This window comes from Solanum lycopersicum, chromosome 1 (assembly GCF_036512215.1).
Source record: "Solanum lycopersicum chromosome 1, SLM_r2.1".
Taxonomy (NCBI): Eukaryota; Viridiplantae; Streptophyta; class Magnoliopsida; order Solanales; family Solanaceae; genus Solanum; species Solanum lycopersicum.
The window spans coordinates 55,067,983-55,140,071 of NC_090800.1; the positions used below are offsets into that span (position 1 = coordinate 55,067,983).

At 32.7% G+C, this 72,089-nt stretch overlaps 3 protein-coding genes and 1 long non-coding RNA gene across 6 annotated transcripts; all 4 read right to left on the bottom strand.

Annotated features, from left to right (window-relative positions):
* Positions 1-2,200: 2,200 nt before the first annotated feature.
* Positions 2,201-24,672, bottom strand: LOC101255527 (uncharacterized). 3 transcript variants are annotated; one of them, XR_740965.4, is made up of 12 exons: positions 24,445-24,670; positions 17,722-17,935; positions 17,473-17,630; positions 17,223-17,368; positions 13,480-13,542; positions 13,292-13,384; positions 11,456-11,617; positions 9,085-9,176; positions 7,543-7,709; positions 4,953-5,104; positions 4,804-4,860; positions 2,691-2,760 (listed from the first exon to the last, which is right to left on the bottom strand). XR_740965.4 is itself a non-coding variant. In XM_004228997.5 (10 exons), exons 1-10 carry the CDS (start codon positions 24,542-24,544, stop codon positions 2,456-2,458), a joined length of 1,500 nt encoding a protein of 499 aa, XP_004229045.1. In that variant the 5' UTR covers positions 24,545-24,672; the 3' UTR covers positions 2,201-2,455. The 3 variants fall into 3 exon arrangements, 1 of the variants encoding a protein (XP_004229045.1); XR_011221109.1 differs by having other exon boundaries at positions 2,201-2,760; positions 4,804-5,104; XM_004228997.5 differs by lacking the exons at positions 4,804-4,860; positions 4,953-5,104 and having other exon boundaries at positions 2,201-2,760; positions 24,445-24,672.
* A 2,061-nt stretch (positions 24,673-26,733) lies between these two features.
* LOC138348494 (uncharacterized) lies at positions 26,734-33,925 on the bottom strand. Its single transcript, XR_011221110.1, has 2 exons — positions 33,737-33,925; positions 26,734-27,545 (listed from the first exon to the last, which is right to left on the bottom strand). It is a non-coding gene; the product is annotated as an uncharacterized lncRNA (long non-coding RNA).
* A 7,917-nt stretch (positions 33,926-41,842) lies between these two features.
* LOC101256622 (uncharacterized) lies at positions 41,843-42,355 on the bottom strand. The gene has a single exon (XM_004229081.3). The coding sequence runs from the start codon at positions 42,353-42,355 to the stop codon at positions 41,843-41,845; it is 513 nt and encodes a 170-aa protein (XP_004229129.3).
* Positions 42,356-42,406: 51 nt separating this feature from the next.
* LOC101256322 (uncharacterized) lies at positions 42,407-42,900 on the bottom strand. Its single transcript, XM_004229080.2, has 2 exons — positions 42,688-42,900; positions 42,407-42,631 (listed from the first exon to the last, which is right to left on the bottom strand). The coding sequence occupies exons 1-2, from the start codon at positions 42,898-42,900 to the stop codon at positions 42,407-42,409; spliced, it is 438 nt and encodes a 145-aa protein (XP_004229128.2).
* Positions 42,901-72,089: the final 29,189 nt, after the last annotated feature.

Consider the following 72,089-nt stretch of genomic DNA (forward strand, 5'->3'; position numbering starts at 1 on the left):
CCACTCGTTTAAAGTTTTGAATATTACCTATCAATGTCAACCACTCTGTTGTTTCCCCCATTGAGGAAAGTGGAAACAAGCGACGTCGGACGACTCTTGAGTGACGTTCTTGAAAGAAAATGGTACACAAACATCCACAAAGTTTTGGATGTGGTCATGAGGATCCTCCATAGCTAGACCTCCAAATAACCCTTCATTAGCAAGAACTGCACCATAGTGCTAATTACATAGGACACTACATCTCCCACAACTGGAGGCACTCAAATAGCACCCTCACTTCCTAGCTGATCTTCATTGACATCGTTCAAGTAGTTGATGCCATCATTGTACCCAAGTTGGCTAATATCTCTTCACTTGATGAAGAGCCGCCAACAAAACACAAAAATAAGTTGATTCAACTACAACACAATCATTTCAAAGCTAAACTTCACAAAAAGAATTCTAAACACTACTCCCCGGCAGCGGCACCACTTTTTATAACGCTCAGCTACACGTCATCAAATTCTTCTAAGTATAGGCAGTCGTAATCAAAGTATAAACTCAATTTAGAGTTGGGTCAATCCCACAAGGAGTGATAGGGTAAAGAATTCAATTATGAAGTAAAAGGAGTGTTCATTGTAAAAGTAGACATTTTGAAACAATTAAAGTAAATGGCAGGGGTTTGACAATTAATGTCATTCGGGGGATTAGAGTGAACACACGGGGTAATCAAGTAGAGAGGGGTGCTTGGGGATGTGATTGATTGAATACCAATTTCTCTATATGGGTGATTATTACTTACTAAAAGTCGTTGAATCTTAGTGGGTAGGCTAGGCTTTAGGTGTAATAGTTATTTTTCAGTCAACTATCACGAATCAAGCGAACCTCGACAAGCATAACCAAGATAAACAGTCCTACATCTAAATTAAGTTGCTCTTTCAAGGAAGATTGGTATAATTGAATTTAGACCCACTTTCTCAAGCTAAGTTCGCAATAACTCAATCGTTACAATCTCAAGCAAGCTTAGAATACTAGATAGAATTGCATTTGCAACTACAATTCATCAACTAAAACTCAACTACTAATTGAACCCAATTCAAATGAACAATTAAATCGGTAAATACTAACACCCATAAGTTAATTGAAGCATTGAATCACATAATCACACCTCCAAAAATGAGGGATTTAGCTACACATAGTAAAGAGCAAGAAATAGTTACCAACTAATTTTCCATTAGCTTAAGTAACAATCTACAAGTCATCCGAGTGCTTGAATTGACTTTCAAAACAATGAAATCCTAAATCTCTACTCAAAAACTTAAAGAACAATGTTAGGGATCAAAAACTCAATGCAGGAACTTTCAAAAACTCAACTTTCGTCGAAAACTTCAAAAACTCCAGAACTCTCTTTTTAAAATCGCATTTATACTCTTCCAGATTTTCAGTTTCAGAGCCATTCGGCGAAGTAACTCGAGCCTCGCCGACCAATTCAGCGACTAGCCGAGGGCTTCCTTCCATCGTTTTCTTGAATTGACTTTTCCACACTTCCTCTCTATGACTTTAGGCGATCAGAACTTTCCTTCGTCGATCTAGTCAGCGATTCGCAGAATCTCACCATGATTTACCACAAATGTATATTTATTTATCTTTACTATTGAGGCATTTATACAAAGAAAGTCACGTAATTTATGAATGATTAGATCTAATATTGTTGGTAACCAATAATATTACTATAAGAATCATTGAATTTAGTATAAAACTATAATAATTAAATTTTCAATTAACTGAAGCTTTTCATATCAACATTTATGTTTTCTAACTTTTTCTTATCAATATGAGAATTTCTTTTTTGCGAATATTCCAAAAAGAGTAATATCATCGTATCCTAATTTATCTCTTTTATTATATTATTTATTATTTATTAAAATATTTATCAAATAGTGACATTAATTATCACTTAAATATATCTTTAATTTTTTCTTATCACCGCGGAAGTCCAGACAAGTACACGTCTTATAATGCATATCTTTTTACTGCTCATATCTATTTCATGTTTTATCTTGTGGTTTTTGCGATTATACCTTCCAAGTTACTCTAATCTCATGGGTGGTTTAGGTCATCAGACCTACAGAAATCCATCGTTATTCTTTTTCCACCAATAAATTCTAAGTGCAATGCCAATCTATGATTATGGTGAAAAGATATCCTGAAGAAGAAACACTAGAATACAAAAGAACATTAATGGACTTGAATAATAAATATTTACAGTTCTTATAGACACATTGAACTACCAGTATTGTTCTCAATGCTAGTTCCTATATCTGGCATGCAGCTCCAACAACTGTTACCAGCTACTGATACCTATTGTTAATCCTATTAACTTAGCTTAGGTGAAAATTGAATGGTAAAAGTTTGGAGCTAACTCCCATCCAGGTTCAAATGAGCCTTGCATGAACAGTTTAAGGGGAAGTTGCTACTAGCAATACCGCCATTTAAACAATTCAAGCCCACTACAACTCTCTGCATCATTATCATCTGTTGAGTCTGACCCGCTTCCAACAGATTCATCCGAACTATCCTCTTGTAGAAGCTGTATTCTATCAGCATGTTTGATGATCCAATTAGTGAATTCAGGAGACGAAGCTAATTCAGCAACAGCTTCCTTGGTAGACTCTTGTGTGAAATCTTCCCACTCCTTTGGCGAGAATCTCTTTCGGTACGGTGTCTTGTGAAAAGTTGAATAGTATTCGCCCACTTTTTTACCTTTGCCATCTGAAAATCCTGGAAAGATGAAAATAAGCATCGTAATGAGACTTGAGTGCTGCAATCTGCAATCTCTAACATGGAGACCAAAAGAAAAGGTGATAAAATATAATGGAAAATGGTCCGACACTGATAAAGTTGGAACACAGGAAAAGGTGAACATATAATGTATATATACCACATTCAAAATAGTAGCATAAAAGACCTTATCAACGTTAAGTCTATCAATTTTTTCTTTTATGATGGCTGTTGTGTGTGGGAGGGGGTCGGGGGATAAGTAGGACTTTAGACATGGATATCAAGGTCACAATGCGGATATTTTGCATCAGAAAATGGCTAGAAGCAACATAATCACTACAGTTTTTGGGGTATCCAAAAAATATGAAACAGCCACAAAACATTGATAATTCAAGAGATCAATTACACCACGAGCCCAATTTATTGGACTCCTCTCTAGTGAACCATGCATCCATTTCTCCCAGTTGGCCCTTGTATGTTTTAGACGTGTCTTTTTAATAATTTAAGGGGACCAGATTTATTTGCTCAACTACAACTCTTAACCCAGGTTAATATCAATATTCTCTCATGTTCATTGCAATAGTTATACCTTTGGTTCCAACCACTATACCCCTCCCTGCTTTCAAAAATCCTTCTACGCTCTAGAAGAATCTCAGTTTCAGAAATTATGTTTTTATGATCACACATGGTATATGTGTACATTCGCAATTCTCTTCACAAACAGAAATAACATTTTCTCAAAGCACAAAGCTTTATATATGTACAATGGAAGAACTTTGAAAAGAAGAAACTTCAGAAGAATAGAGTATAATTTCAAATAGAATCCATCATCATGAACAGAACAAGCAAAACCTAAAAAAGAAGGTTTTTGCATGGAAACCCCGAAGTCTCTGTCCAACTGCACCCACACACAAAACATGTCCATCCAGAAAACTTGTCATTCCCAAGCTCAACATTAAATGACTTTTGGCTAATTAATGCTGGTATGGATTTTTCAACTAGAATTTACAACCACATTCCTAATTTTCGCATCTCATACTTACATGTAATGAAATCCCAAGCCTTCAAAATATTGGAATTTGAAGAAAACATCAGAACTTCATGCTTTAGATGATTTGGGATATGTGAGAGGATGACGAACATCTGGCAGCAGAGAGGAGAGAGGATCCGATGGAGAGTGGAGAAGAAAGAGTGATTATTAACTTGGGTTAAGGGAAGTTAAGCAAATAACTCTCGTCCCTTAAATTTTAAAGGGGACACATGTAAGACAAACAAGGGGCAACCAGGGGAAATGGAGGGATGACTCGCAGTAGAGGAGCCAAAACATCAATCAAATTCTAAGGGGACGTGAAAAATTGGTGGTGCTTACATTATCCAATTACAAGATGCCTTCTGAAAATCTTCATTTTTTCCCAATATATGTTTACCTTCTTTTTCCTTCTTTCTTTTTCTTTTTGAAAAAAGAAGACTTCCTCCTCCCATTTATTTCCTTCATATGTTTCTCTCCAACGTGAAATGCGTTCCAATATGGTGCTTCCCTTCAAGATACTAGTACTTTCCACCTCTTCCTGTTATCCTTTTTCCTTAATTTTTATTTTTAATAATTATTGTCCAAGCAGATTTTAGGTCTCTGTTTTGATGGTGGTGATCAACACACTGACTTTCTATGCTATTATCATATTTCTTTTTGAGTTCTTAATATTTCAAATCTTATCTCCTATCGTTCATTGGTGGCATCTTTATACTATAGGGAGTTGAAAGACATAAAACTAAAATCTTCAAAAATATTTTTTCGAATTTTTCTATTTTTCTTTTCCATTAGTGTAAATATGTATTATTGAAAAGTATTCTCTAAATTCCTGTCTACCTTTTTCCAATATAAAGCATGTAACAACTAACAAATTATGAAGTTTGTATAACACATATTTGTCGCACTGAAACTTATTTACATTTTTCATCTGGAAAAAATATTACTTAACTTCTGAAAGTTAACCATGGACTAAAATACAAAATAAAATCAATTATGTAACTACACTTGTGCACCTGTTGGCTCTAAGATTTGTCCTAGTCTTCATACCAGGTCTGTTTCTGATTTGAGCTCTTGACAAGTCAGAACCAGAGAAGATTGATGATTAGTGAACAACTGTGGGTCTAAAAGAGTAAAAATATCAAAAGAGAACTCCACATCTCACCAGTTTGGCATCTCTGATGTCACTGTTTTTCCTTTCTTTCAGCTACGGAGATAAAACATGGAAGCCGTCCTCAGCTCCGATGATGTGAAAAAGGCTCAACACTACCATGGATAACCCAAGATTTTGCTCAAGGAACGCCATGGATCTGCTGGCTAGGAAGAAGAACACAGAGGTCATGACCTTTTTGCCCCTTTCCTAATCTGTCTAAGTAATTAGTGGGGTTTTTGGGTCCAGTTTTTTATAGTTGTGGACTTTTTCCTTTGCTTTTTGTTCTGTTCAGATGTTGGTCCATTTTTTCGTATATAACTAATGTTTTTTATAAAATCCCCCATTTTGGGGGTTCTAATTTAAAAATAAAAAGCACTTGCGCAGTAAAATATGACACCGGGAATCATATTGTAATTACATTATGGCAAACATAAATGTCTTTGTAATTACGCTATTGTATAATTGTCATGGTGCATAATTAATAGCACATGTAGTCCCTAAGTTAATTACACAATCGTTTCCCAACACACTGAGGCCCCATTTGATTATTAAGATTAAGCATCTGAATGCATATCTAAGTGATTAAGATACGTCGATTGAAGTCTATAACTTGAAAGTGTGAAGGAGTATTTGAAGCTCCTACGGTTAAGAAGTGTATAAAGCTACTTCATAGAGTTGAACAAGATTTGCATGCAATATTGAAGCTTAAGTATGTGAGCTAATCCACAATGGGTTCAAGATTGTATGTGGTCTTTTCTGGTTCATAGATTAGTGCAGTGCAAGGCTTTAAGGCCCAAGTGTTCGACCATATATTACATCTTGACTACATTGAAGCACCTTGCAAACAGTGAGATTATTCCAAGGATACGACCATCTACGAGAGGTTTTACGGCCATAGAAATCGCTCTACCACCGTGGATTTGACCGTAGAAAAGATCAGAGAAGCTGAAATTGCAGAATCGGAAAATTTTTAAAATTGATGGTGGGATGCTCAACAAGTTTCACGCCTGTAGATGTTTCCGGCCAATTGCCAGTCCGTGGATTTAAGCAGGCAAAAGTTTATGAAAGCTTAAAACATGATCTAAAGCTGATTTGTCATCATTTTTTTCACATGACTCGCCCACATAAGCTCTCCAAGGATCATTCATGAGTCAGGCTCGATTTTTGCCCGTTATCGACGTGGTTGCTAATTAAGACTTTCTTCACTTCTAGTTTGAAGCATCATACACCAGCAAAACTCTGGTTGCTAGTGTAGTAAGCAAGGATCATCATATTGCCTCAAATCTATCATAAAAGAACTAAACATATTGAGGCTAATTGTCATTTTATTTGTAAGTGTGAAAAATATACAGTAGGACCTACTGAAAAGGAGAAAGTATGTGTAAGATCGAATGATGGCACAACCCTACGCAGATTAGAAAGTAGACACCGAAAAATGGAAGGGTAGTACACAAATCGAATATGAAAAAAATAGTCACCATAAAGATGGCACGGTGCTATACTACTCAGATGTGAAAAAGTGCTCCGGAAAAATGCACGGTACTATGCACATTAAATAGAGAAAGTTGTCCCCGGAAAGATGCATCGTTCTACCGACTACGTTACAAAAATCAGATATGAGAAAGTAGTCACCGGAAAGACGGCACACTGCTACACAAGTTGAATATGAAAAAGTAGTCATCGGAAAGATGGCATAGTGCTACGCAAATAAGATATGAGAAAGTAGTCACCAGAAAAATGCACGGTGCTACACAAATCATATATCAAAAATTAGTCCGAAAAAATGCACGGTCTATGCAAATTAAATATGAGAAAGTAGTCACCGAAAAGATGCATAGTGCTATCAGCTACTAAAATTAAATATGATAAAATAATCACCAGCCAGATACACGATGACCCAACTTTCGCTAACATAATCATTGGTCAGACGGGTAGCAATGAGGAATAGCCGCCCGCCGTAGCGGAAGCTATTTGATTCTTTACCAAGATCGTAGAGGCTCTGATACCATGTGAAAAATATTGAGGAAACATATTATTGAATGTGTATCTACATTATTACATTAAGACCCTATTTATAGACATTATATTAGACTCCTTTTCCAGACACCGCAATACAATCCTTTTTCTAAGTAGATTTTTGTATACTATTTTTATTTCTATTTCTATTCTAAGTAGGATTGTATGTATTATTCTTGTTCCTATTCCTCTTCTAACAGTCAGATTCAAGAAAACTTGATTTCCACAGCCAATGTGAAGAAAGGAGAGCAACTAGTTGATTTGCTCACAAAGGCGATGAGTGAGACTCGAGTTAATTACCTTTGTAGCAAGTTAGCGTGATTAATATCTATACTTCAACTTGAGGGGGAGTATTACAAACTGTATATAGACCTCATTCTTAGTAATGTAACCATAATTGGGTAGCAGATATGTAGCAAGCCTTCTTTATTTTATTTCCTAAGTTGGCACATAATATATTGTTTTTATATCTTGCTTATCTATTGGATTAAGACATTCCAGATCACACACATGAACCTTTATCATCCATTGAAAGCTGGACAAGCATAAATGTGGTACCCTAATAAATATAAAGTAGAGCTAATACCTTTGACAGGAGAATCAGACCATGCAGATGAGCTCGGGCTACTGTATGGAACTCCAACCGAACCAAACTTTCTGGATTTGCTAAGGAACTCAGCACGTTTTTTATTCATGTTTATCTGCTTACTACTCTTTGCCCAAACATCTCCGATTCCAGAATATGACAAATCCCTGCATGCAACGTACAGATGTGTGAACGAAGAGCACTACATGTTTCAACACCAAGAAACAGTTCTAGCATCCTATTTTACGTGATATGAGAGAAGAGAAAGAAAAGAAAGAAGACCCCTTAAAATGAAAGTGGTTGGAGGTTAGGCGGACAAAAGGATTCTACCTATAGCAAGGAGATTGGCTTAATACTCTCGCTTACCACATTTAGGAAAGTAAAAGGAAACAGAGTCAGACAAAGGCCGTTACACTAAATATCAAATGATAAGATAAAACATGAGATATACAGGTGGAAGCATCTTTTGGCAAGCAAAAGCAGGGAGTTCCACCTGGCTAGTAAGCAGCACAACAGCCTTCTCAGGAACAAAAAGAGACATCAGGAAAGATGGACAATGAAAAGCAGCAAGTTGATAAGAATACAGATATACAGGAAATACACAATGTGAAAGACTAAAAAACAAAGGAAAGAAACATCACAATAAAATGGACATTGTAGAGTTGGTGATCAAAACAGAAGGGGTAAATGATCAATGGAAGCAAAAAAAGTGATAAATCAATCAGTAGAAAGCAAGGAGAAGGAAAATCAAGATAATAACAAGAAAACGGCCCATTCAGAGGAGTTGGTAAACAAACAGAAAATAGAGCAACTCAAAAGTATGATGACAAAACTGAGACACAAATGACAGACAGGGTATCTGACTTGGTACAAAACGACACAACGGACTTCGACAGAGGTCGGAAGCAACAAGTGCAACACAGATTAGGCCAGCAGGGGCTATCCTGGTAGAAGTTCATATGTTTTTTGCTTAAGGAATCACCACGGAGACTTGTTAAACGCTCGAGCAAAGGAACTACCAAAAAATCACCTTACATTCCTTAGGCAAATTCTGCCATTTTTCATTATTATTCATATCATATGGGGTACAACCTTTAAATTAAAGAACTTTTATAACATAAATTCTATAAACTATAATTTTTTGGTTATGTTTTGTCTATAACAACAAATAAAATATAAATGTTAATGGTGTTATAGGCGTATAGAATAACATTCAAAATAAGATCTGGACAAACGAGGTTGTTATAGAGAGGCTTCACCGTAATTGCACTATACACACTTGTTAGGGGGATGAATAAGGAATTTTCAAAGGATAGAAAAGAGCCAAATGATATCTTTCAGTCATTTGTATCTTGGTGTAAACATAGTTGTACGGATTTTTGAAAGTTCAACTGTTGTACATGATATTGTCATTGGTACGTAGATTAAAGACAGATTATTTATTTATCAAAAAAGGAAGAAAGAATTGAGGCCAATTATACTGCATAACAGAGAATGACCATTAAAAAACAATTCAAAAGAGAACCTAAGAGAAGAAATTACCTTGATGCATGCCGCTGCATAGAAGTAACAGCAAAGCAAATAAGCCACCAAGAACTAAGCACCAAGAACACTAAGGGAGAATCAAGTGTGCTCTAGCAAAAAAAAGACAAAATTAAGTGCACTAAATCTTATGTTAATAACTGTGTCAAGCATGTGTCCGCATGTGTATTAGATTAATTTGACTACATCATAGTGCAAAAATATACATGGCACATCAGAACTTTCATATATACTTCATCTCTTCCTAGTTATTTTCAGTTATATAAACCATAAAAATCATGAAATAGATAACACACCAAGATGATGCCAAAATTACATTGTCTATCATTGAGCTGCTAGAAAGTCTTCCCAACCCCAAAATATAGATGACGTAACTTGATCTTCAACATTGGTTTTCAGTTCCTTATTTCTTTAATCAAGTAATAATACTTTATTAACAATAAGCACAACATATATTTGTATATAAATAGTAAACCAAAAGGTAGAGAACTTCACAATATATATATACGATTTTCTAAGAATGACATTAATTCTTCTATACTTAAAGGAAACTTATGGGTGCAGCAAAAGAGAACAAGGGAGAAGATGCTATTCCTCAAGTATGTGAAATCCTTCTCAATTCCATCAAGGCTCTCCTAAATCTTTCTCCATACGATCAAAATAAGTGCTACTAAAACAATATCCCACGCCCTGACCCTACTCCCCATGCCTACCCTGAATGATTGTATTCCCGAAAAACTATATTAAATGATAAGGATAAACGAAGATAAAGTAGTACAAATAGGTTTGTCACCTACTTAAGAACAGTGTTATCAAAAGCGCGCTTAAGCCCTGAAGCAAGGCTTAAAACGTGTTGAGCGCTTAGCCTCGCTTCATGTGCGCTTCCGTGTCGTCTTCAAGGTTCTAAGGCAAACGTTTCCTTGCCAATGAGCCTCTTATGAAGATGTGAAATTAAGTAATTGATATTTCACTTAATCATAATTTTTTTTCAATTTTTTTGGTCATATATTAGTCATTCATGTTTATAATTATTAATCTTGGACTAACAGTAAACATTTTTCATTGAAGTCCACGCTTTGTTTCTCTTAGCGCTTAAAGCTCCCACGGACCTTAGAGATTTTTTGCGCATTTCGCCCTTGATAACACTGCCTAGAATGCAAGGCCAAAGTTAAGAAACCAAGTAGGTGCATCACATGCTTACCAAGTTTTTAAGGCCCAAACTAATAGGGCCAAAGGGATCTGTTTCTTCCACAATCTAAAATCCCGAATCATAAATAAGTGGCCTCATTTGGTATGAACTACCATCATTGGATTTATATAATAACCAGCTTTCAATGTTGCGTTGATAAAATCCTCCTTAAGAGATAACGTAATCAAAACATGTTGATTACAGAAGGAATCAATCTAACAGTCTGCCTTCATATTATATTGTGTTGGAATAGTCGATCTCAATTCCTCAAGCTCAAGCCAACCATATGAAAATTTGCCAACAGCATGTTGGAGATTTTTGATGATGACAATTCTTTCAAGTTCCGCTTTAGTCCATCCAATATATGATTCTCCATGTAGCATAGGTAACTATAATGGCAATGGTACGGTTCTGCATGGCGTTCTTCATCGTTTAAGGTTTCAAGAGATTTGAGTAGTTCATATTGGGTATGGGGTTGACTTTAGGATTCGAGGGATGTGGGGCTAATGGGGTCGTTGAAGAAGAAGGTTGCACTAGAGACTGCATAAGGCGAAAATCCAAGTGTATGTAGGGTTAGGGTTTTACATGGGAGAGAAGAGAGCTCCATAGCTATTGCAGAATTCTCACTAAAGGTCACCACAATCCAAAATGGTCCTTAACATAGCTATGAAGATATGGCACCTGGGCCTAACTCAACCCCAAAAGGTAGCACATGAGGGGAGGATTGACCGAGTCCATATAAGGAGACCACCAGTCCATTCCCCTACCAATATGGGATTTTTATCCACTCTAACACCCCCTTCACTCTCAGGGCAAACTGGAGGGTGGACCATGAATCCAAATGGAGATGGACCTGGCCCTGTAACATGTTAGCCCTAACTCGCACTTCAAAAGGTAGCTCAAAGGGAGGAAGACTTACCTAAGTCTATAAAAGGAGACCACCAGTCCATTCCCCAACCAATGTGGGACTTCTACCAACTCTAACAATAGTCATTGCAGAATAATTGTATTCTTTCTCTTACTCTGTTTCTCTATTCTATTCTTAATAAAAGTTTCACTATTAAATTTCTAATCAACTGAAGACTAAAAAGATAATTGTGATTTCTGCTAGAACTAAGCAAACATAGTACATAAAATGCCATCATATCAACTTCGAAGTAACTGAACAAAAGTTCTCAAAACCTGGAAGATGAAGGTAATGCCAATGATGCGTATGGCCCATTTAACAAATTGTGCGACACCAACATCCACATTACCATCATCTGATATAACAAATTTCCGCACCAACCAATATCCAAGACCAGCTCCAGCAAGGATGATTCCGACAAGAATAAATACAGCAACCTGAAATCAAGATGAAATCCACTAAGATACACATCCATGATCTTTTTTGGTGCAAGTCACATATTCAAATGTATAAATGAAACATATCAAAAGACTCATGGGTAATTAACATCAAACTGGTTTCTTTATGGAAGATACTCCCATACAAAAATCTTGCAATAAACATCAAGTTGCAAGGGCCCAAGAAAGTTTTATGAGCAAGAATAGAGTGAAATTTCTTTTCCAAAATGAAAAACGGTTTACGGGAAGAAAGTCAGCATATGAAACTGAACTCCTGTACAGTAAATAAAAGTACCCATCAGAGGGAGATTGAATAAGGAATTGACTTCTCTAAAAAGAAGAGAATACTATTTCATCAGCATCTGACACTGCTTTACTTGGCTTATCTAGTAGACTGTTTTTAGCTTTTACGTGTCCAGAGGGATAAAACATTTAGCTTTTGCAAGTGCTACTACTCCTATGTTTTTGGTAGTTAGCGATAATATGATGTTCTTTTCGCTCTTGGAGTAGAAAATATGTCTGAAAGATGGTAGCAGTGAAATCAAGAGATTCCAGAATCTCTCTTTCCTGATCAAGAATAAGAATTAGCCAGCAAGGTCTTCCTTATAATACGTGCATGCAAGAGATTTTGTTTAGTGTAAGGAGCAAGGCAGAAGTCATAAATGAAATCGAACACCCTGTTTCATTCTTTGTTCATTGATGATACATGAACTAGTTCGGATATCTATCAGATATGAGTGTATCCAATACTAGTTTATTCTTGACAAATATTGCAAAGTAACACCTATTTTTTTAATTATCACTCATCCAATATGGGTACTGCGACCACACCCAGTTTCTAAGGCATCATTTGGCAGGTTAATTTATCAATCTCAATTGGCAAACTGAATATACTACTCTGTCCCATAATACGAGGCGCAATTTGACTTCAACAATTAGTTTGACCAATTTTGGCCTTGAAACAAGCAATAACATAATTACTACCCAAGAATAAAATTATACTTCAACCATGTCCAGTGTGCTCTTTCCTCGTAATAGTTTCAACTACAAATATCAGAATTACCAACAAAAAAATTGCACTCAAAATTTTACTGAGCTTCACTTCCAAATGTTAATTTTCTTATTTATAAAGGTAACTTCACTTCCAAACGTTTAGTTATCATACCGTAAACATTGGGTCAGATGTCCTCAACCCTCCCTACACAAAATTCAGTTTAATTTAGCCAATTTACCCTAAAAATGCTTAATAGATTGAAGGTTTTACAACACCATGAACAAAGAGGTCAAGCAGTCCTTAGCAATATGTATAGAAATATGCCTTTACACAGTCCATGGTATTCCTAGCTGTCTTCACATGATACTTGTATGTTAGGACTAACTCAAGTTCCCAATCATGTCTCCATTAAGATGTTCAACGATTAATACAAAGCATAAACCTGTTGGTGTTCAAACACAAATAAATGGCAGTGAGACCTAATAGTAGGCAAAACATAACTTGCCATGGAATTTAGAGGCTTAAGATCAGAAAAACATTAAAGCAAAGCTCAAACGATTCAGCCATAATGACAATGACCCACACAGTAACAAGACGAGATAAACAAGGAAACCGTCTAGGATTAACACATGGGTCAACTGTTAAATAAACATCCTATTTATTGCAAAGAGAGAACATACAGGATTGTGGAACTCTTCACTTAGCCCAAAATTTGAGATGATGGAATTTATCAGCATAGAGAATTGATGCACCAAAACTGATCCTGCTCCAAGCTGAAATAAGATTCAGATTGAAGATAACTAACGAACCATCAGCACAAGCAAATTTATCACTGCTGAAAATGAATTGTTTGGACTAAATATCTAACCACTGATCCATAGATAGTCAGGTAGAATATATTTTTCCTTCCAGTTGGCAGCAATTTCATCCCCTGTAAAATGAAGCAAATGTAACATACCGGATGTTATTAGAAAACTATTAAGAGAAACTCAGTCAGAAAGGCTTGTTTTGTATTGACGAAACTTGTATAAGCTAGTTAATTTTCTTTCCAATGTCAATCTGATAAATCCAGGTGATACAAACGTACAGCTCTTTGCAAGATCTTGTAGCTCAATGTTCCATGTTTCTCTCTTTAACTCCCCCACCCACCCCTCTACCACCCCCACCCCACCCCAAAAAAATTACATATTGAAGTCTGATCCATAGATAAATGGTTATCATATTCCATGCAATATTTTTGTTTATATCACCTTAGTTCTTGTCAGGTGTTATTCCTAATAAATACTTGTGCATATATTTGTATCCTCCTGCAGTCCTTTTCTTTTCTAACATATCAACAATCGTATGGGGCCACATCAAACAAAAATGGAAGTCGATTTTCATCTAATATGGCTCGCATTTGCTGGCCCCCTGTGTGTGTGGGGCATAGGGGGGGAGGGGGGAAGTCTATAATTGAAAAATTAGATGACATCTTATTTTTATGGTAACTGATGTTAAATCATTTTATAGATGAGCACATCCAGTCTACTCTAGCAAAGATCTCACAATGGGGCTGTGTTTTCCACCAATTTCGCTAGTGATTGACAGAAAACTATGGTTGAAGGTACTTAGTATGGAGAGCAGAATGTATTTCATTTCGGGAGAAAATCATATGATCTAACTGAGTGTAGCACTGATTCGGAGATAAAAATTGAGTGGGTTGAGCATAGCAAAAACTTAATACCAAAGACACATAATACCAAGGACAACAATCAGCAGGAAGATTCTCCTATCGATATTCCAGTCAATGCGAAGGGTGTCAAAGAACCAGGGTAATGCCCTCAAAAGAGAGAAACATGGACCAAACCTTGCAAGTTTTTTTTACTCTCAGAAGTTCAATCACTATGACCGTTATTTGAGTGTGGTCACAGTAGAGAAACATATAAGGTCAGCTACTATTATGCCAGAGAATACATTAAATGTAGGTTGGAAGGATATAGCAACAAAAAGGAAGGTGTCACTACTAAAAGAACATTTATTACATGTGAGAGAACACCTATTACAAGTGAAAAGCAGAGTATTGAAGGAATTAATATTGAGGGGCTGGCTAAAAGAATACGGAAGATCAATGACTTACAGATGATGCAGTCAACTGACAACCCCATCAGAGTCAAAGGAGCTACCTACCCTTCAAAATCAGATCTCCTGAGTAGATGCATAGTTGGAAGATTCATTGGCCACTATGAAACTCCAACTCATAATGAAGTGTCTAGATGGACTTGCAGCACACAGAAAGATGCTAATTCTGTTCAGATGAATGACATGGATGGTTTCAAATTTCTGCTTAAGTTTATGATGAGGAAGATGGTGGAAAATATTTGGTTGGTTGGTGAATGAAGATGGCAATGAAGCACCTTGGAATTAAATAGGTTAAAAAACCAACGCCAAGATGAATTTTGACTAATAAAATCTGTTAGCCAGAATTTTAGGGCTACCATATCATTTACGGAACCAGAAAATCATAAAGGATATAAGAATTGCAGTGGCTGACTCGAAACAGAGGAAGAAACAGAACCCAAAAACCATCTGTGATGGGCCTGAATTGATAAATTGGTAGTTAATGATAAGTTGGTAGCTTATGGGCTCAAAAGGTTCAACTCAATTGATAAGTAGGCAGTTAATGGGCAGCAAGATTTACTAAGGACCATGGAAAGGGTTGAGGGTTGTAGGTTGTGTGTGGAGACTTCAACATAACCAGTTTCTCAACCGAAAAGCAAGTGGGGCTGAATCTCTGAATCCATGTCTGATTTCTCATATATTATAAATGACTTAGAGCTGGTAGATCCTCCTTTATTTGGGGATCTTATTCATGGATGAGCAAATATAATAGACTCAGTTCCTCAAGAATTGTTGACAGGTTTCTTGATTCTACTAACCGGAGAACAAAATTCAAAAGCATCAACCAATCCATCCTTCCTAAAGATAGATGGCATCTTTCACGGTTCAATTATACCCATGAGAATCTACAAACAAAGAAACAAACAAACAAAAAGGGAAAACACAACTAAGCTCAAGATACTTCTTGTGCCAGGAGAGCATAGAAGACAACAAAAAATTTTACATTGTAAAGTGACATGACATTTATAGCAACTTTGTTTGAGCATGACTGCCAGAATCTACTATGGATATGCTGAAATGCTGGAACAAAATGGAAGGTAGTGAAAGCCAAGAAGTGGTGGAAATCAATATATGGTGGACGGTATCGAAAGAGAGAAATGCAAGGTGATTTGAAGACAAGAATATCTCTACACAAAGACTTAGATGAACAGCGTAATGTCTTCTCATTCTGATGTAAAGAGAACCTTGTAGAGGATGCTGAATCTCTAGTAGATATTATGAAATCTCTACTAGACTGTTTCTTTAGGGGAACTGTAAATACAGTTTCTAACATTTCCTTCATGATGATGATATATTGTTACCCTTTACCATTAAGGGAAAAAAAGATGACACCTGACATCCCCCATGGTTTATTTTTAAAAGAGGAACAAAAATAGACCTACACCAAAAAGCTCATCAATTACTTATCACAAGGTTAAGGAAAATTCCAGTAGGCTGAAGGACCTGAACCAGTATATGAAGAATATGAACTACAAGCAGAAAAGGAAAAACAAAAACTAGATTTAAGATTTCACTGACTTATGACTGAATAAAGTTCATTCACTTACCAAAGCGAACAATGCCGTAAATTTAACCCACTTAAGGTTTCTTTCTGGCAGATTCTAATGTTGACATATCTACAGTAACTCTCCTCTTCTAATATTTGTTTTTGAAAAAAGTAACAGCTCTTCTCTACTAATATTCTTTTCAGATACGAAAAAAGAGGTTTTTGTTAGTTCTGCAAAAGTGAAGCCAAGGCTTCTCCTTTTGTGTAAGCTTGAAACCTATAAGAGCCAGTGAGTTCGTTTTTGCTTATTGGATCAAATAAGAGCCAGCGAGCTTTCATGACACAACTTTTCCAGTAGACCCTTCTGCACAATTTCCTTATAATTTTGAGATCACACTAGATTTCACAAAACTAAAAACCTTGGAGAGATTAGCAGCTTTCTATCTACATCAGTTTCAATCTTTTTAAAAAAAATGGTAATGTCCAAAAAGATTATTTAAGGCTTCAATTGGAATAGAAGTATTTAACTCTAGGAAAGAATGTAAAGAAAAGAAAGATGAGAGATATAACCACATCAATTGAAAAACCCATCAATTAAACACAGTTTTCTGAAAAATTGGATAATGTTGGTTAGCCACTTATACCAATATATAAGGATAACATATCCCATGATATGGCTGAGCTATAGGTCTGGTAAGTTTTTTTGGCTTGGCAAAGGCATTGGTATTAACCGAGCAGCTAAAAGTTGAGAGTTATAGGGCCATAAGGGCCAACATATACACAGAAACAGCTCTAGACCCCTACATGAACGGGTAAAAGTAATAAATTGAAGCAAATAAGACCGTTATCCACACAAGCCTCAACGTAGGCATAATATAAATAGCAAAAAGACCTAAACTATTTTGATGCATACATAAAAGTGACGACGGAAGAAAAACCACTCCACAGCTAAAGATGAATAACTTTACCTGGAATAGAAGGACAATGATGACAAGACAAACTCCAATAGCCATTGAACTGCTGTAGTAAAATGGAACCCAACTACTTACAATAGGTGCCACAAGCAGCAGCATTATACCAAATGCAAGAAACAGCAGACGCCATCTTTGTAAATCTGCATATCATAAAAAGGAGGTAACTAAGCAGTAGACAAGAAACAGAAGGAAACAGATTCCACAGATCCAAAAAGTCCCAAGCATAACAACGCATCAGTCCAACCTTCTTCGATAGTTACAGTAACAGAACCAGAAAGACCATCAACAAGCTTCACATCAAGAATTCTATCCTCGTAAGGGGACATGACAGAGTTCCATGGCCCTTTCTGTAAATTCTTCCATGCATCATGTTCACACTGGCACAAGCCAAGAGAAGAATTCCTGCAAGATAGAAATCCCTGAGTCAAAATCTCCAATGGAGAAGACTAAATCATGTCAAAGAAACTTGAGAATAGAGGCATTCTCTACTTACTTGTGAAAGCATATCTGTAATTTTCCCAGCAATCTATCTGGAATTACTGCTGATGGGGCCCAACTAACTCGATATGCACTAGAATAACTGCTAAGTCTCCATCGTGATAGACCAATGATTAGTATGCGTTCACATAATACATCTTCTTTAGACAAAGGGTCTGTCACAAGTTTAATTGGAGTCACATCCAGTATCTGATTTTTCAATTTGACACCTGTCATGTCAAAAACACTAAGTTGAGTAATGCGAGATTGAGTGCTAACATCAAGATAGTATTCTCTGATAACTTACGTGAGTCAGCATCTGACTCATTTTCACTATCAAGGATATCAATCTTGAGAAAAAGCTATGTTATGCAGATCTACAGAAATTAAAATTATTCAAGTTTGCAGCTTTTTATTTGCCCCCAGGAAATTGAGTATCTTCAAACCTTTAAAAGCTATCTTCTAGAGTGTTCTTGTCCCAGGTTAAAGATGCAAACATCGGTCTGTTATGGTCCCCGGTTATGGATCTCATTATGGGACGCTGCAATATGAAATCTGAAGTTTTCTTCTTACGATCTATGGTGCTGGTTCGTTAAGATAGAACCTGCAATCTCTTGAGTTAAAGTACTCAAAAACTGAAATTAATTTTCTGCTTACATTTCCTGGGACAAACAGAATTTAAATACAACACATAAAAGATAACTACCCCTAGAAACTAGGACATGACCTCCTAACATAACTGGAACGAAAACTGTACTATTACTGGAAATAACTACTATTAAAAGGATATAACTATAGTTTATTGCTAAAAAGAAATAACTAATGTTGTAACTATTGGATGACTAAAGACTGATAACATTACTCTCCTCCTTCAAATCGCGCTTATCCTCAAGCGCTAAGAGCAGAAATTAGTATTTCACTCCTTTCCAACAAACTCTTCCTCATCATCTATAAATTCAATGAAGAATAATTTCTTGCATTGATGACCACGAGCGAATGGTTCATCACAATTGAAACAAAGTCCCTTAAGACGCCTTTCCTCCATTTCAGATCTGGTCAGTTTCTTTACAAATCTGGCATGATGTTGAGGTGAGAAATTTGTTGTCTTGGATTTGCAAGCATCTAACAATTGCAAACAAACGGGTTGTTCCTTGCGTTCATAAAGTCGAGATAAACTCATCGTTGTAGCCAAATCTGGAGGATTATGCAACTCAACCTCAATTGCTATATAATCAGTAAGACCATTGATATAATGTTCAATTTTTTGCGACTTAGTGTACCAGCCCGCGAAATTAAATGCTCAAACTTTTCTCGATAATTTGTCACAGACCCGATCTGGCATAACTTAGACAATTCTCCCAGTTTATGACTTCTAATTGGTGGCCCAAAGCGAAGGTTACAGTGCCGCTTGAATTCATCCCAAAATGGTTGAGGCATATCTATCTCTAGTTGAAGAAACCAAAGTTATGCATTTTCTAAATGAAAAGAAGCAAGTCCAGCCTTTTCTTCTTCTGGAGTTTGTTGGTGTCGAAAAAATGTTCACATTTGTTTAACCATCCCAAAGGGTCCTCTTGTCCATTAAATCATAGGAAATCCAACTTAGTATGTCGAGGAATGATGAAACTTCCTTCTACTTCTGAACCTGACCCTCTAACCACTATATTCTTTCCCTTCCAACCGCGATTCTGACTTGTATTTTCATTTGAATTAGAATCGGCCTTAGAAATCTCTAAATACTTGGCAACTGCATCTAAACAAACATTTATTGCTTCCTGTCTGGCCAAATTGGCTGCACGTTCTTTGTGGAACAAGTTCACCAGTTGTGCTAGTTGACGTTGAATTTGGTCTCCCATAACTCCCATCTCTGATACCAAGTTGTTATGGTCCCCGATTATGAATCTCGTTATGGGACGCTGCAATATGAAATCTGAAGTTTTCTTCTTACGACCAATGGTCTTGGTTCGTTAAGAGAGAACCTGCAATCTCTTGAGTTGAAGTACTCAAAAACTAAAATTAATTTTAAGCTTACATTTCCTGGGACAAACAGAATTTAAATACAACACAAAAGATAACCACCCCTAGAAACTAGACATGACCTCCTAACATAACTGGAACGAAAAATGTACTATTACTAGAAAATAACTACTACTAATAGGAAATAACTATTGTTTACTGCTAAAAAGAAATAACTAATATTGTAACTATGGATGACTAAAGACTGATAACACGGTCTTTATAACATCTTAGTTGACTTGACAAATCCTTTATGGACTAAATCGTGTATATAGTTCATAGATGTCATTGTAATGCTTTTCAGATAATTGGAATTGAAACAGTTGAGAAGTTTGTGACAATTGTTCATTTCTTAAATGGTATGTTGTCTAAAGAATCCACAATTAATTCCTTGACTTCTAGCATTTCTCCTTCTCAATATTCTTTTTGAAAGTGCATCACATGTAATCTTTTTCTTTGCTTAGTCACTACTGCTAACCCTGCATCTTTTTTATCTCCTTGAGCCAAGGGTCAATTGAGACAACCTTCCTGCCATCACAAGATAGGAGGTACAGTGTGCGTACACGCTACCCTCCGCGAATCCCGCATGTGGGATTTATTGGGTTTGTTTTTGCTGTAATCACTACTTCTCACCACACAGCCCAGGATTCACCTCTCCATCTTTTTACTACAATATGCCTCCAATATATATATATATATATATATATATATCTATGTGGCCTGGGTGTAGCTGTGTTGAATAGGTATAAGTGCTTGGTGTCTCTCCAGCAGAATGCATCAATAACAAGCCAAAAGTGAGCACAACCGAGCAATTTATGTGGCACTCATACCATGATCCTTCCAATCAATATTTTTTCTCTACATTTTTTTGGTATAGAATTTTTTCTCTACAATTTATTTATTTATTGATAATGCTAACATTTTGTATATTAACAGGCATACTAAACAATTATAAAAACGATCTTCCTAACTATTTTCCTTTTACATAATGTCTAATACATCAAAATATCTTCTGTTTCTTAAAATCACTCATAATTACACATAAAATAAAAACTAGCCAAACAATTCATCTTCAACTTCTTAATAATACATTGCATATCCTCAAAATCTTCGGAGTCCATCAAATATATGTTCGGGCAATCCTCTATCTCTCCTTCGCCTTAGACAAAATACATGTTCTGCCCCAATACTCTGGTACCTCTTTTGCCCTTGCTGGCATCACCCACGAGATACTCCTCAAGTTGATCAAAAATTTCCAAATCTTTGCAATGTAAAAAAAAGATAGTTGTTGATCTTTGCCTTTTCCCCACACAAAAGCTCGGGAACATAACTGAAGTCGCTACTTCTCAATTCTGCCTGTGTTAATACAGCCTCTTTTGCCACAAGCCAAGTGAAGCAAGCTACTTTATATGGAATCTTCTCATTCCAGATCATTTTCCACGGTCAGCATCCCACTTAGTGGTTGACTTAGATCAGTTACCTTTATGCTTCATTCACTTTATAGTTTCCCTGTGTATTTCCTTGTGATAGCATACCATCCACATATCCAGTTACACCCTCAAATTGGGGTAGTGTTCTATAGAACTCAGCTTTCTTAACCAATCATTGAAGAGTCTCCTAAAGGTTAAGTTCCAAACCTGTTTAGAATAAACTTCAGCTACTATTGCCTCCTGTTGTTGGCCTAAGTTGTAAATGTCTAGAAAAGTTCGTAGCACAACCCCTTGTCCCATCCACTAATCCTTCCAAAATTTATATTCACACTATTCCCTACTATAAACCTTGATTTACTTATCATTTTGGCCACAGATTTCTAATGGATCTCCTCATACTGCATCCATAAGGGATATTTACTGGATTGGTGGTCCAATTTCCTTCTTTCCCCCCATTTTCTTCTAATTACTCCTTGCATTAAGGATTTTCTTCGGAAGCAAAAATCTCCATAGTCATCTCATCATCAAACTTTGGCACCGCGCTTTCAAGTTCCTGATTCCCGTTCCCCTTCTTTCTTGTTAATTGTCAAGATATCCCATTTGACTGAGCAATCTTCTTTCTATCATCATTACTCTGCCACACAGGAAGTTTTTCCTTAGTTTATCATATCTATCCACAACAATAGTAGGAATTGGATATATAGACATCATGAAAGTTTGGAGAGCATCCAAAACACTATTAAGGAGTGTCAAATCTAACCCCAAGGCACAGGTGTTGCATTTTCCAATTTGTCAGCTTCTTCTGGCATTTCTCCATTACTCCATTCAATACCCCTTTGATTTTCTCTTTGCTCCCAAAGGCATGCCCTAAAAAATAATATGATTCTCCCACTTTGCCTCCCAAAATATCAGCTAGCATATGAACTCTTCCACAACATTTACTGGTATCCTTAGTTCATGGTGGCAACTTCACCCCGTGCATCCTTTGGTTGTGAGCCCCGCCTAGAGGGAGGCACTAAGGGAAGGGCGTAGCGCGAAATCTGCCTCGCCTTTCAGAGGTTTAAACCCTTCTGTTGAGCACCAATTGGAAATACAATCTGACTTCTAAGTGTAGCTGCAGCCCTGAAATGGCCTCAAATAAGACGAAAATAACCCTCAAAAATCTGAGTTGATCCTTCTAAGCATTACAGCATACTTTTAATGAGTTATTTCCATGTTGTTATCTTAATCTGGAATGTTTTTTTCGATTGAAGGACAGCTAACACACGTGAGAGTGGCAACATACACTCCATGACAATCATGAATGTAATCTGGAGTTTCAAATTCTTAAATTAAAAGTGACACAAAAGTGAGTTGAATCAAGTGGTTGTTATTGCATTAGTTTGGAAACCACTTTAAGGAGCTCATACACAAAATTTGGGGCCTATCTAGAGAAGATTTGAGCTGATATCCATAAATCCGCCACTGAAGAGCTCTGAAGCTCAAATTTAGAATTCAGAGTGCTACAAATGTGAATCGTTTCATGTGACTAACATATCAAAAGAAGCAAAACATCGAGCGCTCATATCTAAAATGTGACTCTGTTCAGAGAAGATCTGAGTTACTCGGGATAGAAAATTATTCCAGCTCATTGAAAAAGATGACATGCTGCAAATTTCATGTTTCTGTGCCCTTGGAGAGTGAAGGAGGAGCTGAGCATTGAAACATTGAAGAAAAATTCGGGTACACAACCAGTTTAGCTCAACGAATTGCTGCCCAGAAAGTTGTTAACTTCGTGTCCACGAAACACCAGAACCAGCAGCACTTTGTCTCCACGAAGTTCGTTCATTCCAACGAAGTTGCTGCCTAATTTTTCATTTGAAATTGTTACTGTAATTTGAATGAGAGTTCAGAAACATGAAGCAGAAAGCTGAAAACACCGGCAGCCATTGAAGCTTGTCTAAAAGCTTGAGTTTGAATTTTGACTTGCCAAAAAGGGGCTCCATTTTGAGTGGTGAATATATCAAAAGGACTGGCACATCAAGAGGAGCTCATACCTAAAATTTGGGGTGATTTTGGAGAAGATATTTGGTGATTTGCATCAATTTATAGCAGCAGTTATACGAAAAATGTGATGAACACCTGGAAAAAAATTCTAGACTTGTATGATGAGAAAATAACCATTTATTTACTGTTTCCTTTCCATTTTTCTTTAGAGTTCTTTAGCTTGATTATATTGAATCCTACTTGCAATAATCTTGTCTATTTTTGTGTCTATAGTTCTGTCATTCCAATGTCTTTGAAGCTTTTCTTGTTTGACTTTGTTGGTAACTATTTGATACAAGTATGTTAGGTATTAGAGTTGTTCGTTATTCATTAAAACAAAATTCATTCTATCCCAAAGGTTGGTTTGAGTCTTGTGACAAGTGAATGATATGAGCAAGAACGGTACAAGTATGTAGTAGACAAAAAGGGAAAATTTCTCTTTCCACCTACTTCTCTTAATCCTCATCAAGGAATTTTGGGCACTTACTCTAAATCCCATAAAAATGGTTGAGATAGGGGCAAGGGATGGCGACTCTATGATGAAAAAAGGAGAGGATGTGCGGAGTGAAGTAAGAGAGTCGCCACAAAACCAATCTAACCTTCTTCTTTGTTATTTACACAGACTCCTAAAAACGAGCCTACACTTAATGAAACGACAAGTATGGTGGTCTCCTTGAATAAATGACTTGACATGCTTGAAATTATGGGATTGGGAGCTTTGCCCCAAGGTAAAGAAAATCTTTTGAGACCTTGAAGGTACAATTAGTTAAACTTGACACACTGAATATTTTGAATGAACAAACTTTGAGGGATAGCTAGTATTCATGTGAGCTTAACAGGTAAGGCACCTCTAGTTATCTCCTAAACCAAGAAAATAAATAGTGATCCATATTTCATTAATAAATATGCAATATATGTACACATAACAGGCAGTCCTTTCAATACTGTTCAATCAAGTGAAGACAATACAATCTCCAATGTCCACAAATATATCTCATGACCTCTTCCATTATACCCTTAATATAGAGAAGGTTTTTAGTCACAAAAAATTGTCCGCTACTTCGGCTTCTCAAAAAAGCAACATGTGACTATGATTTTCAATGGTATATTGAACCCTATGAGTTGATGAAGTATTTGTGAGTGTTAAAATTGTCAAAGGAGCAAAATTGGGATGCTCCAAAATCAAATATAGATTACACAAGAAGAATATGTAAAGAAGAAAGTGATAAATTGAAAAAAAAAAAAAAAGAGAATAGGGGAAATAGAGTAACCTTGGAGAGCAGCAACGTGAGTAGTTGAAAGAAACAGAGAGATGCAAAAGAGCACAGGAAGAAGAAAAGCACTGCTGCCGAAGAATAAGAGGAACCCCATTAATGGATCCACTTCCCAAACTCCGTTTCTTCTTCTTCCTCTTCCTCTCTTCCTCTCGTCAGTTTGAAATGAAAAAGAATTCAAAGGCGGTACATGTCTCGAGAAGACGCAACCAATAAGTACTTCCTCTCACTCCTAGGACCCGTTTGGTCATATATTTTTTAAATAAAAATTTGGCAAATATTATTTTGTTCATATAACTTGTTGTTATTTAATAAATATTTTTAATAGATAATTTATTTTTTAAAATATTAGAAAAAAAATTGTGTTAAATTTTATTATTTGGAAGCTTTTGAAAAATTCAAATTTTGTATTAAACTTTTATTTTTTATAAAAGGATTCTATAGTTATTGTTTGTATTGTATTATATTTTTTTTATGTGAACAATAAATCAGCGATGAAATATTCAATAAATATGAAAGTGATGAGATTGTTGCTGATGAAAATTACGAATGATCGGTTCAGGGTAACAAAGTCATGTCTACTTTCACGATGTATTGAATGGTGATGTTGTACTAGCTTCGAACTACCACATTGCTCCAGTCTCGTAGACTGCTTGTTAATTGTATAATTAGTGTCGACAATGAGCCCATATTTTGATAACCCGTCTCGTAGACTACTTGTTATTTGTATAATTAGTGCCGACAATGAGCCCATATTTTGATAACCCGTCCATATTTTAATGGATTGGATGATTGACTTTCTACATGGGTAAAATATAGTTTGATACTCATATTCAACCCATAAAAATATGAGTAAAATAAAGGTAAACTATGGATGAAATATGGATTAGTCAAATGGGTTAAACTTCTAACTTTTATTCACTCAAAATTCATGATATAACTAATATAAATTGTAACTCTTCCTTTTTCTATTCTTCTATAGAACTAATTTTTTTTCTCTATAATTGAAAAGGTGAAGTCTAAAATGTATGTTTTTTTTTTTTAATTATAATTGTATTATTATATTTGTTCAGTTTTATATAAGATGATAAATAATAGTGTAAAATAAGCAAATTGTGTATTAGTATTGACATTGCTTAAGCCTTAAAGTGCATTAATCATGTTTAAGTTATGCAAGTATTCATTTACTTTGACTTTTACAATATTTTTTTCTTATCATTACATAAATTTGTTTTATATTGAAAATTTTGGATTTTTTTTACTTTTATGATACAATAAAACTAAATGAAGCTTTTTCAATATTTTTCATCTAAAAAAAGACTAAAATGTTTGAATATTATTTACTCATATGGATAAATATGGCAAGACTTAAGTCATATGTAGCCCCTAAAAGTTGTTTGTATAATAAACTTACACACCTTAACAAACTTTATTTCCTATTAGACACTCCAATCTTAAAAAATAAGTATCTATTGAACATTTTTCTGACACTTAGGCATCATTTGTTTCCATTAACATTAAGATGTTTAAATCTTAATATACATCTGAATATTAAGATGTTTAAATCTTAATATACATCTGCATTAAGATCATGATTTTTTGATCTGAATACACATTTGAATAATAAGATATGTTCTTTAAATCTGAACATTAAATAATTAATGTTATTTGTTTTCAATATCTGGATGTGGAAGTAAAATTGAACATTATATTAAAAAAATATTATAAAAAATTTATTTCAACAAAATATATCACTTTTGATTAAAAAAATTCTAAAAGTTTTAATAATCATGATTCGAAGTATTATGTTTTCATTCAAAAACCTTGATAAACAACAATACACCAAAAACATTATTGCAACCAGTGTTCTTGACGCACATCAATACAACAAAATTATTAATACAAATAAAAATACTTCAAATGATTTATGAAAACTTGTCAGTTGGGAAAAAATGATGTTTGATTAAGAAAAGTGAGAAGGAAAGTTTTTAGTTATGAGATAAAAAGCACGCTCAAAGCAGAGAAACTATAATTTATTATTTGATAACTTATCAAATGAATCTGAATGTTGTTAAGAGTCTCCAGCAGATCTGATTCGTTCAAAACTCTTCAGACCCATTAAGAGGTTTTCTAAAAAATAAAACAAATGAACTTAATGGGTTGAATTTGAATCAGATTCAGTTCGAACCTAAAAATCAAACATACTTAATGGCTGAATCTAAATGATTAAGATACAAACATCCATTAAGTTCAAACAAATGAGGTCTTAGTCTAAAGAGAAAGTAAGTGTAATACGTGTGTATTGAATGTGACAAAATAACAAATCAAATGAAGACACATGATATTTAAATCTAAAATAATTACAAAAATAAATTTTGTACATAACAAAATCCTAGAAGAAAATACTTTAAACTTAAAAAATAAAAAATAAAATATACACCCCTAATAACACCCATCTCAAACCTTTTCATTTCTTATTTTCCCCTAACTTTTACATTGTCCACCATTGTTAACCCCCATTTAGAAAAATTAGAGGTTTAACATATTGTACTTATAAATATCATTTTTATTTTTCTTTGTGTCTTCTTTTTTATCTTATTAAAAAATCTATTCTTTCTTTGTTTATTTTAATTTTAAATTATTTCTTTTATTCTATTTGTAAGGAAGAAGGGGTTGTGAGTTGAGGCAGTGTGCGTGTCACAACCCAAACCGGGTTGCGATTGGCACCCACACTTACCCTCCTATGTGAGCGAACCAACCAATCTAACCTTAACATTTCAATATAATATCAACAGAAAGTAATGCGGAAGACTTAAACTCATTAAATAAGGACCAATTCATTAACTTCTAAAATTCAACACCTATTATTCCCCAAAATCTGGAAGTCATCATCACAAGAACATCTAGGATCAAACGACTAAACTAAGAGTATTCTAAAAGCTAAAAATACATAAGAAGTTAGTCCATGCCGGAAGTTCAAGGCATCAAGACTTGAAGAAGAAGATCCAGTCCAAGCTAGAAGCATTAGCTCACCCTGAATTTTCGATGTAGTAAGACTGGCTTGAATTACTGTTGAGTTGAAGACGATGGCACGTTTGCTGCACTCCACAAATAAACAAGAAGAGAACATAAAAGTAGGGGTCAGTACAAAACACGGGTACTGAGTAGATATCATCGGTCAACTCAAAATAGAAATCAATATATATACCAAGTAAGATCATAAAATCAACTATGATACTCAACATGTAGCAACAACAAATACTATATCATTAACAGTTACCATCAAGTTCACACATGAGGACTCAAGCCTCAATACCATACTCATTTGGGAATTATGTTCTTTAGATTGAGCATATTAACATCTTTCAAGATTCATTATCTTTATTTCTCTTGTGTTGGTACGTGACACTCCGCTCCCTCATATTCATTAATCCTCTTGTGTCGGTACGTGACACTCCGATCCCCTAAATCTACGTGTCGGTTCGTGACACCCGATCCCCTAAATCTACGTGTCGGTTCGTGACACCCGATCCCCTAAATCTACGTGTCGGTTCGTGACACCCGATCCCCTAAATCTACGTGTCGGTTCGTGACACCCGATCCCCTAATCTCATTCTATCAACTCATCAAGCCTTCTCCCTTACCAAGGCATCATCAATCTCATTACTTTAGTTCATCAAGCCTTTTCCCTTACCAAGGCTTCATCATTAAAAAGAGATTAGGTTTTTATCAAGATTTGGGATTCAATAACTTCATCATGCTTAATATAATCACAATTATATAATCACGTTCATGCATGCATACAATTAAGCACATAGCAGGGTTTACAATACTACCAATACATATCATTCTCTATTAAGAGTTTACTATGAAAGCATGAAAACCATAACCTACCTCCACCGAAGAATTGCGATCAACAAGCTATCTTCTCAAAATCCTTGCTATCCTCTTCGTTTCTCTCTCTCTCTACTTGTTCTCTTTCTTTTTCTGTTTTCTCTTTGTTCTTTCTATTTTTCTTATTCAAACCCTCTTTCTTTTACCCTAATTAGTATATAATTAAGAATAAAAGATGGCAATAAAGCCCCACTAATTAACTTAAGGTTACCTCTTTTAACCCCCAAGTAATTAGACTTATTAACATTAACGCACTAACTTTATAATTAAGGCAAGAATAGTCAAAAACGTCCCTTAAAACGTATCAAGAAATCCGACCCAGACTGGGATTGCGCAACCTGCGACGGCCCGTCGTGCCTGCGACGATCCGTCTTGCAGGTCGTCGCAAGGGTCAGAGACTCAATTTCCACTGAATAATCTGTGACGGACCGTCACGCCTGTGACGGTCCGTCACGCCTGTGACGGTCCGTCCTGCCATTCCGTTACGAAGTTCAGAGAGTCGATTTTCAGTACCCAATTTCAGATTTTCTAAGTGTTTTGAAACGAGACCCTGCGACGGTCCGTCGTGCCCATGACGGTCCGTCGTGGGGTCTGTCTCTTCTGCCACTTTTTCCAGAATTGAAGTCTGCTACTCAAAACGACTAAACAGGTCGTTAAAGTGCGTGGGAAGAGGGAAAAAGAAAGAGAGAAAATATTTGAATAATGCTCTTTTTTTCAACAAAGAAGCTATAGATTGTCTCCATTTTTTTATACAAAATATATATAATAATCTCCATTTTATCCAATAAAGAATCAATGATCTCCATCTTTTTCTGGAAGAACGACGACAAAAGTAGATGATAATAAGAAATTAAAAAATTTATTGATATGTGATTCACTCTAATATTTTCACCTTTCAGAGTGATGTTATATTTTGCATGCATATTAATAAAATAATTTACATAAATAATAATAGCATGATACATAAGTGTATCAATTGCGCTATGACATGGTGTTATCTAACCATTTTAATGATATCCAAATTTATATTTATGTTACGCGAATTTACAAACATTGGGATACTATTCAATGAAAGCGCTTTACAATCTTTTAAATCCTTCAGGAATTTTCATATAATATTTACATTGTAGCTAAATATGATAATCATTCATCATGCGTATACTAGTTTTTCATATATTGTCACACTAATAGAAACTTCATTTCATCTATCTTAGGAGTATACATCTCCGTACAATAATGTCAGGACTTTTGCAAAAAGTTTTTATTTTTTAATACACAAGCCGTACTTTACATTTTACGATTTTATTTAACACAAAATAATTCGTTTGTACACCACTGACATTATATTTTGATATATGGACAATAACTCCAAAATATCACTTTTACAAGTGAAATAAATTTATTTGAATTGTATTTTCTTTGGCCAACAATTTATCTTTCCTTTCGATAAATTTAATATAAAGATCCTCGTCACGGTTTCTAATTTTGAGCGCTACATTATATTAAAGAAATTATCGATGATTTATTTGATATCGATTCTAATTTGACATAACATATCAAACTCTATTTATTTTTTATTTTTATCAGGTACCTGAATCTTTGCCAAAATTTTATAAAGTGTTATGTCATGGTGCTTTTACTTGCCCCATTATTATGACCATCTTTATCATATGATCCTCTTCTTCTTTAAGATATTACATCTTTCGAATAGATTAATCTATCACGCTTCAGGCATTTCATAAATTATATCTTTCAATGATTTTTCTTTGGAGCAATTAGGACTAAATTTTATCATATGATCAGCGAATATGTCTGACAATTGACTTAAGTTATATTTTCAACGAGGATCATATCAATGATATGTTATTACACATAAACTTATTTTTAAGTTGCTTATCATCTCCTCCTAATGTTAGAGAATCTAACATTCACCTAACTTTATGTGGGAACTCATCTTTTTGCATTTGTATAGTGGTGGAGCAATTGAATAATATATCACACATTTAAATCTCTAAAAACCCTGAACCAATTATGATAGGGGATCCTTGTTGGATTGATGCATACACGTATTGTTATACTTTAAATTACACATCTCATATCAAATTTCTTTAAAGAGTTTTATTCTCGTAATCAATGGTTTAGCTATAATTGGAGGCATATAACTTTTGCTTAAACCACTTGTATATATACCAACATTATCAATATATTTTTATAATTTGAAATGTGCTCTTGATTTACCAACTTGAGCAAACAACCTTTGCAAAAATCAAATTGCAAGTTGATAATAAAGCACATGTGACCATGACATAGATGCATCTATATAATAACAAATGATCCACATGGTAGGTGAACAGATTCATATTCACCTTTTATACTTTCAAAATTCATGAAATATAATCTCAACCTTAGCTGGTACAACAATAATTTTATCATGAGAACAAACAACTCCAGAGAATTCTTAAAGAATTTATTATTTCTTCAATATATATAACCACACGAAGTCTCATTTATTTTTGTATCATATTTGAATCGGTATGGTCATCAACCGATCATGTCAAGTGATATTTATTTTAGTAAACTTCTAATTCATTTTGCATGTGATTTCATCATCATACCCATAATTAGTTACTACAAATAATATGAAAATAGATAATTGTTCACATTTATATCCACTTTAATTGTAGTAATATGAAGATCTTAAATCTTTTCATATTTTATAGTCTAAATATTTTTTTTCTTTGACTATTTCTTTGAAACTTAAAAAGTTTCTTTCAAGAATTACTATAGTTTCAATATCATGAACAATTTTATTTCTTTGGGTAGTAGCACAATAGTTCACCGAAGCTCATAACTAATATTTGATACTACCACATATTTCATAATATTATTTGTGTGGTAAACATCTCTTTCAAGGAGAAATTTATATCATTATTGTCATGGTCTAAATTATTACAAGTAAAACTCGTTTCTTGATTTACTTTTGTTATTAGTATCTCCTTTCTTTTGTTTAGTATCTGAAAATATTATTTTTTGACTTACAAAGATACATAATCAATGACTTCTTTTTTGTGGTCAACTATTATTTTCTTCTTTTGCCATTCGATAGTCTATTACAAAATGTACCACAATATTTGTGATATACAAAGTTCAAAAAGTACTTGACCAATGACCATTTATATCAGCTAAAAATTTCTTTATTTCTCTCTAATCTCCCATAATGGTGAGTTATGCGTATCTAAAAAAATCATATATGAGTATATCCTTATTTATAATTTTCATCATCTCTTGGCATATTCAGTTTTTATGATATTTATCACAAGTCACATTCTCTTCAAGGAATTGACTATAATCATATATTCATGCTTCATAATTATTCCTTTTGTTTAGAAGTTCATTATCATGTTTTGAAATTTATCATATTCATGTGACACACCTTGAAATCACTTTTGAAAGTCAAGTTGGTCATCACTTTTTCACCATTTTATTTGATGGGGGATTTATAAACTTATTAAATTATTAGGTCTCATAGAAAACATGTTCCTAATGACATTTCATATCATTTGATGACAAAAATACCTTCACTCTTCAAATGACCATTTTGAGAACTCATAATGTTCTTTCTTTTATAATTTTCACTATGATGAGTATTATTATTTTGTCCATTCATGTCCGTATTCATATGTCAAATCATAAAATAATCAGTGGGACATACTACACAATTTTTAGCAAGAGCTTATGATTTGTTCGATCATCATTATATATCAAGATATATTGTATTGAGACTTTAACCTAATGTCTTATTCATACAAAATCGTATTAGGCCAAAATGTAAAGGGACATGAACCCAAAATCTTATCATGTGATGCATCGAAACTTTGATCGATGTTTTCACCCCTTTGATGCGGTAAAATTTAAATCCACCGCTTTACCACACTCAATAACATCATCTATAGTTCAAAATAAGATTCATTCTCGAACTTCTAAAATATTGTTACTTTGTTATTTATAGCACAAATAAATTTAGTCATAATAACACTTCAAAATATCATATACAATTATCATTATTGAAATAGAGTTGACCCTCATAGGTGGCTATGAATACTATTTTTAATTGAAAAGTTTTATGAATAATTCACTTTTTGAAACACTGAGAAATTTATTTCAACATTTAATTTTTCTAATTGTCAAATAAGAAATTCTTTTTCTTAAATTGCAATTCAAAGATAAAATAACTATAGGTAAAATTAATCGTCATAATAAATAAAATGATATCTCAAATTAAATTCAACTTATAAGGATAATTATTTGGCTCATTATATATATTTTTATCTTATTTCATGATTCAAGATATATCCAACCTTATTTGAAATTGTAAAGATTATTACTTAAAAATTGATATAATAATTCATAATAAAAATCCTTCTAACTTTTCAAGATTAAAAATCATTCAAATGCATATTTATAATAGGAAGAAAACTTAATATGTCAATCCTTTTTGAAACATAGTGTAAAAGGCAATGAAGTCTTCCTGAGGTGTTGAACTATTTTTAAATCAACTGAAATGACGCCTTCATGTTATAAACGAAATTTTAAACATGTGTCGATGGATATTTTATAAAAACAATATATATGTTCTAATATTTGCAAATAACTTGTCAATAATAATCTCACTTTGCCTTTTATAGATTAAATTAAAGTGAAAATCAAAGCTCAAATAATAAAATAATTTTAATATTATTACTATTATTAATTTTGTTTAGTTGAGCCAAAATAAATGGATATCTTCAGAAAAGATTTTCAGTTCAATTCGTTTTTTTTTCTCTCCACCCGGACCAACCCACCGACTCGGCTTCTTAGATTTAAGGTGATTTGTGTATCGACCCCAACAATACTATTGTTCCGTACCATTAGGGAAGAAGATCCGGGCAAGATATGCACCTCTTCAGGAATGAAAAAAAATCGATCTACTTTCATTTGGTATTTTGGCCTAAATTCCTTGACTCCTCGATACTCAATCAAATCCTCTTTTTTGATGACTGAATGCGTTTAGAGGAAATATACTTCTAAAGAGAATGAAAGAAAATCACAAATTTGAAAGTGAATATGTCATAGCTATTGCTAACTAAAAAGCGTATTTCAGTTAATTATATATTGTAAAATCATCGAAATCAAAGTTCATCCCATATAAACATTTGTTTACACTAATATATAACGACACCGTTAGTAATGCAAACATAAACATCTTTTGCATTGTACTAATAAGTTCTAAACAACTTTTTAACAACTCTTGTTAATAAATAAATGTTACGTTCAAATAAGAGATTCGAAAAGGAGATATTGTGACATAAAATTTTCTCACAATAAATGCTTTGTAAAATACATGTCTGATGCTTACCATATCGAAATATCTTCTCCAATTTTGCTACTCATCTCATGTATATTTTTGTGATAGATCAAGGACTTGTGCTGATAACATGTTATGAAATGATGATAATAAATTGAAATTAAGAAGAGTTTGAGATAGAGAGAGACAAGATAATAGTAGTTGTGACCTTTCTTTATTATTGAAATGTTTTTACTTCTTGTTCTTCCATATTACAAGAGGGGATATATATAGCTAATAAAACTTGGCCACAAAGTTACTTTACTTGGTCACAAAGTTTACTTGGATACAAACATTTTACTTGGACACAAAAGTATATTGTGTTGACATTCATTTTACAACAATGTGACATTTATCTTTTGTCTCTTTTTTACCCTTTTTCTTATATAAACTAATGCTCTTTTGTAAAAGTAGTTTACTTAATTAATTGCAAATAATTTTTTATCAATAGAGGAACATTTATAACAAAAACTGTTCACATACTAATTTATAAGGAGTATCTAATAATATCTATAACTCAAATCTTTGTAATTTCCACTCTTGATAAATCAATTTTCCATTTTTTTACCTTCTTCTAATTATAAATTTTAAAATAACAATTTTTAAAGAATATTTAAAGTCAATTTCTCTTCATTATTTAATTACATATGTATCTACATATAAAGTTAAAATGTTAGATAAAAATAAGATGACGTGGTACCTTCTTATCACCTCCAATTACATTTATCTTTTTTCTAAAAATTTTAGGATTTTCTTTATTTTCCTTTACCAGTGTGATATTTTAACAAATAATTTCAAAATCTTCTTTTCAAATAATTACTCAATAGTATTATTCTCTATAATTCACATTTTTTTTCTATCTAACTTTTATTTTTAATTGGTTCATAATATTTATGACTTCAAAATCTTTCACGTGGATAATTTCCTAAATTAATTAAAGTGCAAGTTATGTAGTTTTTCTTATTTTACTTAGTTGCTACAAGTAACAACTTTTAGGAGATTTTTTATTATATATATATATATATAAATTAAAGTGCAAGTTATGTAGTTTTTCTTATTATATATATATATGTGTGTGTGTGTGTGTGTGTGTTTTTATCCTTCAGTAAAAATAATTATAACGTTGCTATTTTTTTTTATCTGGAATGTTTGATTTCATATTAGAGTCATGCTATATTAAAAAAAGTTAACTGTAGTATATTATTAGTTGAATTATATAAATATGATATTCCTATTGAATTACTTGTGTATTATTGATATGATTTCTCAATATACTGAACTATATTTTGAAGTACTAATAACATACATAGTAAATTTTAAGTTGAAATATAATTTATTGGGTTCAACAACAACAACAACAACAACAATAATAATAATAATAATTTGTCTCAAAATATTTAAACAAAAAGATTATTCATAAATCTAATGAGTTATGCGCGAAGCGCAGATGTGTTTACTAGTATATATATAAAGAAAATCATAGAGAATGTTATTCGGCACCTCTCTATAACCTCCATTTATATTTGTCTTTTTTCTCAGTTTTTTGGCATTTTTTCCTTTTTAAATTAGTATATATATAAAGAAAAGCATAGAGAATGTTATTCGGCACCTCTCTATAACCTCCATTTATATTTGTTTTTTTTCTCAGTTTTTTGGCATTTTTTCCTTTTTAAATTAATATATTCTATTATAAAATCAAATTACTTAAATTATTGAAAAAAAATATTTAATTAATGGAGAACCATTTATACCAAAGATTATTCACATTCTTTTCTTCTTTGTTAGCCTCACTTTTATCATGAATCATACTCCTTCCGTTCCATTTTATATGTTATCTCTTTAAATAATTGAACTATAATATTTGTCATTTTATGAAATTCATGCATAAATTATCATATTGTGTCTATTTTACCCTTGATAGATTAATTAATAATCTTGAAAACATATTCATAATTTATTATAAGGTTCACTTAAGAAAACATTAAATAAGGGTAGAAGAGTAAAATTACATTATTTCTTAATGCAAGTGCAAAGTAAAAAAATGACATATAAAATGAGACAGAAAAAGTAAATGATAATATATTTTAATATGTTGAGTGTTTTTCTCTTTATTATTTAATTTATTTACGTGGAGTAATTACCCATGACCTACTTTTTAATTTTTATTTTTAATAATATTCAAGACTCATAATTTTCATGTCCAGAACCTTCAAAAATTAATTTGTGAGTTTATGTTGTGTCATGATATTCCTATATTTTGCCTATATAAATTCATATTTAGTTTCATGGAGATTCACATTCAAGATTGTCCTTTCCCTTCTTTATCATATTGTTTGTGAATTAACTAACACGTAAGATGAGAAATATTTCATTCCGAAGTCTTTCTTTTCATTTTCTATATTTTGCCTATCTAAAGTCATATTTAATTTCATTAAAATTCACATTGACATTTAGAAATATAATTCTCTTATTTATCATATTAGTTTATGAATTAACTAACATATAATAAAAAAAAATACATGAAAGGTAAGAAATATTTCATTCACAAGTCTCTTTTTATTTTTATATATTTGGATATGCTTTCTTAATATATTATTTATGTATTTATTATTATACTCCAAGCAAGTATGATTAAGATTAAGTCTTTGTAATAATGAACAATGTGTTGTTAGTATGTGATTATTCTCTTTAATAGTCAATTTGCTGGATATAATGTAGTTTGATTTCAATATGTGTGAGAATTCAAGAGATGGTTACTGTTTATTGTAATGTAATATATTGAAAAAAATCATTTACAAATATATTACATATAGTTTAAATTTCTTTTTTTTTCTTTTGGTATAATTATTTTCGATTGAAATGATATTTTATTTATTCTTAATTATGTGTTTTTTATTCAACTGATAGTATATAATGAAGAAGTTGACATATGGAGTACATAATATGATGACAGATTTACTTACAAAGAAAGATAGTAGATTAAAAGTAATTTTTAAACCATAATTAGAGATTATGTTTTACTAGAAATTTTGTTATTTTAACTTGTATTGGTGAGATAGTTACTTTTGCTTAGATGTTTTAAATTTTAGTTTGTATATGTAAACTAACTACATGTACTAACAATGCTACTCATTTGGTTCTTTACTATTCTATTTTTTTTTTTTACTATGAATCACAATTAATATAACTATTATTTAAATAATTAATAAATTATGATAATAATGAGCTTCAGTTTTATTATGTTTACAAGGAAATAATTTAAAATTAAAATATTAAATTATATGATGTCTTTTTATATGTATTACAATTTGTTTTTGTTACCATTCTTTTTTATATGAGATGTATTCATATTTTTTATTCAGGCACCTCATTTATTTATTTTTTCCATTATTGTAGTTCTATTACTTATTTTCACGTTTACTATTTATTTTTATAAATAAAATAATACATGATTATTAGTAAAATCATGTCTCTTCATTTTTCTCGCAGCTTCTACTCTTAAACATTGTTCAACTTTTTCATGTTTCTTTTTCACAATTTTTATGAATATTTTTATTAATGTTTAAAAAATCAAAAAATTAATAACAAAGACATAATGAAGAACTTCAATTTTCCTTTTTATGAATTTAGAACTTGTACAGGCGATCGTAAAAATATGTATACAATATATTTCAAATATGATTTCTATTTTATTTACTTCACCATGATAAATAATTTATTCTACTACGTACATATAAATAGTTTGCACTTAAAAGATGTAAAAAAAATCAATTTCATATATTTAAAAAAGATGAAAAAATATATCATATCGCATATAAAGTCAATATTATTTACATATCTGATACTAATGGCTATTATTTATCACGTTTCTTTAAAATCTTCATTACACTAAAGTTCATTTAATTGAATGAAAGATGAAAATATCAAAAAACTTCCATTAGTAATATAAATTTAACCAAATGGAAGATGAAAGGATAACAAAAAAAATTTTGTTGTAAAGAAAGCTCAGAATATAAGAAGAAAAAGACAAAAAGTATAAGATAGAGAGAATTTTCTTATTCAAGTATATCTTCCAAATGGTGAGTGATTCTCTATTTATAGTGTTAAGATATCACTCCAAAAGTCATCTAATTAATAGATATATAGTTATCTTGGAAGTTCTTATCACCTTGTAAGCACCTATACATGAACCCATTTAATAGTGGATAAATCTAATGGATAATTCACATATACTATACAATTGATTTACAACGCTCCCCCTTGGATATCCATATATTATGTGTCTCGTTAAAACCTTACTAGGAAAAACCCAGTGGGGAAAAGCCTAGTGAAGGAAAAAGAGTACACATATCTCATAATACGCTTTGAATGTTGCCTCGTTAAAAACCTTACCAGGAAAATCCAACTTGGGACAAAACTATAGTTAAGGAAAAGAGCACAATGCGTATTTCGCTCCCCCTGATGAAAACTTTACTTGATATCTCGGAGACGGCGCATCCAAATCTTGTATCTCAACTTCTCAAACGTTGATGTTGGCAATGCCTTAGTGAATAAATCAATACAATTATCACTTCAACGAATTTGTTGAACTTCTATCTCACCATTTTGTTGAAGACCATGCGTGAAAAAGAACTTTGGTGAGATATGCTTTGTTCGGTCTCCTTTGATGTATCCTCCTTTCAATTGAGTTACACATGCAGCATTATCTTCGTACATTGTGGTTAGTATATTCTTTTTCAAAGAAAACCCACACATTTCCTGAATATGATGAGTCATTGATCTCAACCAGACGCACTCTCGACTTGCTTCATGGATGACTATTATTTCTGCATGATTTGAAGAAGTGGTTACCAACGTTTGCTTCATTGATCGCCAAGATATTCCCGTGTCTCCACATGTAAACAAGTAGCCTATTTGTGATCGAGATTTATGCGGATCATATAAATACCCTGCATCTGCGTAACCAATCAGTTCTGACTTGGATTCATTGGAATAGAATAAACTCATGTCCATGGTCCCTCGAAGATATCGAAGTATGTGTTTAACACCATTCCAATGTCTTTTTGTTGGGGAGGAACTGAATCTTTCCAGTAGACTTACTGCAAAACTGATATCTGGTCGAGTATTGTTAGCAAGGTACATTAGTGTCCCGATCGCACTAAGATAAGGAGTTTCATCACCAAGAAGCTCTTCATCATTCTTTTGAGGTCGAAATGGATCTGTATTGATGTCAAGTGATCTTACCACCACTGGAGTACTCAATGGATGTGAGTCATCCATGTAAAAATGCTTTAGTATCTTTTCTGTGTACGTTGATTGATGAACAAGTATTTCATTTGACAAATTCTCAATCTGTAGGCCAAGACAAAATTTTGTCTTGCTGAGATCTTTCATTTCAAATTCTTTTTTCAGACACTCAACAACTTATAAAAGCTCTTTATGAGTGTCAATGATGTTCAAATCATTAACATACACAGCTATTATAACAAATTTAGACCCGACCATTTAATGAAAATGCAGGGACAAATCGGGTCATTTTTGTACCCTTTTTTTAACAAATATTCACTCAGATGATTGTACCACATCCTTCTTGATTGTTTCAATCAATACAGAGATTTCTGAAGCTTTATTGAACAAGTTTCTCTTGAATCTTTGTATGCTTCAGGCACTTTGAATGCTTCAGGAATTTTCATAAAAATTGTGGTCCAATGAGCCATATAGATAAGCTGTGACGACGTCCATTAGACGCATTTAAAGTTTTTCATGAACTGCCAGATTTATGAGATGTCTGAAGGTGATTGCATCTACCACTGGACAATATTCTCCATATAATCAATGTCAGGTCTTTGAGAAAAATCTTGAGCAACGAGTCGGGCCTTATATCTCACGACTTCACCTTTCTCATTTTTTTCGTACAAAAACCCATTTGTACCCCATTGGCTTGATACCTTCAGGTGTTCAGATTATTGATCCGAAAACTTCACGTTTTTTCTAGTGAAGCCAATTCAGCTTGAATTGCATCTTTCCATTTTGGCCAATCATTTCTCTGTCTACATTCGTGAACAGATTTTGGCTCAACATCTTCATTTTGTTGCATTATCTCAATAACAACATTATAGGCAAATATGTTGTCAATCACAACATTATTTTGGCTCCACAACTTTCTCGTCGAGACATAATTCATTGATATTTCATTGTTTTCAGAAGTTCGAAACTCCTCCTCATCATGTGTTATGACTTGGGTCTCATCTTGAGAAATTTCTTTCAACCCATGATCATCTTGATCATTTATTCCTTTTCTCTTTCGTGAATTTTTATCCTTGGAACCAATTGGTCTACCACGCTTCAAATATGGTCTAGACTCATTTGCCTTAACAATTTTTCCCATCGGAATATCTACTCGAACTGGAGCATTAACAGCTGGAATATGCAATTTAGTAATCCTTGGAAGATTAGTAAATGCATCTGGTAGCTGATTTGCAATGTTCTGTAAATAAATTATTCTTTGAAATTCTTGCTCAAATTGGTTTGTTCGAGGATCTAGATGAGATAGAGATGATGAATTCCAATCTATCTCTTTTCCCAACGACGTATGTTCTCCCTCTAATATTGGGTATACTGATTCATCAAAATGACAATCAACAAATCTTGCCTTAAATAAATCTCCAGTCATAGGCTCCAAATATTTTATGATTGAAGGAGATTCATACCCAACATATATCCCCAACCTTCTTTGGGGCCCCATCTTTGTGCGTTGTGGTGGAGCAATTGGGACATACACCGCACATCCAAAAATTCTAAGATGGGAAATGTTTGGATCTTGACCCAAAGTCAATTGTAATGGGGAGAATTCATGATAATTGGTCATCCTTATGTGCACAAGTGCTGCTGCATGAAATAGCATGCCCCCACATAGACACTTTGACTTTGTTCTCATTAGTAATGGTCTAGCTATCAATTGCAGACGTTTAATCAATGATTCTGCTAGACCGTTTTGAGTGTGAACATGCGTAACTGGATGTTCAACTGTTTTCCAGTAGACATCCAATAATAATTAAATGCCTGAGATATAAACTCACCAACATTATTTAGACGGATTGTCTTTATTGTATAGTCTGGAAATTGTGCTTTCAATCTTATTATTTGAGCAAGCAATCTCGCAAAAGCCATGTTGCGAGTTGATAATAAACACACATGTGACCATCTTGTAGAAGCATCTATTAAGACCATATAATATTTAAAGGGTCCACATGCAGGTTGAATTGATCCACATATATCACCCTGTATACGTTCCAGAAACGTAGGGGATTCAATTCCAACCTTAACTGTTGATGGTTTAATGATCAACTTTCCTTGAGAACAAGCAGCACAAAAGAATTCCTTTGATTAAAGGATATTTGGGATCTTTAAGGTGTGCCCATGTGAATTCTCAATGATTTTGCGCATCATATTAAATCCAGGATGGCCCAACCGGTCATGCCAAATGATAAAATCATTAAAAATAGTAAACCTTTTGTTTACTACGGCATGTGATTCAACTGTACTTATAATTGTATAGTACAACCCAAAAGAAAGTGCAGGTAATTTTTCATGCACAATTTTTTTCTCTACATTAATTGTAGTAATGTAAAGGTATTCAACCTTTCCTTCATTAGCCGTCTCAACATGATAGCCATTTTGGCGAATAACTTTAAAACTTGATAAGTTTCTTTGAGACTTACTATAATATAATTCACTATCAATGCTTAATATTGTTCCTCCAGGTAGTAATAAGGTCGCTCTTCCAGAGCCCTCAATTAATTTTGTACTACCTGATATTGTGTTGACATATGCCATTTTTATAACCAAATTAGAAAAGTATTTCTTTTCTTTTAATATTGTATGCGTTATAGCACTATCAAGAATGCATACATCTCTATTACTCATCTTGAATCCAACTGACAACTGGGGATTTCTATTATTTTTCATTAGAATAAAATACATTAGAGGAAGGAAGAAACAAAATTAACAACGAAAATTTAAATACTTCAACGTGAATAACATAATAATTAAAAAAACATAAATAAAATATTATGTAAAATATTAACAGACTTCATTCCCCAGCTAAAAGATCAAACATCAGTTTCGATCTCCAAAGAAGTCATTAACTTCCATATGAGTAATGTCACCAAGGCAATCAAAAACATCATCTTTTAAAGCCAAATTTGTTTCAACATCCTTATTATATTTCTGGGATGTTCCCGGCTTATCATCATCTTTAAGAGTCATATGTGACTCAGCTCGAGCATTGGAAGAGGAAGCACCATTTTTATTTCCTTTCTTTTTAAAGGAATTTTGATAAAGTCTTACAAAATGCTCATGTGTGCGACATTCATTCTTCCAATGGCCTTTCATGCCGCAACGACGACAATTACTTTTTGAGGGGTTATTTTGAGAACTTATGTTGTTTTTCCTTTTATTATGACCACCACCTCGACGATTAGTGTATCGTCTCTTATCTTTATCATGTCCCCGTGCATTATTATAGCTCTGATGATCATCTCTTTTTACTTCAGATTGATCACGTGCTCCCACCACATTTGTCTCCGGTAATGGAGCAGCTCCAATGGGATGAGCTTCATGATTTTTCATTAAAAGAGCATTATGTTGCTCAGCCACCAAAAGACATGAGATTAGTTTAGATTAATTCTGAAAACCCTTTTCACGATATTGCTGCTGCGATATCACATTTGAGGCATGGAAAGTAGTAAGTCTCTTTTCCAACATGTCCTCATCTTTTATAGTCTCCCCACATAATTGCAACTGGGAGATTATCCTGAATACAACAGAGTTGTATTCAATTACAGTCTTAAAATCTTTAAATCGTAAATGCATCCACTCATAACGAGCTCTTGGCAACACTGTTGCCTTTAGGTGGTCATATCTCCCCTTTAAATCAGTCCACAATTCAAGTGGATCTTTACCGTCAAATATTCAATCTTTAGGCCCTCATCAAGATGATGACGAAGGAAAATCACAGCCTTCGCCTTATCTTGACTCGATGCTTCATTTCCCTGAGTAATAGTGGCATCAAGACGTTTAGCAGCCAAGTGAATCTCAACATCGAGTACCCATGAAAGATAATTCTTTCCAAAAATATCTAATCCCACAAATTCAAGTTTGGATAAATTCGACATGATGAAATTATGAGAGAATATATGAATTAAATAAAAATATTTATCTAATACCTTTGCAAGTAGCAACTCCGTACTGATAACGTGTTATAAAGAAAGCTCAGAATATAAGAAGAAAAAGACAAGAAGTATAAGATAGATGAGAGAATTTTCTTATTCAAGTATATCTTCCAAATGGCGAGTGATTCTCTATTTATAGTGTTGAGATATCACTTCAAAAGTCATCTAATTAATAGATACATAGTTATCTTGGAAGTTCTTATCACCTTGGAAGCACTTATACATGAACCCATTTAATAGTGGATAAATCTAATGGATAATCCACATAAACTATACAATAGATTTACAAAAAAATTTCATTTTTCATAACTCTTATATTTGTTTAGCCTATAAAGTGAACATTTTAAGTATTTGTAACCAACAACAATGACATTACTCACTTTGCCTCTCATTCTTCTTAAGATGATGACGACGAGGACGATGATGAATATACTGATATTAAATTTTTACATTGAAATGCCTAATGAATTTCTACGTTTCGTAATTTTTTAAGAAAAGAGAAAGGAAAAGAGAAAGAGAAAATATCTTATGATTTTCTTGAAGATATTAGAAGGAGAAATGTCATGTAGCAAAAGTCTTTCTTTAAAATAAAGACTTTTTGAAAGAATGATCATTCCTCCTACAAGGATATATATCGGAAAAGAGCCTGAAATATGCTTAAAGTATTGGAAATGGTATAAAATTATCCTCCATCCACCTATTGGCTCCAAAATGCCCTTCTCACCCACCTATTGAGTCCAAAATACCCTTGTCATCCATCATTCTTTTGGTTCAAAATTGACCACTTATTTAACGGTTTTATATTTAAACATTTAAATATTTTTTTAAATATGTGGCGCTCAACTATATGTTATAATTTAACTTATTAGTATACTTTATAAATCAATCCACTATCCACCCATTACTAATTAAACCCCTCCAAATTAATAAACCCGTCACATTATTAACGCAACAACAGAAAAACTACTGCCAATTGAGTGTTTTTAAAAATTTGAGGCAAAAATATCTATAGAAGTAAATTATCATACATTCAAGTGTCTAAATAAAAATTACCGATAAACTTAAAAGTCTAACTATGTTCATCTTAATTATTCTTGTGTCTTAACTATGTGATGTTACTTCATAAGTAATTTTTTTTTCAAAATAATATATTAAAGGTTTTAAAACAAATCATAAATATTTATAAAATTATACTTAAAAAAAGTGCATGAATTAATTCGAGATGTATTACTTCTTTACCTTTAATAATCAATTTCTAGTTCAATCTTGAAAGAGAATTCGATTGAAAGTGTCTCCTAAATAAGCGGCTCAACCTAAAATTAATTCCAGTTTCGATTTGGACTCGAATAATTTTGGATGTCATTTTCAGGAATCTATAATTTCATCGTGTTTATTAGTATTTATGACTATTTTGATATTATAATTGGATTATTAATTGGGTGGGTTTTAGTTAGTAATGAGTGGGTAGTGGGTTGGTTTATGAATTATATTAATAAATTAAATTATAACCAATAGTTGAACGCCAAATACTTTAAAAAATATTTCACGAGTTTAATTTTAAAATAATTAAAAAAGTGGTCAATTTTGAACTCAAAGGTGGATAACAAAGGTACTTTGGAGTCAATAGGTGGATCAAAAGGGTATTTTGAAGCCAATTGTTAGATGAAGTGTAATTTTATACCATTTTTAATATTTCAAAGATATTTTTAGACTCTTTTCCATATATATATTGAAGAGAAGTTTTTTTAGTTTTGTTGAAAATTAATAGGAAGAGCGATTATTGCTTCAAGGGTAAGAAGAATTATTTATAGAAAAAAATCAAGTCTATGTACGAAGTTCATATCAAATTTGAGAACAAGCAAAAAAAGACAAATAAATCTATTTTGTAATTTTTTTAAAGGAAGACAAAATTAGTGCTTCTTAATTCCTTTCTTTTCTGATTCTTGTCTTAATTTTTTTTATGTACCTTTCATTAAAGTTTATTTTATTTTTTCTTATTTATTTTTAATTATACTTTTCTTTATGCATTTTTTAATTCAATTTTAAAGAAAAGATGATCATATTTAGTTCATTTTATCATCGATTCTATTATTGTTTTTTACTTTCATACCTTAAATCTCATATTAATGTCATTTTTATTACTCTCATAAATCATTTTTTAAATAATTCATGTGTTATTTATTTTTCCTACAAATAATAATTTTATATCCATTTGATAATGAATTTTTATCCATTTTCCGCTATAATATTTCTTAAATATTTTTTTTCAGCTAAACTGATTAGATTAATAATTAGTGTAAAAGAAAAATCCTATCAAACAACTCTCTACAAAAGCTAAATGCTGTGTGAACCCTCCATCATTGTTCAAATTTTTATTTTTTTTCTAGGGAAGGGGATTAATTACAAAAACTGAAAATAACTTTGTGTTGTACATATACTTTTACAGAATTTGATATATCATTTTTTATCATCTTCTCTGTTACAGATTTATATTTATATGCAATAATAAGTTGAAATAAAAAAAAATTGATGTAACACTCATCTTAGTCTAATATTAATATTTATTATTTTTTATGAATTATTTAAAAAATAATTGCTCAAAAATGAACTTATTCTTCCCAAAGAAAATAGCGCCTCGATATTTATTTTAATTTTTGATATTTTTTTCTAAATTTTAAGAGACCGAAAAATTTATCTTAAAATTTTGTAAAATATTAAATTGAATGATCATATTTAATTCCTACCATCATTATTACTATTAATTTCTTTTACTTCATTTCTTTATCTCGACATTAATTTTATCAACTTTATTTTCTTAATTTTTTTTTCCTTTTCTTTGTTTTTGTTAATTATTTATTTATCCTAAAAATAAGTTACTATCACTTAATAAATATTACAAAACAAATTTTACAGAATTTGATTTGCCTCCTTTTTTGTTTTATAATTTTTTTTGAATAACAACAACAATAATAATTATTCCTCAAAAAATGAAGCTACTCTTCCAAATAAAATTACGCCTCAACTTTATTTTATTTTTGACATTTTTTCTGATTATAATAAACTGAAAATTTTATCTTAAAATTTTAGTAATATAAAAAATGAATATATTTAATTCCTATCACCATCAACTATTTATCTCTTTTACTTTCGTACCTTAATCTCATTATTAATGTTCTTTATATAATTTTTAAATAACGTTCTTTGATATTTTTTCTTTCCTTTTATTTCATGTATTCCTAAAAATAAGTTATTATAATTTTAAAGTAACTGCAAAGTTTTTTTAAACATATTTAGATTTTCTTTTTTAAAAAATTGAACAACATTTTATATGTTACTTAAACTAATCGTACAAAAAAAAAATTAATCTATCAATTTTTTTTTCAAAAATAACTATTTACATTTAATATTGTTCAATTAAAAAGGGGAAGATGTAGAGAGGGACCAAGCTAGATAAATGACTAATTTCTCAATTTTAAAAGTTTTTTCTTGCATTATATTAAAAAGTTGGTTGAACCCTAAGTATATAACTACAGCACAATCCCGATATAGTTCTATCGTATAACCGTTCTCTCCATAATTGCATCATTAAGCGAAGGAACCATTACTAATTTAAAAATTCAAAAGTCGTTATTTAGTGTGTGTTTGGAGTATGTATTTGAATTAATTTATTTTACGTTATTTTTTGCTTTTAATTTTTTTTTAGTTTTGAAAATGTTTAAGAAATACAAAACATGCTTAACTGAAAGAATTTGAAATGATAAATCAAAAATTAAAAGCTGAGTGTTTTTAACGTTTGCCTTTCGTTTATAAATCATTTAAAAAAATGAATCTAGACACCGTCTTATACTTAAAAGCCCAGAATCTATGTTGAAAATAAGCGAAACACATTTGAAAATTATACTGAAATTCTATAATTTGCAAAGGTTATTGTAGGAGAAAATGGTCTAACCCCTCTAAATCTATATCCGAAATCTCAACTACACACTTCAATTTTACGGGAGTTCTATCACCCCTTAAATTATTTTTGAGCTAAATTACTTGCTCCTTAATGCTGACGTGATAAAGAAAGGTGTAGTTCACTTTCTCAAAGCGAGTGAGAGGCAATATTTTTTATTAAAATATTAATTTTAAAAGAATTCCTGTTTTTATATTAACTTTTTGATTTTCTAAATGTTTAAAGGCTACCTTTTACTCTAATGTTTTTGTTTTCTGTTTCTTTCTTCTTTCTTTTTCAACACTTTGCCGGATTTAAGTTGTCGAAAAATAAAAGAAAATATTCCGATTGAAGACCACGATCCACAATATGTCTAACTGCATTTCTTAGTGCATATATTTCATAGTTTATAGCCTTAATCTGCAAAAAAAAAGAAAGAAAAATAGATAGTTTAAACTTGATTTTGTACTTCAAAAGAAGTGATCAATTCATGATGCTATTTGCTTAAAGGAAAGAAAATATTACATACTTGGAATTGATCAGAACTATTTCCAACACAAAATATTCACTTGGCAATCTATTTTGAGTGGCTGACATAATCTTTCAGGAGCAACACTAGTGAAACCAAGTTAACAAGCTCTAATGTATAGACATAATTAAATGCCACCAATCACTGCTTTTTACTTCTAAGAATTTGGAACAAGCTTGCAACTCAAAAAAGAACAAAAAAACAGAGGAAAGAAAAGATCAGTCAAATAAATTAAAGATGAAAGTTATAAGTAAAAGGAACAAAAAAATGTTAGCTACAGTAAACAATTCAAATTTTTGTTACAATATAGGTAAGATTAAGAAAAGTAAAAATCTTAAGGTCACGAATGAAATTTATCATTTCACTTAATGGAACATGACCTTTCAGATGTCCAAAAAAGAAAAAAAAGAAAAGGGTTAAAAAGAAAAGCAAAAAACTATAAAATAAAAATAGAATAATTATTCTTTTTCATTAAACAATATAATATATTAGGTGGCAGGGACGTGTGCATGTCATGGCCTAACCCAAATTTGGGTGTGATATTTTAAGGGCAAACCTATGGGTGGAGTCATGCATATGTTCATCTTTGTGAGTGAGAGAGTTGTATGTGATTCCAGGACTTTAAATTATTAAGGAATTTCATGTGAATATGGAACCATCTTTGTTGTGAGGGCGTTTTAATACCTTTGTTGCACTTGAACTTTCATTTGAAGCAAACATTGTGAGCTTGAGTACACTTGATAATGATGAGTCATAATTTGACACTTTTAGTAAAAATTAATTATTATATGTGTAGTTTGACTCTTTTTGGGAGAAGGTCAATACCGAAATTTATTTCTCTTTTGGGAGGAATACTGAGTAAATCATTGGGAACACTTCTAAAAACTCATTCACAATGGGAACCAACTCAAGAGTAGGTGTTTCAGAATCTATATCGCTCACCTTAACTAGATGGTAAATGAAATTCTTTGAAATCATCTTTCTAGCTTTAAGAGAAGAGACAAACTAACCCTTACACATATAATTTCCCACTTTCCGCTCTAGGATGGGTTCATTTGGAAACTGAAACTTGACTACAAAGGTTTTAACATGTATGCAACCAATCCATACCAATAATAACATCAAAATATAGCATATTAAAATCTACAAAATCAAAATGAGTGACTTTATGGGACAAGGCTCTATAGGCCCTCTTAGCCATAATAGAATCATCAACACGAGTAGAAACATGAAAATGATCTAACAACACATCCGGAAGAGTATTAAACCTCATAGCCACGTATGATGTCACCAAAGACAAGGTACTACTGTGATCAAGTAAATAATAAACATCAAATTGGAAGACTTTTCAACATACCGATAACCACATCGGGCAAACCGTCTTGCTCATGACAAGTCTGAAGTGCATAAAGTCTATTATGATTACGACTCTAATTATGATCGACAACCATAGTGGGAGTGTATCTTGACAATAGTGTGAATTTAAAAGGATATTATTTCACACTAATGCTTTCTTGGTGAAGGTTGATGAATTCAAGTACCTTTTACTCCTTCATTTCAAAGGGAAAGAACTTTTGAAGGAAAGAAACCTTAAATTTTTCCCAATCGAGAGGACCCGCATCAAATGCCCTTCCTTCTCTCCATTGGTTGAACCAAATTTAAGCAACACCATTAAGTTTTTAAGCGACTAATTCCGTATTTTCCACTAGCATTACTCTCATGACCATAAACTCCTTATACTCTTCATCAATGATCTCTTGAGGGTATTCGTCAACCTTAGAACAATGAAACTCCAGAGTGTCCATTCTAGTGAAGTCTCTCACTCTAGTTGCCGGCATACCCACATTTGGGTTCATCAGGACCACAACTTCCTTATGGGATTGAGCCGTCATGGCTTGACTCGACACTTAAAAAAAACCCTAAAATCGATATTAGTCACTTTTTTGGTCAAAAGGTTGACTGAAACTTGAGGATCTTGAGGAGGATCCTTTTGTTCCACATTCTCTCCTGCATTGCTTCTAGCATATGCCCTTCAAGTGGCCATATCCTATAGAGTATCACATAAGTATAAGGAGAGAGATACATTGAGTTAAAATTCATTGCACAAGTTTCCTGAAAATCTTAAAGCCTCTCATTCAAAAGTGTGGTGCGCTTCACACTGATGAACACAAATCTATTTGACGTGGCTTATTAGACTTTCTAGGACTTTTCTAAACCTTGTGCTCTGATTTCCAAGTTTGTCACGACCTCAGGTAGAAACTAGGTGTAACGTGACATATAAGATCCCAAGAGGCACCATATATTCCACTTAGCATACATCGTACAAGATAATAGAAACCAAGAGATTTAAAAGAAAAAATTTAGAACATAGAGTTTTATATAAAGAAGTAGAAGTCTAACAATGTATCATTTTTCTTTCGATTCCGATGGTGAACTATGTCGTGCGCTCCAATCAGCATCAATGATACGCTGAGAATGTCTTCCTCATTTTTTTCAACACTTGCAACATTATCACACTGATTATCGAAACTAACGCTTAGGTTGTTTCCCAAGTAGCGCCTTATTTATCATCGTTGCATGACGTGTAGGTGTCCTGAAGCCTCCTCAAAGTACACTCTTCAATCGGGGATATCTCATGGCATTCACTATAGTATGCTTTCAACATTGCCCATTCACCTTAAAAGCAGGCTCTTCCCATCCTTCCACTTCGATGGCACTATTAGTAAACACTCGCGTCACTCTAAATGGTCCCGACCATTTGGACTTGAGTTTTCCTGGAAAAAGTCTATGATGGGAGTTACATAATAAAACCCAATCTCCCACTTCGAATTCTTTCTTGAGTATTTTGGCATCATGCCATCTTTTCATATTTTGCTTGTAAAGCGCTGAACTTGCATAATCTTTAATCCTTAATTTATCCAACTTATTTAGTTGTTCCACTCTATATTTGGGGTTCTTTACCCAGTCCAAATTCATGACATTTAATGTCCACGTGACTTTGTGTTTCAATTCGACTGGTAGATGGCATGACATTCCAAAGATTAGTTGATATGAAGACATACCGATGGGAGTCTTGTATGCAGTATGATATGCTTAGCGGGCATCGTCAAGGTTTCAAGACCAATAAGTTCTGTTGGTGTTCACTGTCTTGGCTAAGATGCTCCAAATTTCCCGGTTGGACACTACAACCTAAACCACTTGTTTGTGGGTGATATGGGGTTGCCACTTTGTGTTTACCCCATATTTACTCAATGTAGTGGAGAACCATTTGTTACAAAAGTGGAATCCACCATCGCTAATGATATCCCGAGGTTTATCGAATCTAGCAAAAATATAGCGTTTAAGGTTCTGGACTATACTTTTCTCTTCATTGTTAGGCAAAGCTACAACTTCCACCCATTTAAATTCATGATTCACGACTACCAAAATATAATTTTTACCAATCAAACTCATAAACGAGACTATAAATCTATACTCGAAATATCAAATAGTTGAACTTCTAAAATGGGAGTGAGGGGCAATTTTTGTCTTTTGGACACCCCAACCCTTTTACTTTTGACACTAAGCGCATTTCTTGGCAAATTTGTGCACATCCATGTAGAGCAATGGCCAGTAATAACAACTTGGAGAACTTTAGCTGCAGTGTGAACACCACTATGATGGCCACCCACAGGTGAATCATGACAGACGTGGAGTACACCATCTAATGATGTGGTCAGCACATTCCCAAAACAAATATGGTTTACCCAAAGGTATTTTTTACATCGAACAAGAACCTCTTTCGCTGGTGGGAGTTTAACTCTTCTGACATAGCCCACAAACTAAATAATTTGTGAAATCAACATACCAATGAGGTTGGTTGAGAGTTAGCATGAAGACCTTTTCATCCGGAAAAACGTCATTGATGTCAACTTTTGACTCTTCATTTTCCTTTCATGCAATCTCGATAGGTGTTCCATCGCAATCTCTTTTATCTTTGACCTCAGATTCAAACTTATGCAAAAGTAATACCTATCTTATAAACCTTGACTTTTCATTCTTCTCCGTTATCAGGTAGCTAGGGCATCATGATCAATATGCACAATTACCTTAGTACCAAACAGGTATGCCCGAAATTTTTTGAACGCATACACCACAACAAGCAATTCTTGTTCGGTAACTGTATTGTTATGTTGTGTAGTGTTCAAGTTTTTGATTGCATAGTATATGGGATGGTAGAGCCTGTTACATTTTTTACCAAAAACAACACCCAATTATGTGCCACTTTCATCTCACATCCTTCGAAGGATTCATACCAATTAAGGTTGATGATAAACGGGGTGGACACCAATTTTTCTTTCAGTCATTTTAAAAGCTATCATGCAAGCATCATCAAAGTTGAACTTTACAGATTTCTCTAGAAGTTTGCACAAAGAATGTGCAATCTTGGAAAAGTCTTCGATGAACCTTCGGTAGAAACTGACATGCCCCAAGAAACTACGAACTCCCTTCACAGAAATTGGAGATGGCAATATCTCAATCACTTCAATCTTGAATTTTTCAACCTCCAAACCATTTTCCAAAACTTTATGCCCAAGAACTATACCTTCTTAAACCATGAAGTCACATTTTTCACAGTTAAGGACCAAATTTGTCTCCACACATCTTTGTAGGGCTTGGATTAAGTGGTCCAAACATTCTTCAAAATTGTCACCCACAACCGAGAAGTCATCCATAAATATCTCCGTTGAATTTTCTACATGTCTGTGAAGATGGATAACATGCAACACTAAAATGTAGCAGGAGCATTACATAACCCAAAGGAAAATGTGCTGTTGTTTTGTCTTGATATTATAGGGAAATAATGATTTGGTCGTATCCTGAATACCATCCAAAAATAAATAACATCCTCTACACATAGATGATGAAGCATTTGATCCATAAAGGGCATGGGAAAATGACCCATTTCCATCCACAAATTTAGCTTTTGGTAATCCATGCAAACTCTCCACCCGATCACTAGTCTCGTAGGAACAAACTTTCCTTTTTCATTAGGTTTGACCGTGAGACCTCCTTTGTTTTGGTACACACTGCACATGACTTACCTATTTGCTATCCGTGATAAGATAGACCAAGCCAATATCTAACCATTTGATGAATTCCTTTCACCACCTCTTGCATAAGTGGTTCAATCTCCTTTGGTGTTCAACACTTGGATTGCAATCACTATCGAGCTTAATTTTATGAGTGTAAACACCAGGAGGGATACCCACTATATAAGCAATGGTCCACCCTATTAGTTTAATGTACTTTCATAAAAATTCAAGGAAAATATTTACCTCCAATCAAGCAAATAAGCTGCAATAATCACATACAAGGTGTTATTAAACCCCAAGAAAGCATACTAAAGATGAGCTAGAAGCACTTTTAGCTCTAGTTTTGGTGGTTCTTTAGTTGACAACTTTGCCAGAGGGTTCTCTCGGGTTTAGAAATCAATATCCAGCTTCAATGGAGTTTTTGAATACCCCCCAAACCTAATAGAGCCTCCACTACCTCTTCATAACCTTGAATGTTGGTCTCATCACAATTAACAAGTACAACTTCTAATGACTCACTCATACACATCAAGTGACTCATGCTAGTTACCGCCTTATCAATGACATCATCAGTGAAGACCAAATGAATAGTCGGGTGCTTCATATATTTACACACATGGAAAGTCACTTCATCTTCATTTACACCAAATTTTAGTTCTCCACTTTCGACATATACCAAGGCTCTCCAATTGCCAAGAAAGGTCTTCCAAAAATAATAGGAATTACGACATCTATTTAACAATCTAAAATGACAAATTTAATTGGGAATAAAAATTTATCAACCTTTGCCAAGATGTCATACTAAATCCCCACTGAATGTTTGATAAAATGATCTTCCATCAAAAGTATCATTGTTATGGCTTTTGGATCTCCCAACCCGAGATGTTAATAAATTGCATACGACATTAAGTTGATACTTGCTCCCAATTCACATAGGATTTTAGCAAATTGAAGTATGCCGATGGTACAATGGATCGTGAATTCCCGGGGTCCTCTCTCTTCTTGATTAACTCATTTGTCATGATCACACTACAATCATAAGAAACTTTACTAGTCTCAAAATCCAAACTCCTTTTCTTTGTAATTAATTCCATCAAGAATTTGGCGTAGCCCAACATTTCCAATAATGCTTCCATGAGAGGAAGGTTGATTGATAGAGACTTGAATACCGATAAGAATTTCTTAAACTTATCATAATGATTCTTGTTCTTGAGACGTTGAGGGAATGGAGGTGATATTTTAGGCAAGGGTTGTATAACTTATGGAGGAGTTGAAATCTATTTCTCTCTTTCTTTTGGTGTCACCTCTTCCTCTATACTTTTGTCCTCTTTATGCTCTTAATTTTCTTCATTTAGCTCCATATCCCTTATTGCTATTTTTATACTATGAGTAACCATAGTAACCACAACTAAATGTCTACAATCATATTTCGTTGCCATTCGTGGCTCCAATTGTGCTGCAAGTAAACTCAATTGCCCTTCAAGTGTTTGGATTGCATCTGCGTGTGAGTTTACTTTATTGTTTAATGATGAGATATCAGTCTTCATTGCAATTAACAAATCTTCCAACCCCTCTACCTTATCAAGGATGCACGACAATATATCATTGACTCGTGGATTATTCTCACCTCCTCTTGATCGTGCTCTCTCACTAGAATGACTGTGATTCTCATCATAATATTCCTCTGTTCTCCAATATGCAGCTTTCTCTTCTCCTTTTTGATAATTCCAACCTTAATTTCCACCATGTTGTGAATAATGTGGATGGAAATCCTCCTCATAGCTCCTGAAGTTCCAACCTTGATTCGCCCTCAGCTTTGAGCACCGGAAGACGAACCCCTTTCAATTCTAAATACTCCATATGTTTACTTCATATGTTTTTGCAATGAATCCATTTGAGTTAGCATCTTATTAATGTTCTCATCTCTCTCGCTTTCCTTGTCAATTTGCTCTTGTGTTATCTTAAAGTAAAATGGAGAGACTTGGTCATCTTAGGTATACTATGCTTGATTTATCTTTGTCATATCATCGAGAAGAAATGTGGCCACCTCAAATGATTGTGACATTAGTCCTCCTCAAACTAATTAATTTGCTATTACTTTGTTAATTGAATCAAGGCTTCTGTAGAAATACTGGAGTAATACATCACTAGGCAACCCATGAGTCGAACATCCCTGTAAAAGTTCCTTAAACATTATCCATGTTTCGTGAATTGGTTCGCCTTCACTAGGACAACCAAGGGTTGGGATTTTTCCCATATGGAGTGATATTGAGAATATTTCAGCCAAGAACAAACTAAGTCATGCTAGTCACAACATGAAATTATCGAATAAAAACATAGTAAATCAAAGGGGGTGACACAAGTGTCAATTAATAATGGGGGTTTTCGCACTATAGGGTAATGACTATTGATAGTGCATCCTGAATATATGTAACTTGGCTAGACTTTACTTGGGTAAAATATTTCTGGAGCAACTTACCGTGGATCAACTCGGTTTCTCTCGAACACTGAGTTGCAGCCTTTAAGCACATCCTCTGCCTTAGCCCAATCACTCTCTTGAGCTGAAAATATGGGAAAGTGACTAGGATTTACTCTCTAGAGCTGAACCCATGATGACCCAATAACCACAGACTATAAATTTTGTAATCTTAGTCTTAAAACCTCTGTCTCGAGCAAGCCTAAAACACAAAGGTGAAATCCTATTTACAACTACAACCTCATTTAGTTCAAATACAATGACTAAATGAATCACATTTAAACAACTAATATACTAACAATAAGAAACACCCAACAATAGACTCGACTTATATTCATAAAATCACACCCAAGAATTAGAGGTTAGCTAGACATGGATAAAAAGAAGTAAATGATACCAAATCGAGATAATATCAACTGGGAATGATTTTTATTCACTTCAAACGAGTCTAGGATGAAGAATTTTCAACACCCACTTTGAATTTCGTCAAGATGAGGATCTTCAAATCTGCAAGGTTCAAGAGAAAAGTTTACCAAGAGGTCTCAAAAACTCCAATAGAACTAATTCTAAAAATTACTATTCAAAACTACAAAATTCGATATTAATCTAAGAATATTAACAAGTATTTGTAGTTTCTAAAAAGTTATGCTGTGAAGGATTGCTTGGCAATTAGTTAGGATCGCCTCTCAACTCGGAGATCTGCTCTTTGGTATATTCATCACCGTCTTGTGTTAGCCTTCATCATCTTCGCATTTTAGATTGATGGGCGACATAGTACTGCTTTGCGGATCTGATCGTTGACACACGGACTGATCCTCTTCACCGCCGATTTGATAATTTCCTTTTGGGATCAACTCACTGGAACTTTAGGCGATGATAAGACACTGTGGCGAATCGTCGATGGTGTCTGGCGATCCTCAGGTCCGCGTTTCTTGGATCTTTTCAACTGCTTTTGTTCCTTTTTGCTCGATTGCATCCATGCCTTTGTCTCCAATTCTAAATACCTAAAAATCAAGGTAATTTATCAGATTTAGAGACAAAATATGTATTTGAGGATAGTAAACCTTTCAAAATATGGCCATAAATGAGTCAAAATCGTGGATTCATCAATCGCCTCTTGCCTCGTTCTTAGGTTAGCTCCTTAACTTTGACGCATTTTAGGTGAGAAAACCTTTCAACATTAGAATTCTTTATGTGAGAAAACATTTCACAACAATTATCAACAACAAAAATATCTATTCTTTACTCTCAAAGCAACTTACATCGTATTTCATAAGAACATTCATATTTTCATTATTCACCTTTCATAGTTTAAAACCCACTTTCAATAAAAATATCCAGAAAACATGTGTTAACCATGGAATCATCCCTTGTCATCTTAAAAATATAGAATCATCTCAATTCATGCATAATACTTCATAAAACAACCAAATAATTCAGCATTGGAAGGAACCCATGACATAGAAGAAAATCGTAATTTCAATTGGGAATTTCTAACTTCAAAATTAGGGAATCCTAAGAACTATATGGAGGATACGACTCCATAGATGAAGACTATCATACCTTCATGCTAAAATCTTGAAATAAATGGGGGATTAGGTGACTTGATCTTGAAACCCTAACTTTCTTCTTCAACTTCTAGAGAGAAATATTTTAGAAGATGAACTTGCTCTTCTTTTATGAATTTTAAATAATGAATTGATTTTGGTGCTTTATATAGGGATTTTGGTTAAGGGAAAAATGACCAGGTATTGAATTAAAACAATTTGGAAAAGACCCAAAATATCCTTACATAAAACTGACGCGAACACTTTCACGGTGGCTTTCACGGCCTGTCAAGGACTCCAAGAGCCGTTATGGCAGTCTTGGTCCTTGACCACTGGCTAGGGGAAGGACCCCTCACTGGTGGATGTCTTAATGACAACCATCATGGCCCATCATCTTAACCATGGGAATCTACACCTCCATGGGAGGGATGTTGGCCATTGTAGTCTCTTGCAAGCCCTTACGAGCACCATAACGAGTCGCCATATTTTCCACCATGGTAGGAACTCATGCAACGTAGGTCTGGGAAACTTACCACAAAGCCCTTTCACGGACCGTAGTCCCATTCATGGTCCATGTGGGGATCTATGAAGGGTTCCATGGTCCACCCTCTGATCTGTGAGTTTTACGTCAGTCTCTTTTCCAGTCTTTCTTGAATCTGAGGTGTTATACTTTCCATGGGCTTGAAGGAAAATAGCGATTACCCGTACCTTTTAATAATAAGGTAATGTTAAGATAACAACTATTCCATGGGATTTAAGCTTAGCATCGAGAGGATATGTAGATGAAATCTGTCTCGTAGCTTAAGCCCGGGTTTCTAGTATAAATTTCCTTATCCCATACCTATTGCCCCCATAGGATTATTGTCTTAGATAAATTTTAACTAGACATTCATGGTCTTACCTTGGCAACTAGAAAGCCTCTTTTAGGTGTGGGGTATACACAAAATTCCATTCAATAGTTCACATGGTCTAAAATGTTAATTAAAGGTAAATCTCCCACATTAATGAACTAAGGTTACTTCTCGAAGTATGTCACAAATTATTTAAAATTATTAGGTTGCATTGACCATGTTTCTATGAATGATGTTTTGAACTGTTTTACCTCAAGTTTTAGCTTGGTCATTACATTCCATGAAAAGGTCCTTTTTGCATGATTTCATAATTTTATGCATTACTATCATACTTGGTATATTATTTGTACTAACACATACTCTTGCATACATTCCTCCCAATGTAAGGTACGAACCTCCAATTTCACATCTTTGTGTCTAGGGATCACTTAGTTGATATTAAAGATTGGTGAGTCCTCATGTTCTGAGGATTGAACCTATTTATAACTTTCATTACTTTTTTGTATTGTTTGTGATGTACGAGTTATGTCCCAATCACTCTTGATGTTTTAGATGGATTAAGACTATGTAAAGTTCCACTTCTTTTTTTTTAATCAAACTCTTTATGATATGAATTGCCTTTTAAAATATCTTAATTTTATGTTATTATTGTATGACGTATGCCAAGTGTCTTGTGTATGGAATATCGGAGTCCTATACACTATGTTACGCCTAGGGTATACTTTGGGTCGTGACATTTTCTACATTGAAATTAGATACATCTTACTTATTCTATTGAATCCCTAACCTCACACTATTCTCTATGGGATTTGATTCTAACTTTTTGTTGGTTAATTTTTATTGACAAGATTATTACTCTTTTGATTATATTATCCATGGAGACTAGACTTTTCACTACTATTTGCGTTCATTATTTCAAGTATCAATAGAGCACAACAATAGAACCGAACCTATGTTGCAGTTGATCAAAATGAGAGGATTAATTGGAGGTTTTGAGAATATATATCCTAATGATCACTCCACAAGTTTGTAAATATGTGAAGCCCTTTGTGGTTAATAGTATTTAATAAGAATCGATGCAATTGAGGTTATTTCTTTTTTTTTCTTGACGGGAATGCTATCAGCTGGTTGATGGCGTTGTCGAAGAATTTTATTTCATGTGTGGAAGTGGTAAATGATCTTCTTTAGTATACCAAGCTTGATTAAGCTTTCATTTACCACTTCCACACATGAAATTCTTAAAGATAAAGAAGAGAAAAATTGGGAGCGTGACAAAAACATTGCTAAATCGACTACTCTACTTGGATCTATTTTTGTTGCATGTCATTAGAAGAGGATCAAATTTAGTAAATGTCGTTTCTCTGAGGATATATGATGAGAAATCTCACTTAGGAGGTGAAATACTAGAGGGGTTTCAGTCAAGTTATCCAAGGTTGGCCAGAAATCAAGGATAGACTGATAATAGTAAAGGAAGTTAGTATAAAAGGGAAATGGAAGATGCAAAGTATGTCTCCTTTCGACTTACATGATCCGATGAGCATTCCAATTGAAAATTTGTGGACCACAATTATCACGCCTCTTTTTTTCTCAATATTTTGATTTTATTGTTTTGAAAGAAAAAGAGTTTTTCCAATTAAAATGACATTTTGAAAAGGGATAATTATTATCCGGAGTCGCCACTTGGAATTGAGTTTTGGTGTTACAAGTCACCTTATTTAAATCCCTAATCAAAAGGAAATTCGACTCTATTTTTTATTGGTCTGCGAAATAGAAATTCGGACAAGGAATTCTGTTGACCAAGGAGAAGGTGTTAGGCACCCCTCGAGTCCTATGGTTCTAACACGGTCGCTTTATTGACTTTTCGTATGACTTGATTTAATTTTTTTGAATATTATATTATTTAATATAATAATAAAATTGTTATTTACCCTTAGATTTATTCTAAACTTATTTGAAACTGCTTATTTATTTTAAGTGATCCTATTTTTTATATTTTATTTTATCGTTATTTTACATATTTTACTTTCTTCTCCTTTTTTTAAAAATAATTTTTGGTACTTCTTTTTTTTGTATGTTCTTTTTGTTTTTTTTTAATTTCTACCTTTTTGCTTTATTAGTTTTATATTTTTATTTTTTTTAATTTCTACCTTTTTGCTTTATTAGTTTTATATTATTATTTTTATTTTCATTCTACTTCGCTCTTCTTCTTATTTTTTTTTCAATATTTCATTTTTTCATGTTTTTTTCTTCTTCTTTTTTTTTTCTGCACGTATTTTTTTTCTTGTATATTTTTTGGTTGTTTTGAATTTTTTTAGGTTTTTAGTTATTTTATATATATATTTTTCGAAAGAAAAAACATTCTATTTATTTGTATTTTTATCTTTTCTTTATTTTTATTCTTTTTTTTTGTTTAAATATTTCTTGTTTTAACATTCTGTTTTGTTACACTGTTGTTTCTTTTTAATAATTTTTTTCTTCATCGTTCTTTTTCTTTCTGTACATATTATTATTTTTTTTATCTTATGTTATCTCATTTTTTTTGTCACTCTTCATTATTTTTTAATTATAACTCTAAATAATATTCTTTTATTATCTTAATAATAAATTTTGGTAATCCGAATTACATATGCATCTTATGTTATTCTAAAGACAATTTTTACTCCAAATAATGTATTAATAAGACAAAACATATTAAACATAAGTTTTTTAAATCGCTAATCAATTAAATTTTAGTTTATATCCTAATCTAAAAAGTCTACAATAAATTCAACAAAATCTTCTGAATTGAAAACTAGAGAGAAAGATATGCTAATCTATTCAAATTTAACAATTCAATATCATGAAGCGTTATAAATTACAAATTGCATTTAAAGAGCATAATAATAACAAGGTAACAATAATAAATATAATACATGCGATTTGAAAAATTTCATACTATTGGAATCAAATTTTCATATAAATAATATTATTTAAATCACGCGAGAATTTTTAGGTTCCTCGCTGCGAAATTTGATACCACAAAAACGAGCTGTTATCAACGAATTTGGAACCACGAGCAAAACCTCCAACTCTAACCTAATTCTCAAAAGAATAACTCAGTTTTCTTCTCTTTGCTTTTTTTCTCTCTCTCTTTATTTCAATCTGTCTCTCTGTGTTCTCTATATCTTTCCGTATTTCAATCTGCCTCTGTATATCTCCATATCACTCTGCATTTCAATCTGTCTCTGTATATCTCTATATATCTATGTGTATATTTTTTCCAATTGAACGTGGGGTTATATAATATTTTTTGGGTGAGAATCTGGTGCTAATTTAAAGGAACGTAGTGTAGTGGGATTATGATTAAATTTAAAAATTAGTTGAGAAAATTGGAGTTGAGATAAGGATATAAAATAAATAATAATAATAATAATAATAATAATAATAATAATAGCAAATTAACAAAACAAAAATAAATGAAAAAAATCGTGTAAACTTTAAAAAAAATTGTGCAAAAGAAGTCAAAAACATAAACATAAACATAAAATTAAAAAAAAATAGATGGGATGAGATTTTTTAGGAAAACAGGTTAGGAAGTTGGGAGTAACTAGGATAAGGTAAAACAAATTTGAAATTTTTAGGACTCCTCTTTTCTTTTCTTTTTCTATACTTTTTCATAATATTTTCTATAATATTATTATTTTTTAGACTAGATATAGTTAATAAATAACTTAAATTCCCAGCTTCTATTTAACAATTTTTTTTATTATTAAACTATAATTGATCGTATAATTTTTATTAATTTACCATTTATTATTATTATTATTTTATTTTATTTTAAATATAGTCCTTTTTAAATTGGTGTACAATATATTATGTTTTGTTAAAAAAATTAGGTGTTCATAGTATCTCTTTGCTTGGAAACATGAAGACTTTTCATTCAAAGACGTGAACAATGTGACTAATCTTTTACTGAAATATTTATGCAAAAAATATGAAAAATTTATCATAGAGAAGATGTTTGATTGTGTCCTAACTTTTGAAAAACTACCTATTCTAAGTTGATGATAAGGAGTCAGGCGTAGTTCCAATGATTTAGGTAGTCGAGTTAGGTTTTGTCGAGATTTCGGTTCGTACCTCCAGCTATTACATAAAAAAACAAAATGCGGAAGGAAAGATATGAAATCCTATCTACTCCGATATTGCTAAGTCTTCATTTTGAATTCTCGGATATCGCTTCACCCTCTTTGGTAGGTTCATCGATTCCGAACTTTGCTCTGCACATCTGAGTTCAAGACTTGAAACTTCATTTCTTGACTTCAGCAACTGACGTTCTTCCGCATGATATTCTTGAAAATTTGTTTTCTTGAAAGGATGAATTCTTTTGTTTTTGAACTGCAAATTTGTGTACTGTGTAGAAACCTGCACACGAAACAGAATTTTCTACCTAGTTTGCACTAGGAAATTTTGTCAGTTATTGATGAAAGCTATAAAAGTCTATACTAATAATAAAAATAATGTTTTTCTAGCTATTACAAAATGTAAAAAATAAGACAAAAAGGGAGTTTTGTACCCAAATTGCAACCAGGGGTTATTGTGCCCTGTGAAGACATGAAAAATAAAGTAGGGGTTATTGTGCCCTATATGCAACCAAGGGTTATTGTGCCCTGTGAAGACATGAAAAATAAAACAGGGGTTATTGTACCCTATATGCAATCCAGGGGTTATTATGCCCTCTGAAGACATGAAAAATAAAATAGGGGTTATTGTGCCCTACATGCAATCCAGGGATTATTGTGTCTTGTGAAGACATAAAAAAATGATAGGGGTTATTGTGCCCTATATGCAATCCAGGGGTTATTGTGCCCTCCGAAGACATGCAAGATAAAATAGGGGTTATCGTGCCCTATACGCAACCAGAGATTATTATGCCGTGTGAAAACATAAAAAAATGATAGGGGTTATTGTGCCCTATATGAAATCCAGGGGTTATTGTGCCCTCTGAATACATGAAAAATAAAATAGGGGTTATTGTGCCTATATGCAATCAGAGGTTATTGTGCCCTGTGAAGACATGAAAACATAGAATAAGGGTTATTGTGCCCTATATGCAACCAGGGGTTATTGTGCCTTGTGAAGACATGAAAAATAAAATAAGGATTATTGTGCCCTATATGCAAGAAGGGGTTATTTTTTTAATTTATATTATTATTATTTAATATTATTATTATTTAATATTATTTTATTTTATTTTTATTAGTACATTGACCAATCTAAAAATAAAATAAAATGCCCCAGATTTTATTACGAAAAAAAATCCTTTTTATTATTTTTTTTACATATTATATGAGAGACAAAGATTCAAAAACTTACCATCGCGGCGTTTGTGTCTATCTTGATTTTGCTCATGCCAAGACGGAATGTCATCATTTGATAAATGGTGTCATTCGTGATTTTTTACCAAGTAGACATTCTTATCTTTTTACTGTCGTCTTATGGTTCTCGTGAAAGTTTTCACTCATAAGACCCTCTTAAATTTTTTATTTCTTTTTTTAGTAACATACCATAGGCTATAATGTCATGTTTCAACCCTTGGAGTTTTGAAATAGCATGATCATTATTTTATTGAGTGATTAGACTGAACCTCAATGAAAGGCTGCCTACGTATCCTTTTAGAAATCAGGTCGAACGTAGTTCAATAAAAAAATATTTTTTTTGATTAATTTTTAGAAATATAATGAAAAAATTTAAAAAAGAATTAGTTCATGTTTGATAATGCCTTGACTTTAGTTAGTACCAACAATTAGTATTATGTATATGAACCACATTCAATTACTTTCAAACAAATTTGAGGTCAACTTTGAGTAATTTATATAGTTTCAAATTGTATCTCAAATATGCTCAAGTAATTACAAGATCAATTTATCTTGCCAAAATTAAGGGATAGAATTATTCGTATCCTCATGTTTCAAGTGCACTCTCAATATATGAAAGTCTACTTAACACAATACAATAATTTTGATAGTAGGACATTTTTGAAAGTCACTCACACTCAAAAAGATATCAATGCATGAGATTGAGATACTATATGCTTGACCCTCATGTAAGCATCCACTAAGTTGAAAACATAAAAAATAAGATCAAATAGGACTTTTCATTGACTTGTAGTGTAGTCTTAGGGAAAAATAGGATATTAATTTGAGATAAAGTGACTATTTTCTCCTTAAAATTTGCACAATGCTTTCTATATTTTTTTTTGCATTTAATTTTTTTTATTGTAAGGTCTTTTTCATTTTTTTTTTATTTTCTCTCCTTTTTGTTGGAGATTTTTTTCATTTTTCATTCTATCTTTTTTTTTTTTTGAATATATTTGGTCTTTTTCACTTTGTTACCCAACTTAGGTCTTTGAAGTTATGTAGATATTTCATAGTGCGCTCAAGGAGGTGAGATAAAGGGATAAAAGCATTTATATACTCAAAAGATATATGCTAAGATGTGCTTATTCAAATAAAAAGCTTTCAGGGTCGAAATGAGAGTTCTGTGGATAACATGTCCTTGGGTAGGCTTGAAAGACACAATCAATTCAAAGAAAGCATATAATCCTTTCTCAAATTAAATATTGCTCAAAATTTCGTTTCAACCAACATTCGAGCCAAGTTTTAGATCAGCAAAATCATGTCTTTGAATTTTACATCTAAAGCTCATCACATAATGCATTTGAAACAATGAGGTCAAATTTATTTTATCCATAACTTTAAACAAGATAATTTCTCAAGTATGACATAAATATACTGACAGATGCCAATAGAAGTCTATAGGTCACAACAAAGTTGATCTGTCTTACCAAATAGTTTAACACTTTATTTTTTTTTCTTATGCATAATCCTAATTATGTTGTTACCAACCAAGTCAAAGAAAAAATCTATATTTTTTACCCATGTTTATGTGACTAGGATTTTTAGATTTTTTTCTCGGTTGGACCGAACTTCACAATAAGGGTTCCTACGTATCTTATTAAAACAAGAATCAAGGTCTAACGTAGTTCCAAAATATAAGTAAAAATATGTTTTCTTAAGGACAAATTCTCTTTTTAATATATACACATATTATTTCATTTTTTAATTTTTAAATATTAATTAAGATATTTTTTGAATTTTTAAATTTTTATATAAGGATCTCCGAACCCAAGGAAGGTTGCCTACGTATCTCATCAATGTGAGAATCAGGTGTGCGTAGTTCGTTCAATTGAACACTTAAATAGTTTTTGTTAGAAATTTGTTGACAAATGCAACTCTTTTCTTCGTTTAAAGTGATATAAGAAACTTTTAAAATTTCTTTTTATTAACTTTTCATTGTAAAATAAAAAACTTTTTTCTATTATTCTGATTTAAATTTTAAATGGTAAATTGAGTTATTTATCTAGATAGATCCGATCATATGTAGCGTCTTTCATTAAATCATATGTAAATGATTCAAATAATGAAGTCTATTAGGAACTACCACATTTGCTTTCAGTTATCAAGCTTAAAATCGTGGAGAAAAGTATCTAGACTTGCTGTAAAACGAGTCGACAACTCGAGTTAGGGAGTAACAACGTACCGGTAGCAGCACTTTCCGATTTTGTGCATGGGTGCTCCCTATCCTAAATATGTGTGAATAAAAATCCTTCACCATGGACAGAAGATCCACTAGCTAACTTGACATAAGTGGGGTGCATAGTTGCAATTCCCATGATATTATTATTAAAGACTCAGTAAAATTCGCAAGAGAAGACAACTTATATGAAGTTCAAATAATATCAAACATTAAATAAGTAGGCAATCAACACATTAAGACAAATAAATACAATATCCAAAAATGTAAATTCATAAATCATATTCATACATAAAATAAATATTTAAAACTAGAATTCTAGTTAATCTCCCAGCGGAGTCGCCATCTGTTACGCCTTTTTTTCCTCAATATTTTGATTTTATTGTTTTAAAAGAAAAAGAGTTTTTCCAATCAAAGTGACATTTTAAAAAGAGATAATTATTATTCAGAGTCGCCACTTGGAATTGAGTTTTGGTGTTCCAAGTCACCTTATTTAAATCCCTAATAAAAAGGAAATTTGACTCTATTTTTTATTGGTCTGCGAAATAGAAATTCGGACAAGGAATTCTGTTGACCGAGGGGAAGATGTTAGGCACCCTCGAGTCCTGTGGTTCTAGTAGCACGGTCGCTTTAATTTTTTGAATATTATATTATTTAATACAATAATAAAATTTTTATTTACCCTCAGATTTTTGAAACTGGATTATTTATTTTAAATGATCTTATTTTTTATTTTTTATTTTATCATTATATTACAGATTTTGCTTTCTTCTCTTGGTTTTTAAAAAAGTAATTTTTGTTATTTTTTTTTACATTTTTTTTTAATTTCTACCTTTTTTTATTAGTTTTTATATTTTTATTTTTATGTTCATTCTACTTCGCGCTTCTTATTTTTTTTTTTCAATTTTTTTCACGTTTGTTTCTTCTTCTTTTTTTCTGCACGTATTTTTTTCTTGTATATTTTTTGTTTGCTTTTTTATTTTTTAAGTTTTTAGTCATTTTATATATATATTTTTCGAAAGAAAAAAACATTCTATTTATTTGTCTTTTTATCTTTTCTTTATTTTTATTCTATTTTTTTGTTTTAAATATTTCTTGTTTTAACATTCTGTTTTGTTACCCTTTTTTGATAAATCGTTGTTTCATTTTTTTAAATCAGTTTGTTTCTTTATCGTTCTTTTTTCTTTTCTGTGCATATTATTGTTGTTTTTTTTCTTATGTTATCTCATTTTTTTTAATCACTCTTCTTCATTATTTTTTTATAACACTAAATAATATTCTTATATTATCTTAATAATAACTTTTAGTAATCTGAATTACATAAGCATCTTATATTATTCGAAAGACAATTTTTAATCTAAATAATGTATTAAAAAGACTAAAACATATTAAACATAAGTTTTTAAATCGCTAATCAATTAAATTTTAGTTTATGTCCTAATCTAAAAAGTCTACAATAAATTCAAAAAAATTTTCTGAATTGAAAACTAGAGAGAAAGATATGCTAATCTATTCAAATTTAACAATTCAATATCATGAAGCGGTATAAATTACAAATTGCATCTAAAGAGCATAATAATAACAATAATAATAATGTAAGAATAATAAATATAATACATGCGATTTGAAAAATTTCATACTATTGGAATCAAATTTTCATATAAATAATATTATTTAAATCACGCGAGAATTTATAGTTACTCGCTGCGAAATTTGATACCACAAAAACAAGCTGTTATCAACGAATTTGGAACCACGAGCAAAACAACTAACTCTAACCTAATTCTTAAAAGAATAACTCAGTTTTCTTCTCTTTCTTTTTCTCTCTCTATGTATTTCAATCTTCCTCTGTGTGTTCTCTATATCTTTCCATATTTCAATCTGTCTCTGTATATCTCTATATCTCTTTGTATTTCAATCTGTCTTTGTATATCTCTATATATCTCTGTATATATATTTTTTTCAACTAAACGCGGGGTTATATAATATTTTTTGGGTGAGAATCTGGTGCTAATTTAAAGGAACGTAGTGTAGTGGGATTATGATTAAATTTAAAAATTAGTTGAGAAAATTGGGGTTGAGATAAGGATATAAAATAAATAAATAATAATAATAGCAAATTAACAAAATAAAAATAAATGAAAAAAATCGTGTAAAATTTTAAAAAAGATCATGCAAAAGAAGTAAAAGACATAAAAATAAAAATAAAAATAAATAGACGGGATGTGATTTTTTAGGAAAATATGTTAGGAAGTTAGGAATAATTAGGATAAGGTAAAACAAATTTGAAATTTTTAGGACTCCTCTTTTCTTTTCTTTTTCTATACTTTTTCATAATATTTTCTATATTATTATTATTTTTTAGACTAGATATAATTAACAAATAACTTAAATTCCCAACTTCTATTTATCAATTTTAAACTATAATTGATCTTATAATTTTTATTAATTTACCATTTATTATTATTATTTTATTTTATTTTAAATACAACCCTTTTTAAATTGGTGTACAATATATTATGTTTTGGTAAAAAATTAGGTGTTCATTGTTCACGTCTTTGCATGAAAACTCTTCATGTTTCCAAGCAAAGAGGGGCATACCTTTAATTAGGATTTAAATAAGGTGACTTGGAACACCAAAACTCAATTCCATGTGGCGATTTTAAATTATAAAGTAATCCCTTTTCAAAAAGTCACTTTAATTGGAAAAACTCTTTTCTTGCAAAACAATAAATAAGATCAAAAAATATTTAGAAAAAAAAAGAGGCGTGACAACGGAAAAGTGGGGAGCTCGTGAAATTGCCTTGGACATGAAAAATGGTGGCAACTTTGATTAGCTATTGTCCAAGGCACCATGAGCTACTTCAAGAATCGTGGTGCACTTGATGACCCACCTAGATTGGTCGTGAAATTCACTTGGAAGTTTGGAGAAAGGCGAAGTTGGGGAATCTACTGACTAAGTCACCACGAGTCATGGTGTACTTGTTAGGGAAGGGGATGCTGGTCGTGGTCTTTCCTTACGCATTTGGAAAATGGAGGGGTTTGGTGATGTTACTGCCTATCACACCACGAGCAACTTGACGGCTCATGGTGCACTTGATGGGCAACGGTTCTTTGGTCGTGAACTTTACTTAGAGACTAGGAGGGAGGCACGTTTAGGGAGTCTACTTCCCCATACTTCACAAGCACTACCACGGTCCATTGAGCTCTTCACAGCTTGTGAAGTGGGGCATGAAGACTAGTCGGGGTTCCAAGGTTGAGGTCAAGTTGGAATTTTGTTCTAGAAGTCCAACTAAGTGAGGGATATTTTGGGTATTTTTGGGGTTCACTATGTATTTACTTTAAGTAATTTTGCACTCAATTCCCACACCAAAACCTAATCCCAAATTGAAAACCCAATTACTCCCACATCTCTCTAAATTCTCTCTCTACCCAACCCCCATTGAAGAAACATTGAAGCTTCAAGAAGAAGACCAATAATTCAAAATTCTTACACAATTTCATGGATAAAGTCTTCATCAAGGTATGTATTCTTTCACTCTTGGAATTCCTTTTCCCAAAAGGTCCATTTAAATACAATTTTAAAATCCCCCAAAACAACAGTTTTTCTCTTGACACGGGTCATCTTTAAAAACTGACATTTATGGATCCATTATGATGATTTATGATTACTTAGGGTTTTTAGGTGTATAATGATTGGCAATTTTTGCGTTTTGATCTAATTCTTTAAGAACCCATGAGAGTCCCTCTTCCCCTAACCCTAACTCTTGAATTATGTTAATTGATGGCTAGAGGTGATGAAATTAAGTGTATTATTGTATACTTGATTATTGTATGATGATGATAATTGGTTTGGGTATGTATCATGGATTTTGGATGAAGTCCTAAATGGGTTTCATTGAGTCCATTGGTAAGACCTCCAAGGTCATGAACTAGTCGTTGTTGTATTGTTGGCTTATCTTTGCTAATGTTGGTTAATTGAAGTATGAATGATGAAGTTATGAATGTATGAACATTCTAGGTATATGATGGTTGTGATATTATCATAGGTGTACTATTATGAGTGTTTGAAGGTAATTCCGATGTGCATCTTATGACTATATTATGAAGTATTGGTCTCACATGATGTTGGGTTGTAATGAGAGGAATTTCTCATCATAAAACCTATGAGGTATGAACATGTTATATGAGCGGTTAATCTCCTAAGAACTATGTTACAACTTGATGTTAAGAAAAGACTTAAAGATACTTCAAGAAAGGGATTTTAGATTAGCATCGGGTGAACTTGACAATGAGAGGTAGTTCTTCACAAAGGAAGGGAGGTTCACATTATGTTCTCTCATGAGGTGGAAACTACAATGCTAATTATCATAAATATGGTTTCTAGTAACAACCTCCTAGTTCCTTAACTATGTGCCCCAATAGGAAACCTAGCTAGTGGATCCACCTAGATGCCATGATGATGTTGATGTCTTACCTTGGCAAGTCAGATGCCCTCTTTTCAGTGTGAGGAGTTGACACCGGATTTCGTGTCTAGCTCACATGGTCTAATATCGTTTATAGCGAGGGCGAGGTTTCCCAAAAGTTAAAATGAATGAGTTAAAGTAAGAAGATGAACACTAACTATGACTACTTAAGAGGTGTTACTTAGTGTAGGTAAGTGCATGTGACTTTACCTATACAATGCAAAAGTGGACTTTGAGGGGGCATTATAGGGCATGTTCTTTATGTACATATGGAATGCATGATGTTGGTCTTATATGATATGAATGATGTTGGTTTCACTTGATATACATGATGTTGGTCTAAATTGTTGTGTATAAGGTTGACTACACTTGTTATGACGAGGTATGAGGTAAAAGACAATGCATATGGTCTCTTTTCTAGTTTACTTGGGTTATGTGGGGTTATGGGGCTTTACATACACTTTACACTATTGGACTTGGATTGGGGTTATGAGTAACGTCTTGTGATGTATTGTTGATATGGATTCTAAACCTGAAATGTTGATTATGGCTTTCTTATGATGTTACTCTTGAGCCTAAATATGAATGTGCCTTATTGTTGTGGTGAGATGGACTTGTATATGGTTCTTGGATGTGCAAAAAGGCTTTTGAAGTGAACTTAGCATGCTTATAAATAAAATGTCCTTTTTATAACGTTTCTAAATATTTTACTTGCATGTATCCATACTTAGTACATGTGGTTCGTACTAAACCCATATCTCTTATATTTTTATATAAATATAGGTTCGAGCCATTGAGGTGCTTCAAGGCCATTCTCAAAGAAGCTTGGATGTTCCCAAGTTTGTGAGTCCTCAAGTCCGATGACGAAGCCTATGAATCTAGCTTTCATTATTTTGTTACGTTTAAAGACATTGTTCTATTTCTCCTATTTCAAGGACTATGTTGTAATCTCTTACAAGATAATGATGTAAGGGATAAGTGCCATTTTTCATACTCTTATGTTTAGATGGTCGTCTGAGACAATCATAGATTCTATTTTGATATATGTGAAGTGAAGTTGAACTTCAAATGAAAAGTTTTAATTTTTTCCGCTTTTTATTCTATCTATGATGTGATGATATATGCTAAGGGCTTTTCTAAGGCCTCTTCGAGGATGAAAACACCGATTACGACTAGGGGTTCTCTTAACCGTGCCTATGTCGAGTTAATTTTTCAGGACCCTTACACTAGGGAATACAATCTCTTGGAAATCCTTTTCTTCTCTGAAAAGTTTAATTTATACATTCCTAGAAACACAATATGGATTCCAATTGAGGAGATTAATCGGGATCGGTGATCGACTCGACGATCCACCGAGTTGCACTTCATCTCACCTTTTATTGTGGCTCATGCGTCTAATTGTTTTGGAATATTAGGCAAGAAGGATTGAGATTGCTTATCCATTTGACGTGTCACTGAATCACCCTTTGCTTGCCAAGTTGACATGATACATGGGCTACAATTCAAGAGCTTTGGGGGAGCTGGAGACTCACTTAGTGAGTAATTGAGTGGCTATTATGAGCTCCAACTTCTCTTTTCTTTAAATTTCCATCATTTTCTCTGCTTTTCACATCGTAATATTTTTAAACCTTAGTTGCTGAATATCAATACATTAACATCAATTATGAGAATAAAATCGACACGGAGGACACTAATTTGTTTAATAATCAAAATTTCCGACAAATCGACACACCCAAAATTAAATTTTTTCATGTCCACTAGTAAAACACAATATTAACGAGGCAAACATGGATGTGTACAAATAGTGTTGTTTGAGACTCAACATGAATGCACGAGGAAAACATGGATGTGTACAAATAGTGTTGTTTGAGAATCAACATGCATGCACACAACGTTTAATTCACGGATGCAATGCTCAATTGTTCACTAAAAGTTTTAAATTTTTACTAGCCATCATCAAATATAGTTCAACCTCACAATGCTTTTTTCAAAAGCGGATTTATGCTTAACTAGAGTATTTATATGCCCTTACATAAAAAGTGATTTCGTGCTCTCACAAAGCCAATCAAGGTACAATTTAAAAAACAACTTTCACTCTCCCAATGAGAAAAACAAGCATGACTAAATGTAGGCCTGTATGTTGCAACGAACACATCACTCGACTCATGCCAGATTAAAAAAGGTCTGTCAAGTCTTGTAATTTGGCTGAGTGTACGGGTATGGACATTTTTGCTTAGTGATTTCTACCTTGTTGAAGCATGGCACAAATTTCACTTCTTCTTTTTCTCTTTCCTTCTTTGAATATTTTACGATTCATCCTTGGCCTATTCAAACACACAAAAATTTTGGTATATCTTGTCGAATACCCCTTTTTATTTTAACAAACTTGCTCAATGGATAAAATTCTTATAATTTCTTTTTCTCTTTTCAGCCTTTTCTCTCTTTTTTTAATGGAGGGGCTCCATATTTTTCTTTAACGTAAGTTTCCAAGGATGAGCTTCATAAACTTCTTGCTTGATTTCATTTGTCATTCATACTACACTCCCAACATTGGCTTTTGGCCTAAGTTGGCTATTCAAACAAACCAATGCTTCATGCAAGTTTTATGTGGAGCATAAGGGCATTTGTTCTCAAGTTTCAACCAAAGAAAAGGTTAGACTCAAATTGTTCCAAACTAGGTTC

What these genes read in the sequence shown, in the direction of transcription:
- LOC101255527 (XM_004228997.5), bottom strand. Translation starts at nt 24,544, where the DNA reads ATGGGGTTCCTCTTATTCTTCGGCAGCAGTGCTTTTCTTCTTCCTGTG. An exon ending in TACTGTAACTATCGAAGAAG is followed by an intron (nt 17,369 to 17,472) that starts GTTGGACTGATG and finishes TATGATATGCAG; the next exon opens with ATTTACAAAGATGGCGTCTG. An exon ending in ATGCAGCGGCATGCATCAAG is followed by an intron (nt 7,710 to 9,084) that starts GTAATTTCTTCT and finishes CGTTGCATGCAG; the next exon opens with GGATTTGTCATATTCTGGAA.
- LOC101256622 (XM_004229081.3), bottom strand. Translation starts at nt 42,355, where the DNA reads ATGAAAAATCATGAAGCTCATCCCATTGGAGCTGCTCCATTACCGGAG.
- LOC101256322 (XM_004229080.2), bottom strand. Translation starts at nt 42,900, where the DNA reads ATGTCGAATTTATCCAAACTTGAATTTGTGGGATTAGATATTTTTGGA. An exon ending in TAAAGATTGAATATTTGACG is followed by an intron (nt 42,632 to 42,687) that starts GTAAAGATCCAC and finishes GACCACCTAAAG; the next exon opens with GCAACAGTGTTGCCAAGAGC.